General features: G+C 41.6%; 2 protein-coding genes across 3 annotated transcripts in view; both read left to right on the plus strand.

The window, feature by feature from the left end:
• Positions 1-2,422: 2,422 nt before the first annotated feature.
• On the plus strand, positions 2,423-27,698 carry LOC112245515 (integrin alpha-L). The gene is made up of 31 exons (XM_042310788.1): positions 2,423-2,626; positions 5,044-5,158; positions 5,984-6,081; positions 6,300-6,367; positions 9,091-9,205; positions 9,414-9,544; positions 9,978-10,120; positions 10,251-10,404; positions 14,990-15,125; positions 15,347-15,423; positions 15,671-15,794; positions 15,936-16,078; positions 16,312-16,452; positions 16,655-16,852; positions 16,975-17,105; positions 17,276-17,430; positions 17,946-18,112; positions 18,313-18,435; positions 18,590-18,660; positions 18,778-18,919; positions 19,336-19,434; positions 19,773-19,852; positions 20,085-20,162; positions 20,268-20,346; positions 24,106-24,213; positions 24,310-24,351; positions 24,472-24,597; positions 25,771-25,884; positions 25,983-26,012; positions 26,121-26,231; positions 26,327-27,698. The coding sequence occupies exons 1-31, from the start codon at positions 2,578-2,580 to the stop codon at positions 26,549-26,551; spliced, it is 3,573 nt and encodes a 1,190-aa protein (XP_042166722.1). The 5' UTR covers positions 2,423-2,577; the 3' UTR covers positions 26,552-27,698.
• Positions 27,699-44,240: 16,542 nt separating this feature from the next.
• The window catches only part of LOC112245641 (integrin alpha-X), a 40,399-nt gene continuing 12,550 nt past the window's right edge, over positions 44,241-72,089 (plus strand). For both annotated transcript variants that reach the window (XM_042310789.1, XM_042310790.1), the window contains exons 1-20: positions 44,241-44,382; positions 48,494-48,608; positions 51,020-51,117; positions 51,336-51,403; positions 54,452-54,566; positions 54,775-54,905; positions 55,752-55,894; positions 56,025-56,178; positions 60,764-60,899; positions 61,122-61,198; positions 61,446-61,569; positions 61,711-61,853; positions 62,109-62,249; positions 62,452-62,649; positions 62,772-62,902; positions 63,073-63,227; positions 63,809-63,975; positions 64,173-64,295; positions 64,450-64,520; positions 64,638-64,779. In XM_042310789.1, coding sequence (XP_042166723.1) covers positions 44,334-44,382; positions 48,494-48,608; positions 51,020-51,117; positions 51,336-51,403; positions 54,452-54,566; positions 54,775-54,905; positions 55,752-55,894; positions 56,025-56,178; positions 60,764-60,899; positions 61,122-61,198; positions 61,446-61,569; positions 61,711-61,853; positions 62,109-62,249; positions 62,452-62,649; positions 62,772-62,902; positions 63,073-63,227; positions 63,809-63,975; positions 64,173-64,295; positions 64,450-64,520; positions 64,638-64,779 — 2,481 coding nt within the window. In that variant the 5' untranslated portion in view covers positions 44,241-44,333. The remainder of the gene's footprint in view (positions 44,383-48,493; positions 48,609-51,019; positions 51,118-51,335; positions 51,404-54,451; positions 54,567-54,774; positions 54,906-55,751; positions 55,895-56,024; positions 56,179-60,763; positions 60,900-61,121; positions 61,199-61,445; positions 61,570-61,710; positions 61,854-62,108; positions 62,250-62,451; positions 62,650-62,771; positions 62,903-63,072; positions 63,228-63,808; positions 63,976-64,172; positions 64,296-64,449; positions 64,521-64,637; positions 64,780-72,089) is intronic.

Genomic DNA, 72,089 nt, shown 5'->3' on the forward strand with positions numbered 1-72,089 from the left:
TGTAAGCTTTTGTTCATTTGCACACAAAAAAAATCATACAATGATGACAGGATGTGTGTCCTTGTTAATGCAGACAGAATAGAGCTCCAACTTCTTAATCGTAACCTCAATTTTGCTCCGCACATTGAATATAGTTGCGGAGAGTCCCTGTAATCCTAGATTCAGATCATTCAGGCGAGAAAAAACATCACCCAGATAGGCCAGTCGTGTGAGAAACTCGTCATCATGCAAGCGGTCAGACAAGTGAAAATTATGATAAGTAAAGAACTTTAAGCTCGTCTCTCAATTTGAAAAAACATGTCAATAATTTGCCCCTTGATAACCAGCGAATTTGCCCCTTGATAAACAGTATGTCGCTGCCCATATCATTGCATAGTGCAGAAAAATACACGTTCAGGGGCCTTGCTTTAACAAAGTCAACCATTTTCACTATAGTGTCCAAAATGTCTTTCAAGCTGTCAGGCATTCCCTTGGCAGCAAGACCCTCTCGGTGGAGGCTGCAGTGTACCCAGGTGGCGTCGGGGAGCAACTGCTCCATCAGTGCAGATACCAACACATCTTGACCACCAAAGTCCATTTGATGTCACAAAGCTGTCCAGTACTTAAAAAATATCCTCTCCTGTCGTCCTGTTTCCAGTGGTTTGCAGAAGAGGATGTCTTCCTTAATTTACCCCCCCATAAATGTAACGGACATATACCAGGAGCTGTGCCACGTCTGTTGACTCATCCAGCTGTAACGCACAGAATTCGCAGGCTTGTATGCGAAGCGGTAATTGTTTCAAAACATCTCTTGCCATGTCACTGATGCGTCATGAAACTATTGTTTGATGAAGGCATTGTCTGTATAGTATTTTTGGCCTTTCCCCCCCAGCATTGTCCCAGCCATATCTGCGGCAGCTGGAAGAATTAAGTCCTCCACAATAGTATGGGGCTTGCCTGTCCTAACCACTCGGTAGCTCACCATATAAGACGCTTCTAGTACCTTCTTATTAATGGTACCTGTTGCTTTTATACATGTCTTACTACTCGAAAGTCGTCTCATCTCTATTCTCGCTCAAAAAAGTCCTGTGGCTTATTTTTCAAATTGGCATGATTTGTTTCTAAATGTCTGTGCAAGAGTGAAGGTTTCATAGAATTATGAGATAGTACTTTTGCACATATAACACACTGTGGCTGAGGAAAGACACTACTTCCAATATAAGTGAACCACCAAATCAATGTAGTTCTCATCATATTTGCGCCTCTTCGATGGTCCAACGTCCCTGTCTGTTGTTCTGTGCTTTCCCGGGTAAGGAGGCAGTAGCTCTTCAGCTGCATCAGATTCACAACTGTCAGTGTCCATGCTAGTTGGGCTAACAACACATGTAGAATTACTGATGCTAGCATTGGATGTGCTCGTGGAGGGCAGAACAACTTGTGTCGTCGACAGGTGCAGGTGTAGTACTGCTGGTAGTAGCAGTACTACCAGTAGAGCAGGTATGTGTCTCTATGGACGTGGGCCTTAGTAAATGGACTGTTTGAAAATGTGAATATTTTTTACATGTATTTATTTAATAGAATCACATTTTAATTTGGCGTACCCCCGACGGCATTGTCCCAGTTTGGGAATACCTGCTTGAGGGTTTTAAACCAGTGGCAAGTATGTAGGCAATTCTGCAATTAATAATTTGCAGAAATTAGGCTTTTTGTTTCCTACATATTAGTTTATACCGCTTTTCTAAAACCCAAAGATGCTACAATAAGCAACTATAAGGAAAACCAACACAAAAAGCAACAAATTACCTGGGATAGGGTAGAAGAGGAGGCAGTAAGAAAGAGACACAAACAAAAACTTCTAGATGGTGTGTAGATAGTTCAAAACAGAAGTGAAATGTTGCAATCACCAGAGGACATCCTCTGAACTTTGCACTCTACAACACACTGCAATAAGTTATGCAATGACAGTCCAAACACATAGGGGGTTCCCAACACTAATGTAAGATTTCTTATATTTAACCTTATTTTGACAGGGAGTCCTATTGTGACCAATGTCTCTTTTGCAAATGAGACCTGTAATTACAAAGATACACACATCAAATACAATTATGATATATGCAAAACAGCACAAACAGCAAACATGAAGGTGTTGAAACTGATGTCACTGCATAGCCAAAGAGCGTTGTGGTTAAAAAGGTACCAACACCCTTCCTCCGACAGACATTTAGCAACTAGCTAACTATTTATCTCATTAGAGCAAATGTCAATGTGTACAATGTGGCAATTGGGACAACATTTGATTCAAATTATTATGTAACATTGGTTCTCACATTTGATACTTATAAAGTATTCTCACTGGGGAAGTATAAAAGAAGGGGACGGGACAATGTACCTATACCAATCATGCAAAAGAGGAAGCTGCATAAAACATGTACATCCACTTTCTCACCCAAATGATAGTTATTCACAGCAGCTACTTTCGTGAGTGAGGCACAACAGGAAACAAAGTGCAGGAAGGCGAGTAAGTTTCATTTGCAAAGGTTGAGTGGTGCAATATTTTCCTCACTGCATGCTAGTGAACAAAGTGAAGGAGAAGAGAAGATGTCCAGGCAAGGACCCCTCTGCCTGCTCACCTGCATGGCAGCCATGGGTAAGTGCTGACTATCAGGATTTCACTCTGCTTAATATTCAATTACATATTAAAGGTGATGTACAAAACATCATCAGCTCAACTAGTAGAAACAAGTCAATTACTTTCAATATTACACGTTTTAAATTACAGTTTAGTTTTAGTTTTGCTATTCCTGACTAAATCTAAATATGTTGAACTGTTCACACCATTGTAATCAATAGACAAAATTGAAGTACTGTAGAGGAGGATATGCTTTCAAAATGGATGCTTAACTTGCACAAGGATCATTTATGTAAAAGGAAGGTGCCTAATGTTGCCATTGCCATCGGCTAATGGGGATCCCAACCAAATCAAAATCCAATGCTCTGTATTTAATTTACTTGTTAGTTGCTCCATTGTCACTATTTGGGGGGCTTTTTAGAAAACAGAACTAGTCATACAGTATCCTGTTGTGTCACGTCAATAAAGGTAACCGACTTCCACTTTTTTCAATTTAAGGCAGTAGTTGGTTTGAACCACAGGCCACTTAACCTTAAAAAACTAGATAGTAGTTGGTTTGAACCACAGGCCACTTAACCTTAAAAAACTAGATAGTAGTTGGTTTGAACCACAGGCCACTTAACCTTTTAAAACTAGATACAACTTCATTGTCGATTCATGTTTTTGAGACAGTCAATGATAAGCATTAACTATTGGCCATTTATCACACATTTTTCACAGTGAAAAAGTCATAAAGAAGTTATTTACTATGTTACAGCTACGTTAACTATTGATGGCAGTTCTGGTTGAACCACAGTAGCCTATAGCACACCTATGTTCAGCCCAAAAAATGTAAATGATGATTCCTCAAAATATGTTTATGCACCTTTTCATCCATGTGCACATCTTCCAGACTGAACCTTTACTTGTTTTCACCAGAGCCTGCGCCAGACTATGATCAGCTGGGGCGTACTGTTTTATGCTATATTTATAGTTAGGCTATATATAATATAAGCAACGAATATTCCACCGACATGGTTCAGTGGCAATGCACCACATAACCAATAAGCAAAGCATCAACAATGAAGGTTCCAACACACACTGACCAGAGCCATGTATTTGGGCTGGACTAACCAATGATGGGACCCAGGGCAAAAACATCTTTCACCAACTGTTAGCCTAAATGTAATTCAGAACACAGCGGCGCCACATGTAGTGTACACGTTGTAACGATTTGGGAGAAGCCCAGGTAAAAATGGAGACACGTATAGGCTAACCTGGGTATCCAGACGATGTGCAGCCCAGCACTTGGCTGTTTTGTGCGTCTCCGCTGTAGAAGTGGCAATATCAGAACCATAGCCAGAGGCCAAGCACTCGGCCAAATTGATAACTACAGAGATGCTAGCAGAGATGCGTGAATAGTGCAAGACGGGAATAGTGAATGCGCAACAACAGAAATGCGCAACAACAGAAATGTATGAATTTACTTTAGGAAAAGTTCTGAATGGACATAGAGAGAATAAGCAAACTCACACGCATACCCGTCAAAAGGACCCACCATTTAAAGCCACCAGCGCATTTCAAACACACAACAGCAAATCACATTTCTCCTTTCCTAAAAACGTTGGCTATTACAAGCCTAGGCCTTGGATAATGCTAAAACAATGTAGCCTACCAAATGAATTGATAAGGAAAGTTTGAAGGGGGAGAGAGAGACAGCAATGCGATAGTAGACCTTTATTATGAAGGCCTATATTATATTTAAATCTGTCTCTGGTGGATATTATTTGCCTCTGTCTTGCATAGCACAGGTCAGGTAGCATGGCAGCATAGGACTACGAATGATTGATTAATATATGAATTACCATACATTTGTAACACATCTCTGTCTTCACTATTCCCGTCTTGCTCTCTTCCCATCTCCTCTCTCTATTGATAATAGCTCTGGCACGAGTATCCTAGCTCAAAGCAAATCCCAGGAATAGCAAAATAGTTTGGTCACTTATTTTGAGCAATTTTGTGGAACTAATAGGGAGAAGCAGCTTGCTCTTCCTTGCTGAGTATAAAATAGTCTACAGGGTTGGCAATGAACTGGCAGGCAGTTTGACTGGCTAGAGCATGTAGCTCTGGTGCAGTAATATTTATATCAATAAATAACTGTATCCAAATGTTGATAGAAGGTTTTTTGGGTGGGCACAAAAGTCAATTTAGGGAGGCTTTGCCCCCCGCCCCAACGCCCCCATAGCACCTGCACCGTTATCACTGACCACAATCGAAAATATGAAATTATTTCCTGTGTTGTAGGGAAGATCGGATATCTAATATTTGTGTGAAATGCTGTTTAAATTATGTATTGTATTGTACATCGTGGATTAGGCCTACTAGACAGCAAATATTTACAAATATCATTTTTATTTCTGTCATCCGATTGTACCTTTCTTTCTTTTCTTTGCCAGCTGTCTCTTCAATGGCTTTCAACATAGATGAAGCAAACCCAAAAATCTACAAGGGGGAGGAAAAGGATTTCTTTGGTTACAAGGTCCTGCAGTTCATTTCTGGCAAGGAGAAAGGGCAAGTGTTGTTATCGTCATAGTGAAAAATGCGAAGTATTATGTTACAAACATCTGCAAAACAGTATCACAAACTTGAGGAAACAAAAATGACCCGAAAAATATTCCTGTGTCTGCAAACATGCACTAAATATATCCATAGCAATGTATTTAGAAATATATGTGTCTCTGTAAGCTCCAAAAGTATTGGGACAGTTACACATTTGTTGTTGTTTTGGCTCTGTACTCCAGCACTTTGGATTTTAAATTATATAATGACTATGAGGTTAAAGTGCAGTCTGGCAGCTTTAATTTGAGGGTATCTTCATCCATGTCTGGTGAAGCGTTTAGAAAGTACAACACCTTTTGAATGACGTACAAATATCACACCCCAAGACATGCGAACCTCTCACCATTACAATAACAGGGGAGTTATGCCTCTGTAACTTTCTCACTCATTATTATTCAAGACTCATTGAGGATTATCCTTTTCATGGTAGCATCCACATATCATATTCTTATTTACTTTCTTAAATGATGTCAGCTGCACCCAATGCCCATGACTAATGTGCATCAGTTTATCAGTTATGCACACGTTGACGGGATGGAAATTCTGACTTGTGTTCTGTCATATCACACCTCTGACAACATCGTGCTTTCCTCTTTCCCCATGCAGTTGCTATTCTAATCTTAGTAACCGAAAGAAAACAGATATACAAAAGTAATTTACCAACATTGTCAGACATGTTATGCAACCATTCTTGATCTAAAGTGTATCATATGTAATAGAAGTGGATGCAGTCTCATCTAAATCGACCGAACTAACATTTTTATTTCTCACCCACAGGGTAATGGTCAGTGCGCCATATCAGAAGAACGGATCTGGTGGAATCTGTAGATGTGCTCAAGACCGAACAAACTGTACAGACTGTTACACTCCTCAAGGTAGAGATGGATGTTGATGATACACTATACTGTACTTACTGGACTGCAATTTAGAAAGGTGGTTAATTATAAGAACATGAATAATTATAAGAACATGTAACACCTATTCACGGTAACCATGGCTAATTGAGTATTAAAATATTGTTGAAATGTCAACAGGATCTTGAAAATGAGAAATACTAGTTGATTCTGCACGCCTGCCTTTCCCCTTTCAACAGAAACTGACACAATCAAGTACATTGGATTGTCTATGGTTGCACAACCTACTTCTCCTCCAACGTTCACTGTAAGATAAACCACCAAACATTTAATTTGATCATGTTCTTGTTTTCAAATACTCCATGTGAGTGTACCGTACATATGTAATATGTTTGGCAGCATTTACATAGGCAGCCCGATTCTGAATTTTTCTTCACGAATTGGTCTTTTGACCAATCAGATCAGCTCCACCAATTAGTGGAACAAAAATCAGAATTGGGCAGCCTGTGTAAACCTAAATGACTTGTTTCACTTGAGTTATAAAACAACACCTCAGCAATCTAAAAATGATCATGGCAAATTCCAGTAACTCTCTCTTTTGAAGACATCTGAGGTCCACCAAACAATCCATTATTTTATCACATTTACAATAAGGTGACCAGATTTCTGAAATTAAAACTGGGGATATTTCCAGTTCGGCGGTCAATATATCATTAAAATATCCAATGTTATTATCAATTAAATAAAAAAAAGGGGACAATTCTGGTTTTGTGTATTTAGTCTAACAGGCACATTGTGACAGAGAAAACAACTGTATTACAGAAACACTACAGACTAGACAGAACTGTCTGATCTGAACAGCCATTCAGTGGTCCTGCTAGTCTGGGTAGAATAAGAGCATAAGAGAACATGAGCAAAATTGAAAAAACAGACAATAGTATTTGTGAAATACTTAACAACATAATAAAGAAATAAGACGATGATGAGATTATATTATGTAGTTACCACTTATACCAACCTAATCTGTATATTTCTAAGAAGAATGTATCTTCTTCAGGATTGCTCTCTTTGGCCAGCTTCACCGTGAACTCCTGGCAGGGGAGGTTGAAGTTTGTCTTCACAATAAGCGTAGGAACAGTGAGCCTATTTCTTGCTGCTGTCCATATATCATTCATTCCGTTTCTTGGAAAGAGCCATTGTACCTCCTCGGTCTGCTCTTCTTACTCTCTTAACTTTTTCTTCTGCTCCAATCTTTCTCCTCCTCTTTTCTTCACTCGTCTTCTTTCTCTTCACCTTTCCACCTCACTCTTCTACACTCTCCTCGCTTCACTCGTCTTCCTTCTCTTCACCTTTCCACCTCACTCTTCTACTCTCTCCTCGCTTCACTCGTCTTCCTTCTCTTCACCTTTCCACCTCACTCTTCTACACTCTCCTCACTTCACTCGTTTTACTCCCTTCATTTCTTCTTCTCCTTCCTCTCCAATCTTTAATAACAAATAGTAACGTAAACACACCCCATTCCGTACAAATGTGCGCAACCGCGACATTCAAACAAGGCTGCAAAGAAAACTAATGGGACTGTGTTGACTTCAAAATCTGGGGTGTGAACTACGTTTCTATTCAAGCGTTGATGGACATGGTAATGGCTCTAGAGTGTTGGAGAAAAGTTGAGAAAACTGACCCTCCGTTACATCACTGCAAGCGATCATGACTCAAAAGCCACTGTTTACTTCTGAAGATCACTTTAGCACCACCCTAAAAACCCGATTCAAATTCGACACAAACCTTCAAATTAGGTATGTAATGACACATTATATAAACTCTTTATAGTGTTTTATTTACATTTTCGAGGTGATAAGGTGATAAATTGGACAGATAGAGGGAAAAAAAGCTGTTTGCCACACGACATCTCTCCTTCTCACTATCACGCATTAGTTTCGCTTACCCACCTGCATTTTTAAAAAGACCCGATGGGGCTCATTACCTTCTTGAATCATGCAGAAACGGGCAGCGTGGAGGTCATGTCATTGATTTCATTGGAAAGGGGAGAAATTGTGCTTTACAATGGTATTGACATTACAGTTGATCTGGAAGTATTACGTTTTTTGGGCGCTAAAATAAGGTCAATTGTACAGACCAAGGCGATGTACAAGAGTGAGTTAGTTTACGTTACACTATTAGATCAAATACTTAACAGATTACCATTGCTTGCCTCATTTTTGTATTTTATCTCAAAAACATTGTTTGGAATAATAAGTTGGCAGGCTCTGTAATCATATCTTTATCTTTCCTCCTCTCTCTTTCACTCTTCTTCCTACCCAGTCTTCCTCTCCTTCCTCTCCACTCTCTAACAGAAAACATTATGCTAATGTTATCCATGAAAATGTCAAAATATATTTTCACACTACTTATTATAATGCCAAACCATTTCAAATGTAATCTACAAATAAATATTCTCAGAATTAATTGTGCACACATTTAATAAAATCATATTTTCAAAATAGCCCGTCCACTGCATGTTTACATGTGAACGTTTTTTAACCTTGCTACCATGACAGTAGCTAGCGATCCTAGCTAGATAACGTAGTCGACATAGCTAATGTTAGCTAGCATAACCCATTTAAAACCTTATAGAGCAGATCATCTATCTATATAATAAATTGAGACATTATACAATTACTAGCTAGTATCTCAAATGATTGTAACTTACCTGGCTTGAAAAGACGTTTGTGGTGATGTTGTGGATTCACTTGACACTTGTTAGGTTCTGGCCGAGTTTTCCACAGCAGTTCTCTCTAAAACTAGAGCGAGCAAGTAGTTAGTAGAAGAGTGAATGAAGCTGCTATAGCGAACAGCCCGCTCTGCTGGACAAAACAAGCACAACGCAATTGAGACGTCAACCGGTAGGCTCTGCTGCCCGGTCTTTCTTGCCACGTCAAATATTATTTCACTTTGCAGTCTGTTTTTAATGCACTGTTACGGGGACGTCTGGTCACCCTAATTTACAAATGACGTATTCTCCTCATTCAGGCCTGCAGCCCTGGCCTGGCACACGAGTGTGATGGGAACTCCTATCTGAATAGTATCTGTTATCAGTTCAACAGCCAGCTTCAGATCACCTCGAACTTTACACCTGCCTTCCAAGGTATAACAGTGAAACTTGAACACATTTGTAGATAACATAACCTAAGATTTGGTATATATTGACTGTTTATTCATGTCATGCTAAATTACATTAGGATTAGGTCACAAAATATTAATTGTGAATGATAAGATCTGGATTCCTGAATATGTGAAGAATGTTGTGAGTGTTATCCATCATATACATTTATGTAATTCACTTTCTCTTCCAGAATGTACTAAGAAAATAGTGGACCTCGTTTTCCTCTTTGACGGATCAGCAAGCATGACAACGGAAGAATTTGATGAGAACAAAGGTTTCATAAACAATATCATGACAACCCTAAAAAACTCCTCAATTAAGGTATTCATCCCTTTTAAAGCTCATAACTTAAAACATGCTCGTGAGGTTGCTGAACATACATCTGTTTATCTACACTCTTAGAAGTAAAGGTGCCTAGAAGAACCTTTTGGGTTGCCACAACAGAATAGCCTTTCCAGTTCAAACAGGTTCCTTGAGGCACCCCTCTGTGTAAAGTTTCAAACCATAACCTTAGTTAGGGTTCCTCCACGAACCCAATGCTACATTAAACCATTCAAAGTTCCTCCAAGAACCCCTCAACTAACCAAAGGTGCAAATATGAACCACTTGACTTGCAATGGTTCCTTGAGGATCTTCAGGGTTCCTCGAGTCACCACTAATTCTAAGAGTGTATGTGCTATACACCCATGTTGTTGCATGGAAAGTATGGTATGAAATCAATATTAGTCATCTCTTCCTCTTTTATAAACGACAGTTCGCAGCAGTTCAGTTCTCATCAAACACCAGGACAGTTTTCAACTTCAGAGACTACCAAGAGGGGAGAGCCTTGACTAAACTTTGGAAAGAAGAGCACATGGCTGATCTAACCAACACACATAAGGCAATAGACTTTGTCTTGTAGGTCCCAGTTGATAATTATTCATCAGTTTTACTTTCAAAGTTCTGACCGAATACTCCGAATCTGATCAAAGGGGATTGTGGTTTAAGAAAGATAGCTTGATCTGTTGTTTGAATACATCTATTTCAGGAAAAGCATTTTTGAAAACCAAGCTGCCGGCGCCACCGCAGATGCAACTAAAGTACTGGTCATAATAACAGATGGAAATCCCAGCGATACTGACAAAAGGTTCAACTCTATCGAAAGAAGTGTTAAGAAAAACATCATCCGCTTTGTCATCGGGGTAAGTCCTATAATATCTATAATACCCCCTACACAACACCACACAATTGTATGACTTAATTCCATTACAAGTGTTCATTCGAGTGCTAGTTAGCTAATGCTAAAGAAGCAGTATTTTTATCTTCTCGATTTACCATAAATTGTTGTGGGATAATTAGGAGTACAGCAACACCTTCCATTCCTGGATTGAGGTACATTTTCAAATTGTTTCACTTGAAGTTCACCGAGGTGCAAATATATTGGCATATGGCCGTTTCGACTAGTTGATCACCAGTGTATACCAGTGTTAGTGCTTTTAATGTATGATTTCAATGTATGCTGCTTACATTTATGTGTGTTTCCCAAATATTACACTAGTTGGGAGTTTTTTAAAGCTGCAACGTATGTACCTTTTTGGGCCACCTGACCAATTTCACATAGAAATGTGTGTTATAGATCTGTCATTCTCATTGAATGCAAGTCTAAGAAGAGGTAGCTCTGGTAGATATCTTCTATGTGCGCTATTTCTATGCTCCCCGTTTTTAAGTTTTGATTTTGCATCTTTTACTTTCAATTTTGTACACCAGCCTCAAACAGCTGAAAATACAATATTTTTGATCATGGAAAATATATTTTACAGTAGTTTGGATGGTACAGTGATTCTCCACACTTGTTTGCTTTGTTCACAAACTGAAATGAAGCGAACTATTAGAAGTTCAGCAACCAGAAAATGGCAGAGTGATTTCTGCATCGTGCATCTTTAACCTGTTAGAATCCTTTAACATTGTGCTACATGCCACAGGGCCTACACACAACAAAGGCCATACTCTTGATCTTGTGCTGTCCTATGGTCTGAATATTGATAACTTGGAAACTGTTGATGTGTGTGTCTCTGACCACATCAGTATTGCTTTTAAAATGCTTTCTCCTCCACCTAAAAATGTGTCTGTTCCCACTCCCTCACCCATCAATACCTCCACAACTGCTAGTAAATTTACAAATGCTTTTTAATCCTCTACTAAGGATCCTGTTCTGTGTCATCACACTGATGATTTGCTGAACAGGTTCAGTTACATAATGTATGTCAGGCTACGTTAGACTCAGTGGCACCAGTTAAAACCAAGAATAAACTGTCTCCCAGAGTCTCATCTTGGTTAGAGGACCACACTCGTGCCTCAAACACTCAAATAGCGAATGGAGGCCACTTTCTCGCTTGTAAATATTTGACTGGCATTGGTCAAACTACTCCGGTTATTTCACTGCATGACAGGTGATATTCCGCCCAAACTCTGTATGCCATGGGCTCTCCAACCCTGTCCCTGCAGCTACCGAGTGCTTAATTTGGGAAACCAAGTGAAATCTGTTAGGGAACATCGATAGTAACATGTTTCACAACTATTCAAAATCAAATACAAATGCGCTATAATTGTAGGCTAACTCTGAATTTGCTTCATTAGGCTAGACCAATTATGCACCAACCTTAAATTAGTGTTTTAAAAGAAATGTTTTTCTGCCATGTGTAATATGCGGTAGTCTATGTATTGTATACAGTGCCTTCGGAAAGTATTCAGACCCCTTGACTTTTTCCACTTTTTGATATGTTACACAAAAAATGATTAAATCAAAAAAATCCTCAGCAATATACACACAATACCCCATAATGACAAAGCGAAAACAGGTTTTTAGAAATGTTTGCAAATGTGTGTGTAATGTGCATATACATATATATATATAGAAACATCTCAAGGATGATCAGTGAAAACAGGATGCACCTGAGCTCAATTTCGAGTCTCATAACCCTTTGCTATGAGACTCGAAATTGAGCTCAGGTGCATCCTGTTTTCACTGATCATCCTTGAGATGTTTCTACAACTTGATTGGAGTCCACCTGTGGTAAATTCAATTGATTGGACATGGAAGAACCTTCCAGAAGGACAACCATCTCTGTATCACTCACCCAATCAGGCCTTTATGGTAGTTTGGCCAGACGGAAGCCACTCATCAGTAAAATGCACATGACAGCCCCCTTGAGTTTGCCAAAAGAAAAACAAGGTTCTCTGGTCTGATGAAGCAAGATTGAACTCTTTGGCCTGAATGCCAAGTGTCACGTCTGGAGGAAACCTGGTACCATCTCTACGGTGAAGCATGGTGGTGACAGCATCAAGTCTGGAGGAAACCTGGCACCATCTCTACGGTGAAGCATGGTGGTGACAGCATCAAGTCTGGAGGAAACCTGGCACCATCTCTACGGTGAAGCATGGTGGTGACAGCATCATACCGTGGGGATGTTTTTCAGCGTCAGGGACTGGGAGACTAGTCGAGATCAAGGAAAGATGAACGGAGAAAAGTACAGAGAGATCCTTGACGAAAACCTGCTCCAGATCGCTCAGGACCTCAGACTGTGGTGAAGGTTCACCTTCCAACAGGACAATGACCCTAAGCACACAGCCCAGGCAACGCAGGAGTTGCTACGGGTCATGTCTCTGAATGTCCTTGAGGGGCTCAGCCAGAGACCGAACTTGAAAATAGACCTGAAAATAGCTGTGCAGAGACGCTCCCCATCCAACCTGACAGAGCTTGAGCGGATCTGCAGAGAAGAAGGGGAGAAACTCGACAAATACAGGTGTGACAAGCTTGTAGCATCATACCCAAGAAGACTCAAGGCTGTAATTGCTCCCAAAGGTTATTCAACAAAGTAAAGGGTCTGAATACGTATCTAAATGTGACATCAGATTTGTATTTTATCTACAATTTCTAAAAACCTGTTTTTTGCTTTGTCATTATGGGGAATTGGGTGCAGGCTGATGAGGGGAAAAAACCATTTTAATCAATTTTAGAATAAGGCTGTAATGTAACAATGTGGAAGGTCAAGGGGTCTGAATACTTTCCAAAGGCATTATAACAACGGCACAGTCGTTATTCACTTTTTTTTTAGGGGGGCTTGGGCTCATATATAGGCCGTTGCATAAGCTCTATGCATATGGGTGTTTTGAATGAATCATCACCTTAGAAAGCGCTGTCCATTTCATTGTGTTAGTTGTTCTCGATGTTGCAAAGCCTATGTTGTCCACTCAGTTTCAACCTGTTGTATCCCACTAGTGTGCGATCTGCACTGAATGGGGGCTGCGCTCAATGGGGTGTGGGCGGTGCTACCCAACGTTGTATAATGTAGGCTAAGTGTTTGATGTGATTTTTGATTGCATTTACATTGATGTCAGAGTGGTTAGAGGGACAATACAGCTCTGAGTAACAGGCCATTAGCCACCTGATGGTCATTAGCGAGTTGGGTAATACTAAAGCATGTCCGGAGTGCACAAGAGGACATTACCGTGACTCAGCAGTAACATAGAATTTGACTGCGGTCATGACTCATGAGTGCCTGTGCGGCAGTAATACGGTCACCGAAACAGCCCTATAGTGACCCCTGTCAATTCTTCCCCTTGGTGGTATCACCCGCAATCATAACATTCCGTTTCACTGCTATGCAGATCACACGCAGCTCTATTTACCAATAAGACCCAGTGATTCACAAGTGTCTTGTTGACATCAAATATTAGATGTTTGACAATTTATCCAGCTCAATGATAAGAAATCTGAAGTTATTTTATTTGGCCCCCACCGAACCTCGAGCTGCATGTAAAGAAGGTTGTCCAGACCTGCTTTTATGATATCATCTAAGAAATACAGCGCCCTCCGTAATTATTGGGATAGTGAAGCACTTCTTTTTCTTTTGGCTCTATACTCCAAAAGTTTGGATTTGAAATGAAACAGTTACTATGAGGTTAAAGTACAGACTATTAGATTTTATTTGAGGGTATTTGTGTAAATATTGTTTGTACCATTTAGAAATGACAACACAGTAGTTCCTATATTTCAGGGCACCTAAAGTATTGGGACAACTGGATTGACAGGTGTTTCTGATTAGTCAGGTGTGTTCCATCACATCATTTTTGCAGGCATAAGAGCGCTGTCAATGTTTAGTCTTGATTCTAGGCTTTGCGTTTGCCTTTGGTAGAAGGAGAACTAAGGATTCCATTTTTAAGGCTTGATTAAGCGCCATTCCATTTATTATATATTTTATCTCCCTATGAAACTGGATGCAGCCTGAGATCCTCTGACAGGCCATTGTTGACCATTTCAAAGTCTAGGTTGAAAACTGTTCTTCATTCTCCTTCCTCCTGTCGTTGTTATTACTTTTTATTTTATTTTCTGATGTGAAGCACTTTGTGACTTGTATTAAGAAGCGCTATAGAAATAGAGTTTTTATTATTACTCCTAGTCTCAAGGGTCCAGTCCAACGTCCCAGTTTTTATTTCACCTTTATTTAACTAGGCAAGTCAGTTAAGAACACATTCTTATTTACAGTGATGGCCTACACCGGCCAAACTCGGACGACACTGGGCCAATTGTGCGTCGCCCTATGGGACTCCCAATCATGGCCGGTTGTTATAGTCTGGATTGGAACCAGGTTGTCTGCAGTGACGCCTCTAGCACTGAGATGCAGTGTCTTAGACCACTGTGATGTGGATGTTTAAATATCATTCATATTGAAAAGGAAATTAGACATCACTATAATTCCTGCCCTCAATTGATACATTTCTTGGCAGGTCAAGAACGTTGATTTGACGAAACTCAAGTCCCTGGCATCAGAGCCAAAAGAGAACAACACTTTCCTCATCCAGGACTACAACGAACTAAAAGGAATCCTAGACAACTTTCAAAAAAAGATCTTCAACATTGAAGGTACAACTCTGGATTCAGATAAACTCTTAGTACTACTTACTTATTTTCAGCAAAGTCCCTGTCAACTGAAAGTTGTTATTCACACAAAAACACAAGTTGGCACTACTGGTCACTTCCTGAAAAATACTGGTATTTATTTCTGGTGATAACACCTTACTCAAAACAGTCCACAGTAGAAGTATCAATGTATCGCTACTAATATCAGTGTTTGTATGTTCTAGGTTCCAAGACTGCTCTGGCTGGAAACTTGACTAAAGAAATGTCTCAGAGTGGGTTCAGTGCTGTCTACGTTAACAAGGTGAGATACACAATAGTATGTCCAGTTTTATCATCTTAAATGTTAATTTGTAATATGTATAAATTGTTTTAAAATGTTAACTACAATGTACTACATTTGTACTACAAATCCTTGTAAATGCTTAAATACGCATTTATAAATGTAATGACCACCATGGCAACTAGTTTATAGACACAGTATATAGTTAATGAATGCTTATTAATAAAAATGTCATACAATATGACCCAATGTTTTATTTCCTCTACAGGACACCTTGGTTCTGGGCTCAGTGGGAACAAACAACTGGCGTGGATCTCTCTTTGAGACTGAGGGTCTGAGATCAGAGGAAAGGGAAATTCAGGACCCCACATTGGACAAAGATTCCTATATGGGTAATGGAACATTAAGCTCAAAAAAAGATATTGCTCAAATGTGAATTTGAACAAACACTATTTTCAAGGCTCTGTAGTTCAGATGTTTCAGTGAAGGGAGTGTAGTTACAATGGGCCTACATTTATTCATTTTTATTACAGGATACTCTGTAGCTGTTGGGAAGAAGAATGAGAACCTTCTATACTTTACCGGAGCACCAAGATCTGAACACATGGGACGGATCCTACTTTTTAACAAGGTTAACAACAACTGGACTGTGGCACAAAGCTTGCCTGGAGAACAGGTTGGTAACATTAGCTATTTCTGCAAGCAGCGTGGTATTTCAATCAAGTTATACAATAGGGACAGCGTGAAACTAGCTTTTGGGGTTACTTCAAAGGTTGAATCAATCCTCCGATAGTAAAGAGGAACACATGATGTCACTTTTTATGTTTACTTATGAGTTCCATTCAAAACCAAAGGACTTAAAACATTTCAAAACAATTTTTGAATGAATGTAACTTTTGATTTTCTCAGATGGGCTCCTTCTTTGGTGCAGAGCTGTGTTCTGTGGACATAGACTCAGACGGCAACACAGACTTCCTCCTGGTCGGTGCACCAATGTTTCACCAACCTCCGAGAGAGGGCAGGATCTACGTCTACACACTGACTGATAAGGTGGGCTGAACTGTGAACCTCTGAACAACAGATTCAAATGCTGAATTTGTGGTTGAATATGTTCATCAGGGACAAAGTGATCTGGAAGCCGAAATATATTCATTTGGATATAAATGTCCATTATCTTCAATTATAATGCACAAAAAGACAGTGTAATATGGATTTATCTTCATGTGATCTCTCCTCACCCTTCCGTTATTAGCTGGAACTGAGGATGGAGATGAATGTTTCAGTGCCATCTCAGGGTAGATTCGGCTCCTCCATCTGCTCTCTCACAGACCTGAATGGAGATGGGCTGAAGGATGTAGCTGTGGGCGCTCCACTTGAGGACGATCACAGGGGGGCCGTGTACATCTACCTGGGTGAAAAGCTAAAGGGGATCCGCCCTGAATTCAGCCAGGTGAGGCAGACGAAGATGGAAATCATTCAAAACGGCCCTTCACGATCAAAGAAAACAGACATCCCTCCTGGGATATCAATATCAATGGCTTTTCATTAAATGTGTATGTCTTCTTACTGCAGCGCATCTCAGCTGTGATGATGAGATCTAAGCTCCAGTTCTTTGGCCAGACGATTGATGGGAAGATGGACCTGGGTGAGGATGGACTGACTGATATCGTAGTAGGAGCGCGTGGTGCAGTTGTTGTCTTGAGGTACGAGTCCAAAAAATGATAAGAAAAGACAGCTGGTTTAAACAGACAATTGTTTAACCAGTAAAAATATCTGCACTGAATGGGGGCTGCGCTCAATGAGATGTGGGCGGAGCTACCCAACATAGTACAATGTAGGCTAACATCCCAATTTTTATCTCGATCGCTCACAGGTCCAGACCGGTCCTCAGCGTCTCTGCTCATCTCCACTTCTATCCCGCGGAGATCAGCACTGATAGATTTGACTGTCTGGCAAAAGAGATCATTTCCCCCATGGTGACTTTAACAGCCTGCTTTAACATGGCAGAGGCAACAAAGAGTAAAGCTGGTAAGAACTCTCAGAACTTTATGAACACTGATGGCTTTGTGCTTTCCAACAGAAATGAAGTCATGATCTGAGACCACATAATTGTGGCCTTGGTGGTCCAGGTCGGAGCCTCGGTGAATAGCTAAATCACTGACCACAATAAGTGTGTCTTGGTCTCTTCCCAGTCTGAAAACCAGTGGAGGCTGTTGAGGGGAGGACGGCTCATAATAATGTCTGGAACAGAGTAAATGGAATGGCATCAAACACATAGAAACCACGTGTTTGATACCATTCCACTTATTCCGCTCCAGCCATTACCACAAGCCCGTCCTCCCCAATTAAGTGCCACCACCCTGTGGTGAAGATGAAGTCCAATTGTATCGAAAGTTTGGGCCTTGGTCTGGATCTGGGTCACAAGAGATAAGGTCTTGACTCCATCTCTGCTTTCTAATGGTGTTCATCAGCAGACAACCATGAGGTTCTGAACTTCTCTCCCTGATAAGGAGGCCATTTCAGACTCTTGTGTACTTTTCCAGAGGTGCTGAGTGCAGGGATGAACGTCTCCTACTCGCTGGATGTGGATCCAGTGAGACAGAGGAGCCGAGCCTTTTACAATGACACGAACAAAGGGGCTAGAAGACTTCTCTCTACAGTGGAGCTGAGAAAGGAGCGGACTTGCTTCAACCACTCAGTCTACATGACAGTATGATCAATGACAAACTGTAGCTATGCAACAATACAACAACTATAATGTCTCTCGTAAGGAGGGGATTTAATGAATAACATTAAGTTGTTAGGTTGTTGAATTCTTATTGTGTGTTGATTTTATTCAGTGATGAGAAGAATGAGGGTTTTTCAGGACTATGGATAGGGAAATTAATGGCACATTTTCTTTTCTTCCAGCAATGCGTGATCGACACATTATCGCCCATAATCATCCAATTAGTTTTTTCTCAATCTGAAAGCCAACAAGAGGGTCTTACTGCCATTCTGAACACTGACAGTCCTACACAGGCTGTGGTCGAGGTACGAGGATACATTCTGGGTCTGACTAAAACCTGTTTACTTACAATGATCAACAGTTCTAGCAATGACTGTGGACTGAGTACCGTCATTTATCCAAATACCTGTGAAAACAGGTCATCTAAACACATTCACAGTTGTCTTGAATTCTTCACAGGTGCCCTTTGAAAAGAACTGCAAAGAAAATGAAACCTGTGTGGCAGAGCTTGAGGTGGACTTCAACTTTATGTAAGTATCTGATAAACAGAGGCAACATAAAGTAACTTGTTTGTAGCTGTAATAATTACTGACTGCTCAAGAAAAGCATGTTTTCTCTGACTGTATGTATTTTGTCTCTCTTATCAGCACATCAACTTTATTAGTGGTGGACCAGAGTTACTTCAACGTGACTATAAGACTGTCCAATCACGGGGATGACTCATTCAACACTAGCCTAACTCTCCTCTACCCTCCTGGCCTCTCATTCTCCATGATGCATCTTCTGAAGGTAATACCGACACCCCTCCATCTATTGTGTAATTCATTCTGATGTTTTGTTCTTGTTCTCATCTAAAACAGTGTTATTGAAACCTGGAGACCAAAAACATGTTCAGCCAATCAAGGGTTTGATGATTAGTTTAATCAGGGGTGTTCCTCCTGGGCTGGAACAAAAGCTTGCCTTGCTCATCTTGTGGGTCTGCAGAACCAGGATAGAAGACCGTTGATTTAAACATCAGTTTTCCGCCAAACATTTAAATTTAACATGTGCTAATTATTCATAAAATGAAGCAACATATTAAGTGTTGAATTGATTAATTCTTTAAACTTTTAACATGCTTGTTTGTTTATTATAGATTATGTCAGTGACTCAGATGTACAAACCGGAATTATTTACACACTTGACGTATTGTCTGTATTCCATAGTCTACAAGGAGAACCGTGTTCAGCTGTGGTGGTCTGGAAGGTGAAATGGACAGAACTACATGCAGTGTCAGCCTCCCTGTGTACCGTAGTAAAACCACAGTGAGTAATTACTTAGATATACCTGTAAATAATCCACTGGTAAATCTTTTAAAATGTTGTCCTTAGATGATAGACTCAGAGCTAACAGCAATGACAAAGCAGTAACTCAATGTCATTAAAGCAGTTTTGATCTTTGAGTGATATATGCCTTGTGAGGAAAAAAATTCAATTGAATCAATTTTGAATTCAGGCTATATCAAAATGTTGAATACGTCAAGAGGTCTGAGTACTTTATGAAGGCATGCCTTGAACTTTTTTTTCCCACTTTCCCATTTTTTCTGATCTCATTTCAGATGGTCTTATTTTTTTCTTCTTAACTATACCATCTTCCTTCTCAGGCAGTGTTCACCAGTAAATTTCATATTTTGAATACATACGACTGGAAGGACACAATGGAGATGACCGTCATCGGCCTGAGGTAGAAATCTGCTTCCATTGTGAACATGTTAGAGCAGCAGCTAGACGAGAGATTAGAATCAGTCCAGGAAACGCCCTTCATTTCCCCATGCAGTCGAAGTTTTGAACAAAACATTGCTTAAAAACTAACTCGTTTTATACAACCTCAATACCTTCTACTCAATTAGCTGAAGGACTTTGTAGCATTCCATTTATGTACACAAAAAATGAATTAGCCTTTTCTTTATTTACAGTGACAACGGAAACTCAACCAATAGTTCCCTTACCAGGACCATCCCTGTTCAATTTGCAGTTGACCTGGTAGCAAAAGCGTAAGTCTTCACAAGACTATACTTGACATTTTGTTTGAGAATGACTCCATCAAGTTAATTGAATATAATCAAGGTGACTTATATATCTTGTTGTTGTTGTTGAAGCCTTCCCCAAGACTCCACCACTTACATGAACTTTACTCTGGAGGACACATCACCTAAAAGACTGGTGAATGTATATGAGGTAAACAATCAACTGCTATTGCTGTGACTGACATTAAAAAGTGTGATTCACACGATGTGGGGGTAATGTTCTGTGTTTTAAACAAAACATACTTTATTGTTACTCAAACCATTTACATACATTCAATAATAAGATATTGTGAATTATCTGATTAATATAATAGTTTGATGAGTAATGCAAGATATGGAAACATTAAGTGAATGAGAGAGTATACAGTGCCTTGCGAAAGTATTCGGCCCCCTTGAACTTTGCGACCTTTTGCCACATTTCAGGCTTCAAACATAAAGATATAAAACTGTATTTTTTTGTGAAGAATCAACAACAAGTGGGACACAATCATGAAGTGGAACGACATTTATTGGATATTTCAAACTTTTTTAACAAATCAAAAACTGAAAAATTGGGCGTGCAAAATTATTCAACTCCTTTACTTTCAGTGCAGCAAACTCTCTCCAGAAGTTCAGTGAGGATCTCTGAATGATCCAATGTTGACCTAAATGACTAATGATGATAATACAATCCACCTGTGTGTAATCAAGTCTCCGTATAAATGCACCTGCACTGTGATAGTCTCAGAGGTCCGTTAAAAGCGCAGAGAGCATCATGAAGAACAAGGAACACACCAGGCAGGTCCGAGATACTGTTGTGAAGAAGTTTAAAGCCGGATTTGGATACAAAAAGATTTCCCAAGCTTTAAACATCCCAAGGAGCACTGTGCAAGCGATAATATTGAAATGGAAGGAGTATCAGACCACTGCAAATCTACCAAGACCTGGCCGTCCCTCTAAACTTTCAGCTCATACAAGGAGAAGACTGATCAGAGATGCAGCCAAGAGGCCCATGATCACTCTGAATGAACTGCAGAGATCTACAGCTGAGGTGGGAGACTCTGTCCATAGGAAAACAATCAGTCGTATATTGCACAAATCTGGCCTTTATGGAAGAGTGGCAAGAAGAAAAACATTTCTTAAAGATATCCATAAAATGTGTTGTTTAAAGTTTGCCACAAGCCACCTGGGAGACACACCAAACATGTGGAAGAAGGTGCTCTGGTCCGATGAAACCAAAATTGAACTTTTTGGCAACAATGCAAAACGTTATGTTTGGCGTAAAAGCAACACAGCTCATCACCCTGAACACACCCTCCCCACTGTCAAACATGGTGGTGGCAGCATCATGGTTTGGGCCTGCTTTTCTTCAGCAGGGACAGGGAAGATGGTTAAAATTGATGGGAAGATGGATGGAGCCAAATACAGGACCATTCTGGAAGAAAACCTGATGGAGTCTGCAAAAGACCTGAGACTGGGACGGAGATTTGTCTTCCAACAAGACAATGATCCAAAACATAAAGCAAAATCTACAATGGAATGGTTCAAAAATAAACATATCCAGGTGTTAGAATGGCCAAGTCAAAGTCCAGACCTGAATCCAATCGAGAATCTGTGGAAAGAACTGAAAACTGCTGTTCACAAATGCTCTCCATCCAACCTCACTGAGCTCGAGCTGTTTTGCAAGGAGGAATGGGAAAAAATGTCAGTCTCTCGATGTGCAAAACTGATAGAGACATACCCCAAGTGACCTCCAGCTGTAATCGCAGCAAAAGGTGGCGCTACAAAGTATTAACTTAAAGGGGCTGAATAATTTTGCACGCCCAATTTTTCAGTTTTTGATTTGTTAAAAAAGTTTGAAATATCCAATAAATGTCGTTCCACTTCATGATTGTGTCCCACTTGTTGTTGATTCTTCACAAAAAAATACAGTTTTATATCTTTATGTTTGAAGCCTGAAATGTGGCAAAAGGTCGCAAAGTTCAAGGGGGCCGAATACTTTCGCAAGGCACTGTAGAAAACAGTAAATACGTATGAGATGAGAAATGCCAGATATGTAAACATTATTAAGTGACTAAGATACCGTAGAATAGTATAGAATACAGTAAATACATATGAGATGAGTAATGCCAGATATGTAAACCTTATTAAAGTGACTAGTGTTCCATTCCTTAAAGTGGCCAGTGATTTCTTTATTTTATTTGTATTTTTCTTTGTTTTCTCCCCAATTTCGTGATATCCAATTGGTAGTAGTTACAGTCTTGTCTCATCGCTGCATCTCCCGTACGGACTCGGGAGAGGCGAAGGTCGAGAGCCATGCGTCCTCCGAAACACAACCCAACCAAGCTGCACTGCTTCTTGACACAATGCCTATCCAACCCGGAAGTGAGCCGCACCAATGTGTCAGAGGAAACACCGTTACACCTGGCGACCGTGTCAGCCTGCACTGCACCCGGCCCGCCACAGGAGTCGCTAGTGTGCGATGAGACTAGGATATACCTGCCGGCCAAGCACTCCCCTAACCCGGACGATGCTGGGCTAATTGTGCGCCACCCCATGGGTCTCCCCGTCGCGGCTAAAGTGGCCAGGGATTTCTAGTATATGGCTATAGGCCTCTAATGTGCTAGTGATGGCTGTTTAACAGTCTGATTGCCTTGAGATACAAGCTGTTTTTCAGTCTCTCGGTCCCAGCTTTGATACACCTGTACTGACCTCGCCCATGTTGACTCCATTGCTTCCCACAGTTGTGTCACGTTAGCTGGATGTTCTTTGTGTGGTGGAACATTCTTGATACACTCGGGAACCTGTGGTGCGTGAAAAACTCAGCAGCGTTGCAATTCTTGACACAAGCCGGTGCACCTGACACCTACTACCATACCCAGTTCAAAGACACTTCGATTTTTTGTCTTGCCCATTCACTCTCTGAATGGAATATACACAATCCATATCTCAGTTGTCTCAAGGCTTAAAAATATTTTAACCTGTCCCCTCCTCTTCATCTACACCTATTGAAGTGGATTTAACAAGAGACAAGGGATAAGCATTCACCTGGTCAGTCTATATCATGGAAAGAGCATGTGTCCTTAATGTTTTGTACACTCAGTGTATAAAGTTTGTATGTGAAAAGTGATTATAAGATGGATACGTTAGGATTTTCTGGACTCGTATCACTCGCACCACAGAGCGGTGCTCATGACAGCAAATGCGCAGATACACCACAGGATACAGATACACCATTAAAGGGATACTGCAAGATTCTTGTTCTACCTACCCAGAGTCGGATGAACTTGTGGAAATAATTTATTTCTCTGCGTGCAGTACGAAGGAAGTTAGTGGTCGTTTTGCGAGCCAATGCTAACTAGCGTTAGCTATCGCAATGACTGGAAGTCTATAGGTACGGTAGCATAGCTCTCTCACAGTATCCCTTTAAAGGAGTTTACATGTTCCAATAATTTGAAAAGATTGCAAATAAGATGTTTTAATAGGTTTACGCTTACTTTGCTCATGAGCGTACTACGATTTAAGATAATCAGAGAAAGGTGTTTACATGGCTAATGCTAAACTGAGTATTGCCATAATCAGTTTAATATTGAATTATTTGTGTGCATATAAATATATTCTCTGCCCACAGGAGGTTGGTGGAACCTTAATTGGGGAGGACAGGCTCGTGGTAATGGCTGAAGAGGAATCAGTGGAATGATATAAAATACATCCAACACATGTTTGATGCCATTCCATTTGCTCCATTCCAGCCATTATGAGCCATCCTCCCCTCAGCAGCCTCCACTGCCTCTGTCGCCCTAAGCTTCCTCATTTGGGGGTTTAAGTATATGTTTTGTTACACGTTCTGTGACAAATGCCTTTGTATAAAATCTCAATATAAATGTCATTGTTAGGTTGATTGATTGATTGAATGTGTCATTGTTTATAGGTGGAGAACTTGGGATTTAAGTCTGTACCAATCACAGTCACCTTCACTTTCCCAACTAAGCTTGAGCACAGATTTGAAATGAAGGACTACCAAATATCTGTCTTACAGGTAAATTGTTCACATTGCTTACAAAAATGCTGACATTTTACTGCCACAAGTTATTTCAATAGGAAACAGCCTAATACAAGTTTATTTTCTTTTAAGAACCATACTCAATGTGGAAAGATTATCAATTCAACAACAGAGGTGAGTATTCAAATATGCCACTCACTCTTGACGTTGTTGGTAACCTATTCAATCAGGTTACAACTCAGTATAGAAATCATGTTACTGAAACACACATTTTGCTTCTGACTGTGTTTACAGTACTGCTCTCCAGAAAAATACTGCAAGTCCATCGAGTGTGAAAGTTTCCCTTTGGAGAAGTTTTTGACAGTTACATTTGTGCTGTCTGGAAATGTTTCCTTCAAGGACCTCGATCAACATGCAAGGGTCTGTATTAAAGCCAACTTGACCAAATGATGGTACAGAGTAACAACATGCTAATAATTAATGAGACTTTGGGACAGCAAACATCCCTCTTTAAATCTTTGTCATGCTTATTATTCATCGGCACGCTACACCATTTAAAACGTGCAGAGTGGTCAGGACCAGTGTGCTTACATACAACTTATTATACTTTTATATTAGTATATATTAAGTATATATTATACTTTTTAAACTATTCATCTTTTTGTCCTCTATCCACTTCCATGGGATTTCTTCAACATTCAAAAGGTTCCATTGTTACAGACTCCCATAAATTTCAACATTCTATTATACAAATCAAGACGTTAAGATTCCTTAACAACCGCATCAACTTCATTAAGTTGACTTCCCACTGTTGAATACGCCATGCAAATAGCCTAGTAGTGGCAAATAGCCTAGTAGTGGCAAATAGCCTAGTAGTTTAACAAAACTTTTGCAGGCTTTTGAATGGTCGTCAATGGGCAAAATTGTAGAGCAATAGTTAATAAACTTGAAGCCCATGCAAAAGACCAGGGACATGACCACGGAAGTATGACGTAGGAACATGTCACTTGCTTGGCTTATTAACTGCCATAGAACTTTCAGAGTAATAGCACTGGGTGAACACATTCTAAGCATGAGACAATGAGTAAACGGTGACTGACAAATCAGCTACGTTCCCAACAACGTAGACAAAAACGTAGAGGGTATGACTACTTGGTCTACTTCTCTGCTTTTCAAATCTAAAATCAGAACAGAAATATCTTCTACCTATCAAATGATGCAGCTTTGTTAGTTACTGCATCAACTACATTTTCTGTCAACTTTTACAATCTGAAATTTTGACCACTTTCCGAGCATTTTATACAACAACTTAGACATAACATATGGGTCTACTTCTCTGCGATTCAAATCTGAAATCAGACAGTAACCACAACTATTTTCGTTGAAACTTTTTGAAACAATTGCCGTTTTGACCACTTTCCCAACAAGTTAGACAAAAACGTAGAGCTTCATCTAACTTCTCTGCTATTTAAATCTGAATTCAGAACACTTCTTCTACTACCAAAAAATACTTTTAAGAACTGAAGCAAGTAACACAATTTTACTTAATGTAAAATTACCACCTAGTTCTACTAACAATATCTCACTTTACAGAGATTGTCATTGCCAAAGAAATTCACTGGGGAGAGAGAAACAGTCCATTTCATCAGTTTTGTCAAACTCAGCTATGACAAAAAACGATATGTCCAGACAGCGAGTGACCCAAGGGTAAGTTTCCTGTCAAAAACCTAAAACAAAAAAACAAATATTTATTGAGCAAATATTCACAAAAGCATCAATTTTGTATGTATTTATTTGCTCATTAGGATAACTCTTCAAGCTTCCACCAAACACAGGTAATTCCATTTGTGGAATTAAACTGATTAAACTGATTCACTGTATAAGAATTGATTTAAAAATGCTTGTTCCATCGTCACTCATTGTCTCAAAATGTATTCCTCCAGATTGATGTTCAGGCTGAGCTCATCATTCCTCCCCATAGAAACCTGATAATAGGGACAGGAGTTGGAGTAGGACTCTTCCTCCTGATCATCATCACAAGTTCCATGTATATGGTGAGTATCAAAGCTGCGACAGAAACTTTACTTGTGCATTGTAAGGACCAACACTTTGATTCACATTCTTCACATTGTTTTTCCTTTCTACTCAGCTGGGATGTTTCAAGAGAAAAAGGCCTGTTGATAATGCACAGGAAGATGAGAAAGAAGGGGAACAGCGTGAACAAGAGCTACAGCCTGAGAGTGGAGCAGTGGAGTCAAACCTTCTCCTTGATGAAAGTCAAACAGAAAACAATGGCTTCCCCATTAGTGAGGTGGTAGGAGAGGGACCAAAAGAGAAACAGGATGTGTCAGTCAGAAGCAGGCTAATGGAGTAGAGAAACTCTTTTCCTGCCACTTCCATATGGAAGGGACTTTTTAATAGCAGGTTAGGAGAACTTACGCAGCAGGTTAAGATAATTAATGCAGCAGGTTAGAGAAAGGAGTAGAGGTCCGAGCAAAAAAAACGTAGATATAGAATAATTGTTCGATTAATTAATATAGCTTCTGACCTGATCACAGAACCACGTATATCACTCAATATGTGATTAAGTCTGAAATATTTTTTCAAAAATAGATGATTCATGGACATTTATGTTTGATCAAACATGACCAAAGTGATTCAGTATTATACATACTATATATGCTGTTTCAATGTTTATGTCAAGGTAAAAAAAATATGACTTTGTATGATTGCTGTAATGTCATTAATTTAAATTAATATGGTCTTGCTAAAGAAATGTATATTATACTGTAAGATGTACACTATATAAATATATACAAAAGTATGTGCACACCCTTTCAAATTAGTGGATTCGGCTATTTCAGCTACACCTGTTGCTGACAGGTGTATGAAATTGAGCACACCGCCATGCAATCTCCATAGACAAACATTGGCAGTAGAATGGCCTTACTGAAGAGCTCAGTAATGCATAGCCATAACATGATGCAGCCACCACCATTTCTTGAAAATACGGCGAGTGGTAGTCAGTGATGTGTTGTGTTAGATTTTTAGCAGTATTTATTTTGCAGAGACTTATTTCAGGCAGAATGCATGTTTTGTAATATTTTTATTCTGTACAGGCTCCCTTCTTTTCACTCTGTCATTCAGATTAGTATTTCGGAGTAACTACAATATTGTTGATCCATCCTCAATTCTCTCATATCACAACCATTCATAATTAAATTCTGTAACTGTTTTAAAATCACCATTGCCCTCATGATGAAATCCCTGAGCAGTTTCCTTCCTCTCCGGCAACTGGATGGACGCCTGTATCTTTGTAGTGACTGGGTGTATTGATACACCATCCAAAGCCTAATTAATAACTTCACCATACGCAAAGGGAAATTCAGCGTCTGCTTTAATCATTTTTACACATCTACCAATCTGTGCCCTTATTTGCGAGTCATTGAAAAATCTCCCTGGTCTTTGTGGTTGAACCTGTGCTTGAAATTCACTAATTGATAAAGTGGTCTTACAGATAATTGTGTGTGTGTGTGTGTGATTTGTTAAGCACATTTTTACTCCTTAAATCATTTAGGCTTGCCAAAACAAAGGGGTTGAAAGGTTATTGCCTAAAGACATACATCTACAAACAAACTTTCACTGACATTATGGGTGGTGTGTGGAGATCAGTGAAACAAAATATCAATATAATCACATTTAAAGTCAGGTTGTAAATGTGGAAAAAGTGAAGGGGTGTGAATACTTTCTGAAGGCATGAAAACCTTTACTTTCAGTTGTACATGTTACTTGTTTCATTTCAACTTTATGTGGGTAGAGTATACAGGGGAAGTACTATATATTCAAGATCTGGTGTATTTGTTAATTGCACACCAATATACTTTTGAGTTACTGTAAATACTAAGTTGAGAAGAATTCATGATCAGATCATTAAAAAACATGCAACATGCAAAAGAAACAAAAACTATGAACAAACATTTAATACTAATCACAGCCAAATCCTGAAAAGGCTCAACATAATATAATATAAGGAGGGAAAACAAATACATGCTGTTTGTGTATAACATTTTCCTCATGGGGATATGGGCCAGTTAACTGTAATAACACTCCATTGTTCACTCATCAAATAACAGGAAATGTAGTCTGCAGGAGTGGAGGATGAGAGAAAGGGTAAGTTGTTACTAGTTTACTGGCTAAGTGTTTTAGTATCTTACTTTCTGCTTTAATCAAATTCAATGAACATGATTAGTGTTGATTAATTCTATCAAAAAACATTTAAACATTTTTGTGAGCTGTATGCCGCATGTAACGTAAAATCCAGACCCCATTTAGTCGACTGGTCGATTGTTTGGTTGATAGGTTGTTGGTCGACAGCTTTTTTTAGTCGAGCAGTCGCAATATAATTGTAAAAAATCATGGCACATGAGACACCGGTCTGATTCGCTCCTGTCTCAGTGGACTAATCCCATTGTGAAGGCCACAGGGATGACACAGTGTCACATCTGCTCCTGCCACACCCTCTAGTGTTCATCCGGTGTCTCCTTGACCTGCAGGCACTCCCCCAGTACACTCTCTCTCTTCCTCTCCCTCTGTGTGTGTGATTGTGTGGTTGGAGACAGGTGTGCTGGTGTGCAACCCGTTCCATAATCAAGACCTCTACAAATACTCAATCCTGCTACTTCCACTCTGCCAGATCATAATCGCTATTCAGTCAGTCATGCGTTTTGTTATTATTTAAGATCCTGTATCCTGCTGTGCCTGTTTCCCTGCCTGATGCTGTTTATCCTCTCACTGCAGTTTTGCCACTCTGACTCTGCTTCCTGTCTCCTGTTCCACATCTCACTACCCTGCTTCCCTGTTCTGGATTCAGCACACTACCACTCCCTTGGATTCCGCTCCGGACCTGTTTACCCTGTCCCAACCCAGCTCACTCCAACCTCAGCCTCCACATCTGGTTTTCTGCAACCCATCCGAGCCCTGTGTTACAATAAATATCTTGGTTCATTCATCCCTGTTTCCTTTTCTGAGTCTTCTCTTTGGTTCCCCTGTGCTGCTCCACCTAACACACAGTCCAATATAAGACAGGCATCTGCAACATAAGGCACGCGTGCCGCAAGGGTATTTGCCATGGGCACGCCAAACAATTTGATAAAACTGAGAAAATAAGTTACCTTTCAATCATTTCAAAATTACATTGTTTTTCCAGAAATGGCTACTGCTTTGGACCTGACACTGTATGTGAGAGTATTCTTTCGGCCTACAGTTTGTGTGAAGATAATGTGTCTTGTTGAGTTTAGGGGAATGTGACTTAGACGCACAAGGTACGTCTCTCTATTCAGAATGCACCAATTCGTGCACATTCACTGTTTCCTAACTTCCTTCTGTGAATTGTTTGCCCTTTGATTGTTAGTGTCTATCAATTATCCATTACATATATCCACTGGTGTAATGCCGTTTCTCGACTGGATTTACCACCGTAGATAAAGCTGAGGAGACAGCGTTGCAGAAGAGGTGTCAGAGTGCGGAACAGACAGAGACATTGCAAGCCTTTACCTTCCGTCCACGGGGAACGTGCGCTCACTGCCCAACGATGGAGATGAGCTGTCCGTGAACCAATGGAACTTTCGTGATGGGAGCTGGTTTTGTTTCACAGAAACTTGGCTTGGAGAGGATACCTGTTGAATCAGTAACTTTGGACGGGTTTTCTCTCGTGTGCTTGGTTAGACTGCCACAGTAAAGGTTAAAAATTGGGGGGCAGAGTCTTTTTATGTCAACACCAGATGGTGTAATGCTGGACATTTAAATGAGGACATCCCCCATTTTGACGTGTACCTGTTTTAGCACTTACCTATACTGTTGTTTGATATCCCACGACAGTTTGTGGTCCATATCCCAGATATAGATACTTTATAGGCATATCCTGTTATGCCATTTGCCCATAGGATCCCATTCAATGTAGAAATGAATCTAAAATTGTCAAGGTTGTGCGCTACTGTTAAGAAGTCAGGTGCAGGAGAGCAGAGAGTTGTGATCAGGCGCACTTTATTTGGCAGAAGCACAAAAGACAGACGCAACTGCGCAAGAAAACTCCAGCCAATGGCAAAAGTGAGTAAGCGCAAAAACACTCACAATAATGCAGATGTATGACAATAAACATACTACGGGTCAAAACACGATACCCGGGAAAAATCAGTCTGGCGCGTAACACTGAACACGTAACAAAACATTCCACACAAAGACATGGGGGGGAACAGAGGAACATATATATTCAGTGTGATTAGGGAATGTAAACCAGGTGTGCGGGGAACAAGACAAAACAAATGGAACAATGAAAAATGGAGCAGCGATTGCTAGAAGGCCAGTGACGTCGGCCGCCCGAACAAGGAGGGGAGCCGACTTCGGTGGAAGTCATGACAGTACCCCCCTTGACGTGCGGCTGCACTGGCCTCGGGGACGACCCGGAGGGCGAGGCGCCGGGCGATCCGGCCGGAGGCGGTGGAACTCCCGCAGCATTTCAGGGTCCAACACGTCCGCCACCGGAACCCAGCACCTCTCCTCCGGACCGTACCCCTCTCACTCCACGAGGTACTGAAGGCCCCTCGTCCGATGCCTCAAATCCAGGATGGAACGGACAGAGTACGCCGGAAACCCCTCGATGTCCAGAGGGGGCGGAGGAACCTCCCGCAACTCAGACTCCTGGAGCGGACCAACCACAACCGGCCTGAGGAGAGACACATGGAACGAGGGGTTAATGCGGTAATCGGGGGGATGCTGTAACCTGTAACACACCTCGTTCACTCTCCTCAGGACTTTGAATGGCCACACAAACCGCGGGCCCAGCTTCTGGCAGGGCAAGCGGAGGGACAGGTTTCAATTCGAGAGCCAGACCCGGTCCCCCGGTGCGAACACCGGGGCCTCACTGCGGTGACGGTCCGCAGCGTGGCCTGCTGGAGGTGAACATGGGTGGCTTCCCATGTCTCCTCCTCGCGCCTGAACCAGTCGTCCACCGCAGGAGCCTCGGTCTGACTCTGATGCCACGGCGCTAGAACCGGCTGGTACCCCAATACGCACTGAAAGGGGGAGAGGTTAGTGGATGAGTGGCGGAGCGAGTTCTGCGCCATCTCAGCCCAGGGCATGAACAACGCTCACTCCCCTGGCCGGTCCTGACAATAAGACCGCAGAAACCTGCCCACATCCTGGTTAACTCTCTCCACCTGTCCATTACTCTCGGGGTGAAAACCTGAGGTGAGGCTGATCGAGACACCCAGACGTTCCATGAACGCCCTCCTGACTCTCGAAGTGAACTGGGGATCTCGATCAGACACTATATCCTCAGGCACCCCGTATTGCCGGGAGACGTGTGTAAACAAGGCCTCCGCAGTCTGTAGGGCCGTAGGGAGACCGGGCAGAGAGAGGAGACGACAGGACTTAGAGAAACGATCCACAACGACCAGGATCGTGGTGTTTCCCTGTGAGGGAAGAAGATCGGTCAGAAAATCCACGGACAGGTGTGACCAAGGCCGTTGTGGAATGGGTAAGGGATGTAGCTTACCTCTAGGCAGGTGTCTAGGAGCCTTACACTGGGCGCACACCGAGCAGGAGTAAACATAAACCCTCACGTTCTTTGCCAAGGTAGGCCACCAGTACTTCCCACTCAGATAGTGCAACGTCCGGCCGATCCCCGAATGACCAGAGGAGGGGGACGTGTGGGCACAATAGATCAACTGGTCACGGACAGCAGACGGAACGTACAGACGCCCGACGGGACACTGGAGGGGAGCGGGCTCTGTACGTAACGCCTGCTCAATGTCCGCGTCCAGCTCCCACACGACCGGCGCTACTAGGCAGGAGGCCGGGAGTATGGGAGTCTGATCCATGGGCCTCTCCTCTGTATCATACAGCCGGGACAGTGCGTCTGCCTTAACATTTTGAGATCCTGGTCTGTAGGACAGGGTAAACACAAAACGGGTTAAAAAAAACATGGCCCACCTTGTCTGACGAGGATTTAGTCTCCTAGCAGCCCGGATGTACTCCAGGTTGTGGTGTCAGTCCAGATGAGGAAAGGGTGTTTAGCCCCCTCAAGCCAATGTCTCCACGCCGTCAAAGCTTTAACCACAGCCAAAAACTCCTGGTCCCCCACATTATAGTTCCGCTCCGCCGGGGTGGAGCTTCGGTGGCGTACCCGAGCGCTGAGAGAGCACGGCTCCTATCCCAGCCTCGGACGCTTCCACCTCCACTATGAAAGCCAAAGAGGGATCCGGATGGGCCAGCACGGGAGCCGAGGTAAACCGAGCCCTTAGGTGCCCAAAAGCCCTGTCCGCCTCAGCCGACCACTGCAAACGTTCAGGACCCCCCTTCAGCAGTGAGGTAAGTGAGAGCAGCCACCTGGCCAAAACCCTGGATAAATCTCCGGTAGTAATTGGCCAACCCTAAAAACTGCTGCACCTCCTTTACCGTGGTGGGAGTCGGCCAATTACGCACGGCTGAAATGCGGTCACTTCCATCTCCACCCCTGATGTGGAAATGCGATACCCTAGGAAGGAGACGGCCTGCTGAAAGAACAGGCATTTCTCAGCCTTGACGTACAGGTCATGCTCCAACAGTCGTCCAAGTACCCTGCGCACCAAGGACACATGCTCGGCACATGTAGCGGAATATATCAGAATGTCATCGATATACACCACTACACCCTATCCGTGCAGGTCCCTGAAAATCTCGTCTACAAAAGATTGGAAGACTGATGGAGCATTCATCAACCCGTACGGCATGACGAGGTACTCATAATGCCCTGAGGTGGTACTAAACGCTGTCTTCCACTCGTTTCCCTCCCGGATACGCACCAGGTTGTAAGCGCTCCTGAGATCCAAATTAGTGAAGAAGCACGCCCCGTGCATTGACTCAATCCCCGTGGCGATGACAGGTAGCAGGTAACTGTACCTCACCGTGATTTGATTTAGACCTCGATAGTCAATGCACGGGCGCAGACCTCCCTCCTTCATGAAAAAGAAACTTGAGGAGGCGGGTGAAGTGGAGGACCGAATGTACCCCTGAAGAAGGGATTCTGAGACATATGTCTTCATAGCCGCCGTCTCCGCTTGCGACAGGGGATACACGTGACTCCTGGGAAGTGTAGTGTCTACCAGGAGAATTATCGGTAAGTGGTAATTGAATCACCTTCTTTTTGGAGAAGGCGCGAGCCAAATCGGTATATTCTTGGGAGATGTGCACGGTGGAGACCTGGTCTGGACTTTCCACCGTGGTAGCACCAACAGAAACCCCTACACACCTGTCGTGGAAATTTCCTCTATTTACCAAATCATGGGAGCAAACCACACACACAAGTCAGAGTTAGTTATCAAAGTCCATCTTTAATTATATAAGCTCTATAGCATTTTGATTTTCAACAGTTCAGTATCTCTAATGAAAAGTTGAGAGTCCCCACACAATGGCAAAATGGGATCCTTTATAGCAAAGATCACACATAGTCAGACAGCATAGACATAATAAATCGTTCAGCTTTGTCTCCTTACTCAAACCCAGAACCATAAACCAACCCTCCATATCAACAGGCATATATCAAATTGTCATTTAGATACAACCAACTCTAAATACAAACTCACGGAGAGGATAGAATGATTCCAGACACTGCCATCCTCCATGGGAAAAGTAGGGAGTGAACTTGCAAACACACAGTGGAGCAAAAGATATGTTTACACATGATAACATTGCAAAAATCAGAAACTTTCTGTCCAAAAATGATGCAGAAAAATTAATCCATGCTTTTGTCACTTCTAGGTTAGACTACTGCAATGCTCTACTTTCCGGCTACCCGGATAAAGCACTAAATAAACTTCAGTTAGTACTAAATACGGCTGCTCGAATTCTGACTAGAACCAAAAAATTTGATCATATTACTCCAGTGCTAGCCTCTCTACACTGGCTTCCTGTCAAAGCAAGGGCTGATTTCAAGGTTTTACTGCTAACCTACAAAGCATTACATGGGCTTGCTCCTACCTATCTCTCTGATTTGGTCCTGCCGTACATACCTACACGTACGCTACGGTCACAAGACGCAGGCCTCCTAATTGTCCCTAGAATTTCTAAGCAAACAGCTGGAGGCAGGGCTTTCTCCTATAGAGCTCCATTTTTATGGAACGGTCTGCCTACCCATGTCAGAGACGCAAACTCGGTCTCAACCTTTAAGTCCTTACTGAAGACTTATCTCTTCAGTGGTACATATGATTGAGTGTAGTCTGGCCCAGGAGTGGGAAGGTGAACGGAAAGGCTCTGGAGCAACGAACCGCCCTTGCTGTCTCTGCCTGGCCGGTTCCCCTCTTCCCACTGGGATTCTCTGCCTCTAACCCTATTACAGGGGCTGAGTCACTGGCTTACTGGGGCTCTCTCTTGCCGTCCCTGGAAGGGGTGCGTCACCTGAGTGGGTTGATTCACTGATGTGGTCATCCTGTCTGGGATGGCGCCCCCCCTTGGGTTGTGCCATGGCGGAGTTCTTTGTGGGCTATACTCAGCCTTGTCTCAGGATGGTAAGTTGGTGGTTGAAGATATCCCTCTAGTGGTGTGGGGGCTGTGCTTTGGCAAAGTGGGTGGGGTTATGTCCTTCCTGTTTGGCCCTGTCTGGGGGTGTCCTCGGATGGGGCCACAGTGTCTCCTGACCCCTCCTGTCTCAGCCTCCAGTATTTATGCTGCAGTAGTTAATGTGTCGGGGGGGTGGGGTCAGTTTGTTATATCTGGAGTACCTCTCCTGTCCTATTCGGTGTCCTGTGTGAATCTAAGTGTGTGTTCTCTAATTCTCTCTTTCTCTCTCTCTCTCTCTCTCTCTCTCGGAGGACCTGAGCCCTAGGACCATGCCCCAGGACTACCTGACATGATGACTCCTTGCTGTCCCCAGTCCACCTGACCGTGCTGCTGCTCCAGTTTCAACTGTTCTGCCTTATTATTATACGACCATGCTGGTCATTTATGAACATTTGAACATCTTGGCCATGTTCTGTTATAATCTCCACCCGGCACAGCCAGAAGAGGACTGGCCACCCCACATAGCCTGGTTCCTCTCTAGATTTCTTCCTAGGTTTTGGCCTTTCTAGGGAGTTTTTCCTAGCCACCGTGCTTCTACACCTGCATTGCTTGCTGTTTGGGGTTTTAGGCTGGGTTTCTGTACAGCACTTTGAGATATCAGCTGATGTACGAAGGGCTATATAAATAAATTTGATTTGATTTGATGACACTTTGACCTCTCCCCTCTCTGCGGCCCATGCAACTTAGAACAGATAACTGCAACCCCGCCACAGTATTATACAAAAATACCATTCTGATGAGAAGTAACTTACACACATTTGATGAATATAAAACATCTTACAAATGTTACCAACAAATTCTGAATCTTCCACGACACACCTCCCCGAGCACTCTCGCAACCACCCCGTGAGAGCCCTCTGTTGCCATGAAATGGTGGGGTCATGATGAGCTAACCAGGGAAGGCCTAGTACCACGGGAAACGCAGGAGAGTCATTGAGGAAGAGACTGATTCTCTCCTCGTGACCCCCCTGCGTCACCATGACCAGGGAGATGGTGGCTTCCCTAATTAACCTGGACCCTAATGGTCGACTATCCAGAGCGTGTACCAGGAAGGGTCTAACCACAGGAACAATGGGGATCCCTATACTAAGGGCGAACGCTCTGTCGAAAAAATTCCCAGCCGCGCCTGAATCGACGAGCACCTTATGCTGGGAATGCGGGGAAAACTCAGGAAAACAAACATGAACAAACAGGTGGACAACAGAGGACTGGTGACCAGGTGACCAGCAGGTTATCCAACCGAATGGACAGATCCACCAGTTGGTCAAAGGTGATGGTGGCATCCCTGCAGGCCAACTCCCGACGGACATCCTCGCGCAGGCTGCATCTGTAGTGGTCAATAAGGGCTCTGTCGTTCAATCCTGCACCGGCGGCCAAGGTTTGAAATTCCAGGGCGAACTCCTGGGTGCTCCTCGTCCCCTGCCTCAGGTGGAAGAACACTTCTCCCGCCGCTCTACCCTCGGGGGGATGGTCGAAGACTGCCAGGAAGCAGTGGGTGAACTCCTCGAAGTGTTCCAACGCCGTATCTCCTTCTCCCCACATGGCGTTTGCCCACTCCAGAGCTCTCCCCGAGAGGCACTAGACGAGGGCGGACGCCCTCTCTCTTCCCGAGGGAGCTGGGTGAACGGTGGCCAGGTATAGGTCCAGTTGTAACAGGAACCCCTGGCAACCTGCTGCCGTCCCATCATACTCCCTGGGAAGGGAGAGGCACATCCCACTGGGACCGGATACAGGAGGGACGGGTAGAGGTAACCTCGGTTCTGCTGGTCGAGGCGCTGGAGAGACTCCCTGTCTCTCCCAGCGGTCCATGGTCTGGACAACGCGATCCATCGTGGCGCCGAGATGTTGCAGCATCGCCGAGTGTTCTCGGACACGCTCCTCGACTCCTCTGACCGGGTACCTGCTCCTGCTGACTCCATGATTGGTGTGGAATTCAGTCAAGGTTGTGCGCTACTGGTAAGAAGTCAGGTGCAGGAGAACAGAGAGTTTAGATCAGGCGCACTTTATTTGGCAGAAGCACAAAAGACAGACGCAACTGCGTCAAAAAACCTCCAGCCAATGGCAAAATTGAATAAGCGAGAAAACACTCACAATAATGCAAATGTATGACAATAAACATACTACGGGTCAAAACACGATACCTGGGAAAAATCAGTCTGGCGCGTAACACTAAACACGTAACAAAACAATTCCACACAAAGACATGGAGGGGAACAGAGGAAAATATATGTGCAGTGTGATTAGGGAATGTAAACAAGGTGTGCGGGAAACAAGACAAAACAAATGGAACAATGAAAATTGGAGCGGCGATGGCTAGAAGGCTGGTGACGTCGACCTCCGAACAAAGAGTGGAGCCAACTTCGGCGGAAGTCGTGACAAAAATACCTTAGAACCACACTTATCCACATCCTAATACACCAACATTACCTGTAAAGACCTTGGAGAAATAACTTTTTTCACATTCTACGCAAAAGTCCACTTTTGCCTTTTGAAAATACATGCACTTATTTACAGTACTTATACTTTGTCACGCCCTGACCATAGAGAGACTTTTTATTCTCTATGTTGGTTAGGTCGGGGTGTGACTAGGGTGTGTAATCTATGTTTTATTTCTATGTTGGCCTGGTATGGATCCCAATCAGAGGCAGCTGTTTGTCATTGTCTCTGATCATATTTAGACAGCCATTTCCCCACTGTGTTTTGTGGGATCTTGTTTATGTGTAGTTGCCTGTGACCACTACGTAGCTTCACGTGTCGTGTATTCTTTGATGTTTCTGTGCGGTTGACTTTAAATAAAAATATGTCGAACCGATATCACGTGGCACTTTGGTCCTACGACGATCCTGACAGAAGATCCCACCACACCATGACCAAGCAGCGTGCTCAGGAGGAGAGAGTAACCTGGACTTGGGAAGAGACCAAGGAGGAGAAGACATCCTGGACTTGGGAGGAAATCTTGGAAGGACATGAAAGCCTGCCGTGGAAGCAGACGCAAGGAGAGAAGGGAGGACAGCGACGATGCCAGGATTCGCGGGCACAAGGAAAGCCCAAAGGACAGCCCCCCAAAAGATTTTGGGGTGGGCACACGGGGTGGTCTGCGGAGCCAGGAGGTGAACCAGAGCCAGTCAGGGAATCGAAGGAGGAACTCGATGAGAGATTTCGGAGAGAGGTGGTAGCGATGAGAGTGGTTCAGCACAGGCGTGCTGAGGAGCGTGACACCAGTCCGGTGTCATCTGCACCGGTTTCAAGCATCTGGCCTCCCTAGCCCGGTACGTCCTGTGCCTGCTCCTAGCACTCGCCCTGAAGTGCGTGTCACCAGTCCGGTGCCACCTGTACCGGTTCCACGCACGAGGCCTCCAGTGTGCATTCACAGTCCAGAGCTTCCAGCGACGGTTCACAGTCCAGAGCTTCCGGTGACGGTTCACAACCCGGAACCTCCCGCGACGGTCCTCAGTCCAGAACCTCCTACGACGGTCCACAGTCCGGAACATTCTGCGACGGTCCACAGTCCGGAACCTCTTGCGACGGTCCACAGTCTGCAACCTCCTGCGACGGTCCACAGGCCGGAGCCCTCCTCTGCGCCGGTGCCCAGTCCAGGCACGGTGTCCAGTCCAGCTCCAAGGCCGGAGCCCTCATCTGCGCTGGTGTTCAGTCCAGGCAGGGCGTCCAGTCCTGTTCCATGGCAGGAGCGTCCCTCGGCGCCGGTACCAAGTCTGGGTACAGTGTCCAGTCCAGCTTCAAGGCCGGAGCCTTCCTCTGCACTGGTGTCCAGTCCAGGCACGGCGTCCAGTCCTGCTCCATGGCAGGAGCCTCCTTCGGCGCCGGTACCCAGTCTGGGTACGGTGTCCAGTCCAGCTAGCCCTGCTCTGCGCTGATGACCAGTCCCGCTATAAGGCTGGAGCCTTCCTCTGCGTCGGTGCCCAGTCCAGGCACGGCGTCCAGTCCTGCTCCATGGCAGTCCCGCACCAGCGACTCCTGTGGCGGGCCGGGCGTAGTGCACGCTAACCAAGGTTGCCAGGTGCACGGTGTTTCCTCCGACACATTGGTGCGGCTGGCTTCCGGGCTGGATGCGCTCTGTGTTAAGAAGCAGTGCGGCTTGGTTGGGTTGTGTATCGGAGGACGCATGACTTTCAGCCTTCGTCTCTCCCGAGCCCGTACGGGAGGTGTAGCGATGAGACAAGATAGTAGCTACTAAACAATCGGATACCACGAAATTGGGGAGAAAAAGGGGTCAAATTCCCCCCCCCCCAAAAGTGCAAAATCGGGGGTGTATAATCGGCAGCCTAGTCTTTGCATGTCTGATCTATGATGGATTTGTTATTATAATGTATATAATGGTCACAATAAACATTGTGGTAGTCTTTTCAACATTTTATTGAGCAAAAAATGTGTGCATTAAGGAAATTTCAAATAGAAGCCCGCTTCGAACAAGTGCCGGTTGTGTTCAGTGATTGAAGCAACGGAGGTGAGGAAAGGAAGGAAAGGGATCATGGAATGGAAGCCAGGATAGAAGGAATGGAAGATAGGAAAGATCAAGGAAAGCAAGCTAGGAAAGGAGGAGAGGAAGCCAGGGAAGGAAATGGAGCAAGTAAAGGAGGAGAGGAAAGGAATCTAGTGAACAAGGACTGGAGGAAAGGAAGCTAGGATAGGAGGAAATGAAAGGGAGTTAGGAAAGGATAGGAGGAAAGAGAGCTAGGAAAGGAAAGAATGGAAGGAAAGGAAGATATGATTCCAAAAGGATACATCTCTAAAAGTATTTGTGATATATGAATTTGTATCTTATTTTCATGAGAACAGAGGATGTGCTAATATGGATTCCGTATCTTAGATCTGCACAAACTGATCTGTAAAACTCAACTCACAAATATGTGGAACAACTCACAAATATAATCATAAATATGTCAAATGTTGGTCACAAATGTAATCTCTGTAGTCACAAATGTCATATTCACAAAAAAATATTTGCCACTTGGCAAATATTGAAATACATTGGGTTTGCAAAATAAGAAATATTTTTGTAAAATGTGCTGTGTTAACTAGAAAAACCCTGTCTTGCATCGAGACCCCTTGCGTAGCCTATTAGTGGCAACTTCAGGAGTGTGAAGGCAGAATCTGCAAAGGCCAGCAGGAGCAGCAGGAGAGTCGGGAACAGTTTTTTTCTGGTTATCTTGCGCTCTGGCTTCCTCTTGAGTTGACTGTGTGTCTCAATTATTTAATAGAACAGTGCGCTTAAAGCGTCAGACAAGCTCAGTGCATATAGTTGATTTTATTATCAAATCATATCATCAAATAACATTTTATTTGTTACATGCACCGAATCAAACAGGTATTACTACCAAAATAACATGGAAAACAGGCAAGCACGCAATTTAATAACACATTTGAGTATTTTATTTATTTTTGTGCAGTATTTACAAAATCCCAACAGTGTACCAATGTCATTTTTAGGCAACAATGACCTAGTTCACACGTTAAGTTTGTATCAACTAAAATCTTTACATAACAATTGTGGATTTATTTTCTAAGAAAATCCCAATAAAAGGATCCTTAAATTGTATCACAACTGATGAATGAGATGCATTGTACACCGTGGTGACCAGTCATTTAGGGCAGGTGGGGCAGAGCATCACATATTTAGCAGTAGGCTATATGATTATTTCTTCTAGACTTAAATGTAAATATGTTGATGTGTATTTATTTTCTCATTCATCTGTCATTTGTTGGCCTCTTGGTATAGGTGTAGATAAGGTATAGTATAGGTGTAGTATAGGTGTAGCCAAAGAGGGTTTAGTAAGTGTAGATATTGATATACATTACCCCAAAACATTGACTCCTCCCATTTGTCATTTGATGTATTTTTGTAATGTAAATCTCCTTAGATGGGTTGATATGCTGTCTATTTGTTTGTAAATATTTACGTGTGTCCTCAGTATCTTGTCTCATTGTCAAACTAGTGTCTGTCAATATAGTTGTATTTCTGTATCACAATAAGTTGGGGTGGATGTATGCGCAACAAAAAAGTTATCCTTCAAACATGGGAAAGGGTGGTGCCTGGTGGCGGTGTAAAGTAAATCATCACAAACAATGAAATACTGATATTCATTGATTTGCACAAAATGACTCTCAATGTAAATTCAATTCTTATTGGCATTGAAAATGAGTTCCTTCATGTTATTAAGCTAGCTTAAAGTCGCACAGATAATTAGCCATTAACTCAACAGGCTACTATGGTCTTGTGGCACCCAGGGGTAGCACTTGTCTGTGTGACCCTTTTGTCATACTTACAACACACAGAAGTACTCCACTTGTCAGAATTCTGCAATTCCTCTTTTCTGCAACATTAGGTGGATCCTGATACAGAAATAAGAAACCCACCCAGTCATAACACTTGGTATTCCCACGGGTGACTCGATTCCCACGGGGGAACCAGTATGAAAACAGCATGAAAATGTATGCATTCACTACTGTAAGTCGCTCTGGAAAAGAGCGTCTGCTAAATGACTAAAATGTAAATGTGACAATGTCTGCAGTATAGCATAAAAGCCCCATGGGGAATAGAACATAAATTTTTTTGATACTGTTATTATGATGAAACTTGCCACAAATAGCAACGGGTAAAGAGAAAGTTCTGCGTAAAGTTCAATAATCAAATGTTGGGTAGGATGGGAGTTTCATGGTGTGTAGCTGGTGTGTAGATAGTTCAAACAGAAGGGAAATGGTGCAATCCACAGAGGACATCCTCTGAACTTTGCAACACACTGCGATAAGCTGAGCACCGACAGATCAAACACACAAGGGGTTTCCGAACACTTACCTAAAAATGTATTGTATCATTTCTTATATTTTATATTTAACCTTATTTGGACAGGGAGTCTTATTGAGGCCAAGGTCTCTTTCGCAAATGAGGCCTGTTAATTACAAAGATACACACATCAAATACAATTGCAAAATGCAAAATTGCACAAACAGCAAACACGAGGGTATTGAAACTCAGCAACAGTTCACACTGTACGTGTCAGTGTCAAACGGATGTCACTACATAGCCAAAGAGCATTGTGCTTAAAATGGTACCTAAACCCTTCCTCTCACAGACTACTTGTGTGCTGAGCTATCGTACTCTCTACTTATCTTATTAGAGCAAATGTACAATGTGCCAATTGGGACCAAATTTGATATATTCATATGTGAAATAAAATGAAACTCAACTGAATAGCCAAATAAGTTCAGGGTCACCCTGTTGAAGGCTGTTGTAGCTACAACGCATCAGTGTTTTTTGTTCTTGCCATGCATAAGCCACAAGGCTTTAAACATTTTCCACTACACGAGGGCCTTGAGTTCTTCGGGAAGTTTGTTTGGACAAACACTTTCCCGGCATTGTTTACTACCCAGCAACAACTTATTTTTGTTCTATAGTATTTTATCCCATGATCAAAGAGCACCTCGTGGATTAATTATAAACCACAGAAGCACTCCTCTCCTGTGTCTCTAATCATTCCCATATGTTTGTTGTTGACCTCATTCAAAACATCACTTCCAGACACCTGTTCTGACTCAAATAAGACATTGTTATAGATTTGGTGAAGTATGTAGTCTGTGCTGCTTTTCTTCTCAGGTTTCTCACATTTGATACTTGGGTATTCTCACTGGGGAAGTATAAAAGAAGGAGATGGGGAAATTTACCAATACCAATCATGCAAAAGAGGAATGAGCAAAAAACATGTACAGCGCCTTCAGAAAATGTCAACAGCCCTTCAATTTTGTTGTTACAAAGTGGGATTCAAATGGATTTAATTGTCATTTGTTGTCAACGATCTACAAAAAAATACGCTGTGATGTCAAAGTGGAAGGGAAATTTGAACACTTGTAAAACCTCACTGAAAATTAAATAACTAATATATCTTGTTTAGAAAAGTATTCCATCCTGAGTCAATACATGTTAGAATCACCATTGGCAGCGATTACAGCTGCTTGTTAGTCTTTCTGGATACGTTTCTAAACAGATTTCCACACCTGGATTGTGCAACATTTTTCCATTATTCTTTTCTAAATTCTTAAAGCTCTGTCAAATTGGTTATTGGTCATTGCTAGACATCCATTCTCGGATATTTAAGTCAAAACTGTAGCTCAGCCACTCAGGAACATTCACTGTCTTCTTGGTAAGCAACTCTAGTGTAGATTTGGCCTTGTGTTTTAGGTTATTGTCCTGCTGAAAGGTGAATTTATCTCCCAGTGTCTGGTGGAAAGCAGCCTGAACCACGTTTTCCTCTAGGAATTTGCCTGTACTTGCTCTAATTTGATATTTTTATCCTGAAAAACTCCCCAGACCTTAATGATTACAAACATACCTATAACATGATGCAGCCACCACTATGCTTGAAAATATGGAGAGTGGTACTCAGTAATGTGTTGTATTGGATTTGCCCCAAACATAACACTTTGTATTCAGGACAAAAAGTTAATTGACTTACCACATTTTTGCAGTATTACTTTAGTGCCGTTGTTGCTAACAGGATGCATGTTTTGGAATCACAGCCATTAAACTCTGTAACTGTTTTAAACTCGTGCTGAAATCCCTGGGCAATTTCTTTCTGCTCCGGCAACTGAGTTAGGAATGACGCTTGTATCTTTGTAGAGACTGGGTGCATTGATACACCATCCAAAGTGTAATTAATAACTTCACCGTGCTCAAAGGGTTATTTAGTATCTGCTTTTCATTTCATGTTTACCCATCTACTGGCCTTCTTTGTGAGGCATTGTTAAACCTCCCTGGTGGTTGAATCTGTGTTTGAAATTCACTGCTCGACTGAGAGACCTTACAGATAATTGTATGTGTGGGGTACAGAGATGAGATAGTCATTCAAAAATCATTGTCAACACTATTATTCCATGCAATTTATTCTGTGACTTGTTAAGCACATTTTTACTCCTGAACTTAATCTAGACTTGGCGCAACAAAGGGGTCGAAAACTTATTGACTCAAGACATTTCAGCTTTTAATTTTTAATACATCTTCACATAAACTTTATATGTTCGAACTCATAATCAAATATGCTTTCCAAAAACAGCAGAAGGGCGTTTATTTTGATTGGTGATTTTCTGCATTTATCAGAGTGCCATAAAGTAGCCTAATTTCAGATGCGTCCATTTAAACAGGATTATTAAGGAAATTGTTCTTCTTGCAAAACATGGACATGTTTCAATCAAACTGTTATCTTAATCTGAATATCCACAATAATCAAATTATTGTGTGCATGTAGCCATACTCATTATGGGGTATTGTGTGTATGCCAGTAAAATATATTTTTTAAACAACTATTTAATACATTTTAAAGTCAACAAAATGTGGAAAAAGTCAAGGGGTGTGAATACTTTCTGTAAATCCACATTCTCACCCAAATGATAGTGAACTACCACAGCTACTTTTGGTGGTGGAGACGCCTCATATAAGAAGAGGCACACAGGAAACAAAGTGCAGGCAGATGAGTTAGTTTCATTTGCAAAGGTTGAGTGTTGCAATATTTTCCTCACTGCATGCTAGTGAACAAAGTGAAAGAGAAGAGAAGATGTCCAGGCAAGGACCCCTCTGCCTGCTCACCTGCATGGCAGCCATGGGTAAGTGCTGACTATCAGGATTTCACTCTGCTTAATATTCAATTACATATTAAAGGGGTTGGACAAAACATCAAAACAAGTAAATTACTTACATATTTTAAAAGACAGTTTTTGGAGCGCTATTCCTGAGTATGAAATACTCAAGTATATTGAACCGTTCACACCATTGTAATCAATAAATATAGTTGAAGTAGAGGAGGATATATTTTCAAATGGATGCTTAACTTGCACAGGGAACATTTATGTCAAATATCGACATTAGCAATATCTAATGCTCTAAAATTTAGTTACAGAACTAGTCCTATCTTTATTTGTGGTTTTACATCAATAACGATAACCAATTTCCACCAAAAACATTTTGGGTTTTGAGGCAATAGTTGGTTGGAACCATAGGTCACTTCATCTTTTAAACCTAGATAACACTTTATAACGCATTCATGTTTTTGAGACAGTCAATGATGAGCATTAACTATTATACACATTTTTCGTAGTGAAAAAGTAATAAAGAAGTGATTTACAATGTTGAAGATACATGACCTTATTGAGGGCAGTTCTGGCTGAACACACCAAGCACACCCATTTTTACCAAAAAAATGTTGAAATTATGATTTCTCAAAATACGTTTGTGCACCTTCTCATCAATGTGCACATATTACAGACTGAACCTTGTTAACACCAGCGCTGGTTGCCAGAAAAGGATCAGCTGTGGGTCATTTATTTCTTCAACGGATGGCACTCTGATGCTATATTCCTAGTTAGGCTATATATAATATAAGCAACGAAAATTCCACCGACATGGTTCTGTGGCAATGCATCACATAACCAATAAGCAAAGCATCAACAATGAAGGTTCCAACACACACTGACCAGAGCCATTTATTTGGGCTGGACTAACCAATGATGGGACCCAGGGCAAGAACGTCTTTCACCAACTGTTAGCCTAAATGTAATTCAAAACACAGCGGCGCCACATGTAGTGTACACGTTGTAACACGTATAGGCTAACCTGGGTTATCCAGACCATGTGCAGCCCAGCACTTAGCTGTTTTGAGAGTCTCCGCTGTAGGATCGGCAATATCAGGACCATAGCCAGAGGCCAAGCGCTCGGCCAAATGGATAACTACAGTCTCATCGCAATGCTCAACAACAGAAATGCTCAACAACAGAAACTAATTCATTTACTTTAGGAAAAGTTCTGAATGGACATAGAGAGAATAAGCAAACTCACACGAATACCTGTCAAAAGGACCCACCATTTAAAGCCACCAGCGCATTTCAACAGACACAAACACAACAGCAAATCACATTTCTCCTTTCCTAAAAACGTTGGCTATTAAAAGCCTAGGCCTTGAATAATGCTAAAACAATGTAGCCTACCAAATGAATTGACAAGGAAAGTTTGAAGGGGGAGAGAGAGAGCTATGCCTATCATTAGAAGCACATGTATTGATGCAAGGGATGACATGTCTGAACCGAAAAAACCTTCTCCAAACCGCGGATTATGGCTTTAGGCAGAAGCTTTGTTTGGCGTTTATGATTTATTCTACAATTCATTGTGTATTGACAGTAAATCAACTTTGGATTCGATTATTGTATCAGACCAAGAGAACGTCTGACAGGCAGGAGTCTTAAATATTGGTTTTAGTGATCATATGGTAGCCTACTTTACCCGTAAGAAATCCAAAATGCTACTTGAACCAGGTATTGGTGATGTTTTATGCAATGACCAGGCAAAGGTTGCAAATTATTTTAACAATTTTATTTACCGCTATAGCTTAATCGCTAGTTAAGAAGTGCCCGAGCTGCTCTGGACACTATGGCCAGTCTTTCATAAACAACTTTTACCAGAGCAAAGGGATCACAAATGATTTGTTTGAGCTGTGCATGGTAACAGACGACAAAGTTTCCAATCTACTATGCTTGATGAGCACAAACAAAGCAACTGGGCTGAAAACCTTCCTGCAAGATTCATAAAGGATTGTGCTTGTATCACAGCTAAAATGATAACGCATATTGTAAACCTTTCTATTAGTAGTAGTACATTTCCCAATGATCTCAAAACAGCCCGGGTGGTTCCGCTCCACAAGAAGAGCAGTAAAACAAATGGAGGAAACTACAGGCCTGTGTCAATCCTCAGCACCTTATCCAAAGTTGTTGAGATTAGTTTTTAATCAACTTGAGGGATACCTTCTCGAGAACTTCTTTATGAACTCCAATCTGGCTTTACGACAGCTCATTCCACTGATACTTGCCGTGTCCACCTTTTTGACCACATTAAAGCAGGAAAGTGAGAAGGGGAACTATACAGGTATGGTCATGTTAGACTTACAGAATGTGTTTGACACTGTGGACCAAGATATTCTCCCGATGAATGCATTTGTCTAAAGGATGTAGCGGTGGTTTCGGTCTCTTATTACAGATTGCTTAGGGCTGACAAGATAAAGATAAACTATGCAGGCATGGATCTAAAACAAGTGTAACTTATATTGATTGATGTGTCCCTAGATCAATCCCTTTCTGGAGACTTTTGATTGCTGCCAAAATTATTTCTAAAATGGTGAACAAATTGAAATGTTTATATCGTAACACTAGATATTTTAACATCAAAGTTAAGAAACGGCTTGTCTCAATCTTGATTGTGTCATTTTGATTATGCCTGCTCTGCTTGGTATAGTGGGCTATCAAAAAAGCTGAAAAAGAGAATGCAGGTCATGCAAAATAATGTTATCAGGTATATGCTGAATGTCCCCGCTAGGACCCACATAGGGGTACAGGAGTTTCGGGAGGTGGGCTTGTTGCCTTTGGAGTCCAGAGCAGACAAACTTAAACGTAATCATATGTTTGACATCTTAAGGGATTGTGCCCCAGGTTATATGAAAAAACAGTTACAATACCAGAGTAATTGTAGAATCCCAAGAGTAAACAGTACTGCGAAGAGTACGTGTTTCTATACAGGCATTTGTCTATGGAATAGCTTCCCCTTGGAGATCAAGCAAAGAAAAAGCAGAAATAGCTTTAAAAAGCAGGCAAAGGTTTTTATTTGGACAAGGTTGTTGAAGTCAGAGAAACCACTCCACTGTTCCTTGTGCCCCCTACTGCTTGGCAGGTGCATTAATTTGAATGATAGGTATGATGTGCAATGAATAGATTGTTTTTAATGTCAAATGAATATGGTTCATTTTTACGGTTAGAGAAAAGTGCAGTGAATAGTGCCACTTTTTAGGTTGTCAATATAAATGAATGTTTTTATGGTCGTTTGTAATTTTGTCTTGCCTTTTAATCCTTATATGTGTTAGGGTTTTCACCATCGAGGAACACTTTGGAAAAAAAACTTTTTAATGAATACTTTCAAGTGATATCCTCTGGGTTCACATTGTACATTTTGTTGTACATGTCTGTTACCCAAAATAGATTCAATTCAATTAAATATGTGATAGTAGGCCTTTATTATGAAGGCCTATATGATGATATTTAAATCTGTCTCTGGTGGATATTATTTGCCTCTGTCTTGCATAGCACAGGTCAGGTGGTATGGCAGCATAGAAATACGAATTATAGATTAATATATGAATTACCCTCATTTCTAATTTACACATCTCTCAATCTTCATTGTTCCTGTCCTGCACAATTCACACATATCCGCTGGCCTCTCTTCCCCTCTCCTCTCTCTATTCCTAATAGCTCTTGCATGAGTTGGCTAGCTCAATGCTAGTCCCAGGAATAGCAATATAGTTTGGTCACTTATTTTGAGAATTAAAAAAAAAAAAGGAATATTCGAGGGGATATATATATATTCACCACTTCACAGGGTGGTGAAAGTGCAAGATGATGAGCTTGATGATAATTTCCAATAAATATCGAGGGTCTTATTCTGCTGACACGATCATCAATGCTTGGCTGCCATTTGACAAATAAAAATAATCTAGCTTTTCCATGTGCACTACCTCATTACGCACGCACTTTAATCCTCAACACGTCAATTCGATCTCTGGTGAGAAAGAGTGCATATTGTTTTTATGGACATTTGAGAATTTTCTAATGGAAATCTGTCGCCAATTGGATGGACACCTAGCTAATCATCTGATTGTGCTTCTCTACCCTTCTTTGCCAGCTGTCTCTTCAATGGCTTTCAACATCGATGAAGCAAACCCAAAACTCTACAAAGGGGAGGAACAGGATTTCTTTGGATACAAAGTCCTGCAATTCATATCTGGCAAGGAGAAAGGGCAAGTGTTACTGTTATCATATTAGTGAAAAATGTTGAGCATTATGTTACAAACTTCATCTTCAAAACAGTATTACACACTTGAGGAAATAAAAATGACCAGAAAAATGGCTGCAAACATGCACTATATACAGTACCAGTCAAAAGTTTGGACACACCCAACTCATTCAAGGGGTTTTCTTTATTTTTACTATTTTCTACATTGTAGAATAATAGTGAAGGCATCAAAACTATGAAATAACACACATGGAATCATTTAGTAACCAGAAAAATGTGAAACAAATCAAAATATATTTTAGATTTTAGATTCCACCCTTTGCCTTGATGACTGCTTTGTACACTTGGCATTCTCTCAACCAGCTTAATGTGGAATGGTTTTCCAACAGTCTTGAAGGAGTTCCCACATAGGCTCAGCACTTGTTTGCTGATTTTCCTTCACTCTGCGGGTCCAACTCATCCCAAACCATCTCAATTGGGTTGAGGTCGGGGGATTGTGGAGGCCAGGTCATCTGATGCAGCACTACATCACTCTCCTTCTTGGTCAAATAGCCCTTACACATCCTGGAGGTGTGTTTTGGGTCATGATCCTGTTGGAAAACAAATCATAGTCCCACTAAGTGCAACACAAATGGGATGCCGTATCGCTGCAGAATACTGTGGTAGCCATGCTAGTTAAGTGTGTCTTTAATTCTAAATAAATCATAGACAGTGTCACCAGCAAATCACCCCCCTACACCATTACACCTCCTCCTGCATGCTTCCTGTGGGAACCACACATGCGGAGATCATCCCTTCACCTACTCTGCGTCTCTCAAAGACACGGCGGTTGGAACCAAAAATACCATATTTGGACTCATCAGACCAAAGGACAGATTTCCATCAGTCTAATGTCCATTGCTCGTGTTTCTTGGCCCAAGCAAGTCTCTTTTTCATATTGGTGTCCTTTAGAAGTGGTTTCTTTTTGACAATGAAAGCCTGAGTCACGCAGTCTCCTCTGAGCAGTTGATGCTGAGATGTGTCTGTTACTTGACCTCTGTGAAGTATTTATTTAAGCTGCAACCTGAGGTGCAGTTAACTCTAATGAACTTATCCTCAGATTCCAGAGGGAACTCTGGGTCTTCCTTTACTGTTGCGGTCCTCATGAGAGACAGTTTCATCATAGGGCTTGATGGGTTTTGCGACTGCACTTGAAGAAACTTTCAAAGTTCTTGAAATGTTCCGGATTGACTGACCTTCATGACTATTACACATTGAAACTACCTAATGTGCATTGGTGTATTTGTAATGCATACGTTGATGGAATGGAAATTCTGAACTGTGCTTCTTCATATCACACCTCTGATAACATCCTGCCTATGCTTTCCTCCTTCATCATGCAGTTGTTATTGTAACCTTAGTAACCAAAATAAAACGGATATACAAAAGTAATTTACTACATTGTCACAAATGTTTTGCAACCACTCTTAATCTAAAGTTTGTCATACACTCAGCGGCCTGTTTATTAGGTACACCAACCTGTTCACGAAACTGGATCGCTCCTATAGACAGTCAGTCTCGTGGCCTTGGCTTGCTATATAAAGCAGGCAGACAGACATCGAAGCATTCAGTCACTGTTCAATTGAATGTTAGAAAGGACTAAACGAGTGACCTAAGCATGTGGCATGATTGTCAGTGCCAGGCGTGTCGGATCCAGTATCTCAGAAATGTTTGCCCCCCTGGGCTTTTCACATTTTCTAGGGTTTACTGAGAAGGTTGCGACAAACCAAAAACATCTAGTCAGCGGCAGTTCTGTGGGTGAAAAAAGCTTTTTCACCCACAGAAGGTTAAAGGAGAATGGCAAGAATCGTGGAAGCTAACAGGCGGGCCACAAACAGACAAATAATGGCACAGAACGGCATCTCAGAACTCGTCAACCCTTGTCACGGATGGGCTACTGCAGCAGACGACCACACCAGGTCTCACTCCTATCAGCTAAAAACAAGAAGAAGCGGCTCCAGTGGGCACATGAAGCAACAGGAACCATGATTCATCGGACCAGGCAATGTTTTTGCACTCTTCAATTGTCCAGTGTTGGTGATCATGCTGATGGCAGAATCAGGATTTGGCGTAAGCAGCATAAGTCCATGGATCCGTCCTGCCTGGTATAACCGGTACAGGCTGGTGGAGGTGGTGTACTGGTGTGGGGAATGTTTTCCTGACACACGTCAGGTCCCATGGTACCAATTGAGTAACAAACGTTTCTGACACCTTGTAGAATCTATGCCCTGAACAATTCAGGCTGTTCTGGAGGTAAACGGGGTCTGACCCAGCACTAGATGGGTGTACCTAATAAACTGAGTATATATATATATATAAGTAGTGACACAGGCTCATCTAAATCGACCAATCTATACTGTTATTTCTCACCCACAGGGTAATGGTCAGTGCGCCATATCAGAAGAATGGATCTGGTGGAATCTGTAGATGTGCTCAAGACCGAACAAACTGTACAGACTGTTACACTCCTCAAGGTAGAGATGGATGTTGATGATACACTATACTGTACTTACTGGACTGCAATTTAGAAAGGTGGTTAATTATAAGAACATGAATAATTATAAGAACATGTAACACCTATTCACGGTAACCATGGCTAATTGAGTATTAAAATATTGTTGAAATGTCAACAGGATCTTGAAAATGAGAAATATTAGTTGATTCTGCACGCCTGCCTTTCCCCTTTCAACAGAAACTGTCACAATCAAGTACATTGGATTGTCTATGGTTGCACAATCTACTTCTCCTCCAACCTTCACTGTAAGATAAACCACCAAACATTTAATTTGATCACATTCTTGTTTTCAAATACTCCATGTGAGTGTACCGTACATATGTAATATGTTTGGCAGCATTTACATAGGCAGCCCTATTCTGAAATTTTCTTCACAAATTGGTCTTTTGACCAATCAGATCAACTCCACCAATTAGTGGAACAAAGATCAGAATTGGGCTGCCTGTGTGAACCTAAATGACTTGTTTCACTTGAGTTATAAAACAACACCTCAGCAATCTAAAAATGATCATGGCAAATTCCAGTAACTCTCTCTTTTGAAGACATCTGAGGTCCACCAGACAATCCATTATTTTAGCACATTTACAATAAGGTGACCAGATTTCTGAAATTAAAACCGGGGACATTTCCAGTTCGGCGGTCAATATATCATTAAAATATCCGTTATTATCTATGAAATAAAAAAAGGGGGACAATTCCGGTTTCGTGTATTTAGTCTAACAGGCACATTGTGACAGAGAAAACAACTGTTACAGAAACACTACAGACTAGACAGAACTGTCCATTCTGAACAGCCATTCAGGGGTCCTGGTAGCCTGGGTAGAAGAAGAGCATAAGAGAACTGTAATGTCCGGGGTGTAGTGAAGGAAGAAGTCAGACGCAGGAAACAGAGAGTTCAGAGTAGCGAAACTTCTTTTTCACCACACAGGTGAAAACGACGCCACTCAAACAGATGCCCCAAAACACAGGGGAACGAAACAGTCCCGAACAACACACGTACACACAAAACTGTGACTTACAGGCGTGCACAAGAGTACACATAAAACAATCCTGCACACCCAGCAGGCGGGCCGGCTGGCTAATAAAGCCCAACCAATTAACCTAACTAATACATAACTAAACACAGGTGTAACTAATAAACAGACAAGGGGGGGGGAAGGATCAGTGGCAGCTAGTTGGCCGGTGACTACAACCGACCTCAGAGCGCCACCCGAACAGGAAGGGGAGCCACCTTCGGTAGGAGTCGTGACAAGAACATGAGCAAAATTGAACAAAACAGGCAATAGTATTTGTGAAATACTTAACAACATAATAAAGAAATAAGATGATGATGTGATTGGTAACTACATAATATACTTATACCAACCTAATCTGTATATTTCTCAGAAGAATGTATCTTCTTCAGGTTTGCTCTCTTTGGCCAGCTTCACCGTGAACTCCTGGCAGGGGAGGTTGCTCTTCTTACTCTCTTAACTTTTTTCTTCTGCTCCAATCTTTCTCCTCCTCTTTTCTTCACCCGTCTTCCTTCTCTTTCTTCCTTTCCTTCTCTTCACCTTTCCACCTCACTCTTCTACACTCTCCTCGCTTCACTCGTCTTCCTTCTCTTCACCTTTCCACCTCACTCTTCTACACTCTCCTCGCTTCACTCGTTTTACTCCCTTCATTTCTTCTTCTCCTTCCTCTCCAATCTTTAATAACAAATAGTAACGTAAACACACCCCATTCCGTACAAATGTGCGCAACCGCGACATTCAAACAAGGCTGCAAAGAAAACTAATGGGACTGTAGCGACTGTGTTGACTTCAAAATCTGGGGTGTGAACTACGTTTCTATTCAAGCGTTGATGGACATGGTAATGGCTCTAGAGTGTTGGAGAAAAGTTGAGTCTCTCTCCACCAGGTGTAGCACTTCTCTCATTGTTTAAAAACAAGAAATGGATAGTAAAGGGGGGAAACCTAGTCAATGTTTGCATCATCACTGCAAGCGATCATGACTCAAAAGCCACTGTTTACTTCTGAAGATCACTTTAGCACCACCCTAAAAACCCGATTCAAATTCGACACAAACCTTCAAATTGGGTATGTAATGACACATTATATAAACTCTTTATAGTGTTTTATTTACATTTCGAGGTGATAAATTGGACAGATCGAGTGAAAAAAAGCTGTTTCCCCACAGGACATTTCTCCTTCTCACTATCACGCATTAGTTTCGCTTCCCCACCTGCCATTTTTAAAAAGACCCGACGGAGCTCATTACCTTCTTGAATCATGCAGAAACGGGCAGCGTGGAGGTCATGTCATTGATTTTGTTGGAAAGGGGAGAAATTGTGCTTTACAATGGTATTGACATTACAGGTGATCTGGAAGTATTACGTTTTTTGGGCGCTAAAATAAGATCAATTGTACGGACCAAGGCGATGTACAAGAGTGAGTTAGTTTACGTTACACTATTAGATAAAATACTTTGGTTAACAGATTCCCATTGCTTGCCTCATTTTTGTATTTTATCTCAAAAACATTGTTTGGAATAATAAGTTGGCAGGCTCTGTAATCATATCTTTATCTTTCCTCCTCTCTCTTTCACTCTTCTTCCTACCCAGTCTTCCTCTCCTTCCTCTCCAATCTCTAACAGATAACATTATGCTAATGTTATCCATGAAAAGGTCAAAATATATTTTCACACTACTTATTATAATGCCAAACCATTTTAACTGTAATCTACAAATAAATATTCTCAGAATTAATTGCACACATTTAATATAATAAAATTTTCAAAATTGTTTACATGTGAACGTTTTTTAACCTTGCTACCATGACAGTAGCTAGCGATCCTAGCTAGATAACGTAGTCGACATAGCTAATGTTAGCTAGCATAACCCATTTAAAACCTTATAGAGCAGATCATCTATCTATATAATAAATTGAGACATAATAAAATCACTAGCTAGTATCTCAAATGATTGTAACTTACCTGGCTTGAAAAGACGTTTGTGGTGATGTTGTGGATTCACTTGACACTTGTTAGGTTCTGGCCGAGTTTTCCACAGCAGTTCTCTCTAAAACTAGAGCGAGCAAGTAGTTAGTAGAAGAGTGAATGAAGCTGCTATAGCGAACAGCCCGCTCTGCTGGACAAAACAAGCACAACGCAATTGAGACGTCAACCGGTAGGCTCTGCTGCCCGGTCTTTCTTGCCACGTCAAATATTATTTCACTTTGCAGTCTGTTTTTAATGCACTGTTACGGGGACGTCTGGTCACCCTAATTTACAAATGACGTATTCTCCTCATTCAGGCCTGCAGCCCTGGCCTGGCACACGAGTGTGATGGGAACTCCTATCTGAATAGTATCTGTTATCAGTTCAACAGCCAGCTTCAGATCACCTCGAACTTTACACCTGCCTTCCAAGGTATAACAGTGAAACTTGAACACATTTGTAGATAACATAACCTAAGATTTGGTATATATTGACTGTTTATTCATGTCATGCTAAATTACATTAGGATTAGGTCACAAAATATTAATTGTGAATGATAAGATCTGGATTCCTGAATATGTGAAGAATGTTGTGAGTGTTATCCATCATATACATTTATGTAATTCACTTTCTCTTCCAGAATGTACTAAGAAAATAGTGGACCTCGTTTTCCTCTTTGACGGATCAGCAAGCATGACAACGGAAGAATTTGATGAGAACAAAGGTTTCATAAACAATATCATGACAACCCTAAAAAACTCCTCAATTAAGGTATTCATCCCTTTTAAAGCTCATAACTTAAAACATGCTCGTGAGGTTGCTGAACATACATCTGTTTATCTACACTCTTAGAAGTAAAGGTGCCTAGAAGAACCTTTTGGGTTGCCACAACAGAATAGCCTTTCCAGTTCAAACAGGTTCCTTGAGGCACCCCTCTGTGTAAAGTTTCAAACCATAACCTTAGTTATGGTTTGAAGTGCTGGCAGCCTATCATATTGAAGCCAGGGCTTTCAGATAGGCACTTTTTGGACACCCGTTAGCGTAAATGTCATTCCTGTTCGTCATGTTAATTTTCACACTGCAAACTAAATCCTTGAATATTTATACATATTATATATTTAAATAAAATGTTAATAATATTAATTATGTTCACATATAGTAATAAAGTGGCAACTATTCCCATTTTGGAAGAGCATAGGCTCTTGAGGAACACCTCTGTAAGCCTCATTGACACTACAAAAATATTAGTGTTTAACCTTCACATGTGATGACAATACAGCAGAACAGATCAACAGGAGCGAAATTTACTCTTACGGGTGGCCTACAAAATATATACAGTATTTTAAAGCCACGCCCCTACTAAGCCACGCCTCTAATCCAGGGTTCCTCCACGAACCCAATGCTACATTAAACCATTCAAAGTTCCTCCAAGAACCCCTCAACTAACCAAAGGTGCAAATATGAACCACTTGACTTGCAATGGTTCCTTGAGGATCTTCAGGGTTCCTCGAGTCACCACTAATTCTAAGAGTGTATGTGCTATACACCCATGTTGTTGCATGGAAAGTATGGTATGAAATCAATATTAGTCATCTCTTCCTCTTTTATAAACGACAGTTCGCAGCGGTTCAGTTCTCATCAAACACCAGGACAGTTTTCAACTTCAGAGACTACCAAGAGGGGAGAGCCTTGACTAAACTTTGGAAAGAGGAGCACATGGCTGATCTAACCAACACACATAAGGCAATAGACTTTGTCTTGTAGGTCCCAGTTGATAATTATTCATCAGTTTTACTTTCAAAGTTCTGACCGAATACTCCGAATCTGATCAAAGGGGATTGTGGTTTAAGAAAGATAGCTTGATCTGTTGTTTGAATACATCTATTTCAGGAAAAGCATTTTTGAAAACCAAGCTGCCGGCGCCACCGCAGATGCAACTAAAGTACTGGTCATAATAACAGATGGAAATCCCAGCGATACTGACAAAAGGTTCAACTCTATCGAAAGAAGTGATAAGAAAAACATCATCCGCTTTGTCATCGGGGTAAGTCCTATAATATCTATAATACCCCCTACACAACACCACACAATTGTATGACTTAATTCCATTACAAGTGTTCATTCGTGTGCTAGTTAGCTAATGCTAAAGAAGCAGTATTTTTATCTTCTCGATTTACCATAAATTGTTGTGGGATAATTAGGAGTACAGCAACACCTTCCATTCCTGGATTGAGGTACATTTTCAAATTGTTTCACTTGAAGTTCACCGAGGTGCAAATATATTGGCATATGGCCGTTTCGACTAGTTGATCACCAGTGTATACCAGTGTTAGTGCTTTTAATGTATGATTTCAATGTATGCTGCTTACATTTATGTGTGTTTCCCAAATATTACACTAGTTGGGAGTTTTTTAAAGCTGCAACGTATGTACCTTTTTGGGCCACCTGACCAATTTCACATAGAAATGTGTGTTATAGATCTGTCATTCTCATTGAATGCAAGTCTAAGAAGAGGTAGCTCTGGTAGATATCTTCTATGTGCGCTATTTCTATGCTCCCCGTTTTTAAGTTTTGATTTTGCATCTTTTACTTTCAATTTTGTACACCAGCCTCAAACAGCTGAAAATACAATATTTTTGATCATGGAAAATATATTTTACAGTAGTTTGGATGGTACAGTGATTCTCCACACTTGTTTGCTTTGTTCACAAACTGAAATGAAGCGAACTATTAGAAGTTCAGCAACCAGAAAATGGCAGAGTGATTTCTGCATCGTGCATCTTTAACCTGTTAGAATCCTTTAACATTGTGCTACATGCCACAGGGCCTACACACAACAAAGGCCATACTCTTGATCTTGTGCTGTCCTATGGTCTGAATATTGATAACTTGGAAACTGTTGATGTGTGTGTCTCTGACCACATCAGTATTGCTTTTAAAATGCTTTCTCCTCCACCTAAAAATGTGTCTGTTCCCACTCCCTCACCCATCAATACCTCCACAACTGCTAGTAAATTTACAAATGCTTTTTAATCCTCTACTAAGGATCCTGTTCTGTGTCATCACACTGATGATTTGCTGAACAGGTTCAGTTACATAATGTATGTCAGGCTACGTTAGACTCAGTGGCACCAGTTAAAACCAAGAATAAACTGTCTCCCAGAGTCTCATCTTGGTTAGAGGACCACACTCGTGCCTCAAACACTCAAATAGCGAATGGAGGCCACTTTCTCGCTTGTAAATATTTGACTGGCATTGGTCAAACTACTCCGGTTATTTCACTGCATGACAGGTGATATTCCGCCCAAACTCTGTATGCCATGGGCTCTCCAACCCTGTCCCTGCAGCTACCGAGTGCTTAATTTGGGAAACCAAGTGAAATCTGTTAGGGAACATCGATAGTAACATGTTTCACAACTATTCAAAATCAAATACAAATGCGCTATAATTGTAGGCTAACTCTGAATTTGCTTCATTAGGCTAGACCAATTATGCACCAACCTTAAATTAGTGTTTTAAAAGAAATGTTTTTCTGCCATGTGTAATATGCGGTAGTCTATGTATTGTATACAGTGCCTTCGGAAAGTATTCAGACCCCTTGACTTTTTCCACTTTTTGATATGTTACACAAAAAATGATTAAATCAAAAAAATCGTCAGCAATATACACACAATACCCCATAATGACAAAGCGAAAACAGGTTTTTAGAAATGTTTGCAAATGTGTGTGTAATGTGCATATACATATATATATATATAGAAACATCTCAAGGATGATCAGTGAAAACAGGATGCACCTGAGCTCAATTTCTAGTCTCATAACCCTTTGCTATGAGACTCGAAATTGAGCTCAGGTGCATCCTGTTTTCACTGATCATCCTTGAGATGTTTCTACAACTTGATTGGAGTCCACCTGTGGTAAATTCAATTGATTGGACATGGAAGAACCTTCCAGAAGGACAACCATCTCTGTATCACTCACCCAATCAGGCCTTTATGGTAGTTTGGCCAGACGGAAGCCACTCATCAGTAAAATGCACATGACAGCCCCCTTGAGTTTGCCAAAAGAAAAACAAGGTTCTCTGGTCTGATGAAGCAAGATTGAACTCTTTGGCCTGAATGCCAAGTGTCACGTCTGGAGGAAACCTGGTACCATCTCTACGGTGAAGCATGGTGGTGACAGCATCAAGTCTGGAGGAAACCTGGCACCATCTCTACGGTGAAGCATGGTGGTGACAGCATCAAGTCTGGAGGAAACCTGGCACCATCTCTACGGTGAAGCATGGTGGTGACAGCATCATACCGTGGGGATGTTTTTCAGCGTCAGGGACTGGGAGACTAGTCGAGATCAAGGAAAGATGAACGGAGAAAAGTACAGAGAGATCCTTGACGAAAACCTGCTCCAGATCGCTCAGGACCTCAGACTGTGGTGAAGGTTCACCTTCCAACAGGACAATGACCCTAAGCACACAGCCCAGGCAACGCAGGAGTTGCTACGGGTCATGTCTCTGAATGTCCTTGAGGGGCTCAGCCAGAGACCGAACTTGAAAATAGACCTGAAAATAGCTGTGCAGAGACGCTCCCCATCCAACCTGACAGAGCTTGAGCGGATCTGCAGAGAAGAAGGGGAGAAACTCGACAAATACAGGTGTGACAAGCTTGTAGCATCATACCCAAGAAGACTCAAGGCTGTAATTGCTCCCAAAGGTTATTCAACAAAGTAAAGGGTCTGAATACGTATCTAAATGTGACATCAGATTTGTATTTTATCTACAATTTCTAAAAACCTGTTTTTGCTTTGTCATTATGGGGAATTGGGTGCAGGCTGATGAGGGGAAAAAAACATTTTAATCAGTTTTAGAATAAGGCTGTAATGTAACAATGTGGAAGGTCAAGGGGTCTGAATACTTTCCAAAGGCATTATAACAACGGCACAGTCGTTATTCACTTTTTTTTAGGGGGGCTTGGGCTCATATATAGGCCGTTGCATAAGCTCTATGCATATGGGTGTTTTGAATGAATCATCACCTTAGAAAGCGCTGTCCATTTCATTGTGTTAGTTGTTCTCGATGTTGCAAAGCCTATGTTGTCCACTCAGTTTCAACCTGTTGTATCCCACTAGTGTGCGATCTGCACTGAATGGGGGCTGCGCTCAATGGGGTGTGGGCGGTGCTACCCAACGTTGTATAATGTAGGCTAAGTGTTTGATGTGATTTTTGATTGCATTTACATTGATGTCAGAGTGGTTAGAGGGACAATACAGCTCTGAGTAACAGGCCATTAGCCACCTGATGGTCATTAGCGAGTTGGGTAATACTAAAGCATGTCCGGAGTGCACAAGAGGACATTACCGTGACTCAGCAGTAACATAGAATTTGACTGCGGTCATGACTCATGAGTGCCTGTGCGGCAGTAATACGGTCACCGAAACAGCCCTATAGTGACCCCTGTCAATTCTTCCCCTTGGTGGTATCACCCGCAATCATAACATTCCGTTTCACTGCTATGCAGATCACACGCAGCTCTATTTACCAATAAGACCCAGTGATTCACAAGTGTCTTGTTGACATCAAATATTAGATGTTTGACAATTTATCCAGCTCAATGATAAGAAATCTGAAGTTATTTTATTTGGCCCCCACCGAACCTCGAGCTGCATGTAAAGAAGGTTGTCCAGACCTGCTTTTATGATATCATCTAAGAAATACAGCGCCCTCCGTAATTATTGGGATAGTGAAGCACTTCTTTTTCTTTTGGCTCTATACTCCAAAAGTTTGGATTTGAAATGAAACAGTTACTATGAGGTTAAAGTACAGACTATTAGATTTTATTTGAGGGTATTTGTGTAAATATTGTTTGTACCATTTAGAAATGACAACACAGTAGTTCCTATATTTCAGGGCACCTAAAGTATTGGGACAACTGGATTGACAGGTGTTTCTGATTAGTCAGGTGTGTTCCATCACATCATTTTTGCAGGCATAAGAGCGCTGTCAATGTTTAGTCTTGATTCTAGGCTTTGCGTTTGCCTTTGGTAGAAGGAGAACTAAGGATTCCATTTTTAAGGCTTGATTAAGCGCCATTCCATTTATTATATATTTTATCTCCCTATGAAACTGGATGCAGCCTGAGATCCTCTGACAGGCCATTGTTGACCATTTCAAAGTCTAGGTTGAAAACTGTTCTTCATTCTCCTTCCTCCTGTCGTTGTTATTACTTTTTATTTTATTTTCTGATGTGAAGCACTTTGTGACTTGTATTAAGAAGCGCTATAGAAATAGAGTTTTTATTATTACTCCTAGTCTCAAGGGTCCAGTCCAACGTCCCAGTTTTTATTTCACCTTTATTTAACTAGGCAAGTCAGTTAAGAACACATTCTTATTTACAGTGATGGCCTACACCGGCCAAACTCGGACGACACTGGGCCAATTGTGCGTCGCCCTATGGGACTCCCAATCATGGCCGGTTGTTATAGTCTGGATTGGAACCAGGTTGTCTGCAGTGACGCCTCTAGCACTGAGATGCAGTGTCTTAGACCACTGTGATGTGGATGTTTAAATATCATTCATATTGAAAAGGAAATTAGACATCACTATAATTCCTGCCCTCAATTGATACATTTCTTGGCAGGTCAAGAACGTTGATTTGACGAAACTCAAGTCCCTGGCATCAGAGCCAAAAGAGAACAACACTTTCCTCATCCAGGACTACAACGAACTAAAAGGAATCCTAGACAACTTTCAAAAAAAGATCTTCAACATTGAAGGTACAACTCTGGATTCAGATAAACTCTTAGTACTACTTACTTATTTTCAGCAAAGTCCCTGTCAACTGAAAGTTGTTATTCACACAAAAAACACAAGTTGGCACTACTGGTCACTTCCTGAAAAATACTGGTATTTATTTCTGGTGATAACACCTTACTCAAAACAGTCCACAGTAGAAGTATCAATGTATCGCTACTAATATCAGTGTTTGTATGTTCTAGGTTCCAAGACTGCTCTGGCTGGAAACTTGACTAAAGAAATGTCTCAGAGTGGGTTCAGTGCTGTCTACGTTAACAAGGTGAGATACACAATAGTATGTCCAGTTTTATCATCTTAAATGTTAATTTGTAATATGTATAAATTGTTTTAAAATGTTAACTACAATGTACTACATTTGTACTACAAATCCTTGTAAATGCTTAAATACGCATTTATAAATGTAATGACCACCATGGCAACTAGTTTATAGACACAGTATATAGTTAATGAATGCTTATTAATAAAAATGTCATACAATATGACCCAATGTTTTATTTCCTCTACAGGACACCTTGGTTCTGGGCTCAGTGGGATCAAACAACTGGCGTGGATCTCTCTTTGAGACTGAGGGTCTGAGATCAGAGGAAAGGGAAATTCAGGACCCCACATTGGACAAAGATTCCTATATGGGTAATGGAACATTAAGCTCAAAAAAAGATATTGCTCAAATGTGAATTTGAACAAACACTATTTTCAAGGCTCTGTAGTTCAAATGTTTCAGTGAAGGGAGTGTAGTTACAATGGGCCTACATTTATTCATTTTTATTACAGGATACTCTGTAGCTGTTGGGAAGAAGAATGAGAACCTTCTATACTTTACCGGAGCACCAAGATCTGAACACATGGGACGGATCCTACTTTTTAACAAGGTTAACAACAACTGGACTGTGGCACAAAGCTTGCCTGGAGAACAGGTTGGTAACATTAGCTATTTCTGCAAGCAGTGTGGTATTTCAATCAAGTTATACAATAGGGACAGCGTGAAACTAGCTTTTGGGGTTACTTCAAAGGTTGAATAAATCCTCCGATAGTGAAGAGGAACACATGATGTCACTTTTTATGTTTACTTATGAGTTCCATTCAAAACCAAAGGACTTAAAACATTTCAAAACCATGTTTGTATGTATTTTTTGTATGCATTTTTGTAATGTAAGTTTTGATTTTCTCAGATGGGCTCCTACTTCGGTGCAGAGCTGAGTTCTGTGGACATAGACTCAGACGGCAACACAGACTTCCTCCTGGTCGGTGCACCAATGTTTCACCAACCTCCGAGAGAGGGCAGGATCTACGTCTACACACTGACTGATAAGGTGGGCTGAACTGTGAACCTCTGAACAACAGATTCAAATGCTGAATTTGTGGTTGAATATGTTCATCAGGGACAAAGTGATCTGGAAGCTGAAATATATTCATTTGGATATAAATGTCCATTAACTTCAATTATAATGCACAAAAAGACAGTGTAATATGGATTTATCTTCATGTGATCTCTCCTCACCCTTCCGTTATTAGCTGGAACTGAGGATGGAGATGAATGTTTCAGTGCCATCTCAGGGTAGATTCGGCTCCTCCATCTGCTCTCTCACAGACCTGAATGGAGATGGGCTGAAGGATGTAGCTGTGGGCGCTCCACTTGAGGACGATCACAGGGGGGCCGTGTACATCTACCTGGGTGAAAAGCTAAAGGGGATCCGCCCTGAATTCAGCCAGGTGAGGCAGACGAAGATGGAAATCATTCAAAACGGCCCTTCACGATCAAAGAAAACAGACATCCCTCCTGGGATATCAATATCAATGGCTTTTCATTAAATGTGTATGTCTTCTTACTGCAGCGCATCTCAGCTGTGATGATGAGATCTAAGCTCCAGTTCTTTGGCCAGACGATTGATGGGAAGATGGACCTGGGTGAGGATGGACTGACTGATATCGTAGTAGGAGCGCGTGGTGCAGTTGTTGTCTTGAGGTACGAGTCCAAAAAATGATAAGAAAAGACAGCTGGTTTAAACAGACAATTGTTTAACCAGTAAAAATATCTGCACTGAATGGGGGCTGCGCTCAATGAGATGTGGGCGGAGCTACCCAACATAGTACAATGTAGGCTAACATCCCAATTTTTATCTCGATCGCTCACAGGTCCAGACCGGTCCTCAGCGTCTCTGCTCATCTCCACTTCCATCCCGCAGAGATCAGCACTGATAACTTTGACTGTCTGGCAAAAGAGATCATTTCCCCCATGGTGACTTTAACAGCCTGCTTTAACATGGCAGAGGCAACAAAGAGTAAAGCTGGTAAGAACTCTCAGAACCTTTGGAACACTGATGGCTTTGTGCTTTCCAACAGAAATTAAGTCATCTGAGACCACATAATTGTGGCCTTGGTGGTCCAGGTCGGAGCCTCGGTGAATAGCTAAATCACTGACCACAATAAGTGTGTCTTGGTCTCTTCCCAGTCTGAAAACCAGTGGAGGGCTGTTGAGGGAGGTCAGACTGCCAGATGGTGAAGCGGCTCATAATAATGTCTGGAACAGAGTAAATGGAATGGCATCAAACACATAGAAACCACGTGTTTGATACCATTCCAGCCGTATTCCACTTCACAATAACAGCTCCAGCCATTTTACCAAAGGTGGAATCAAGCCCGTCCTCCCCACTTCCAAAGTTTGTCCACCACCCTGTGGTGAAATAGAAATGAAGTCCACAATTGTATCCTTGAAAGTTTGGGCCTTGGTCTGGATCTGGGTCACAAGAGATAAGGTCTTGACTCCATCTCTGCTTTCTAATGGTGTTCATCAGCAGACAACTTGACTCATGAGGTTCTGAACTTCTCTCCCCTGATAAGGAGGCCATTTCAGACTTGTGTACTTTTCCAGAGGTGCTGAGTGCAGGGATGAACGTCTCCTACCTGCTGGATGTGGATCCAGTGAGACAGAGGAGCCGAGCCTTTTACAGTGACACGAACAAAGGGGCCAGAAGACTTCTCTCCACAGTGGAGCTGAGAAAGGAGCGGACTTGCTTCAACCACTCAGTCTACATGACAGTATGATCAATGACAAACTGTAGCTATGCAATACAACAACTATAATGTCTCTCGTAAGGAGGGGATTTAATGAATAACATTAAGTTGTTAGGTTGTTGAATTCTTATTGTGTGTTGATTTTATTCAGTGATGAGAAGAATGAGGGTTTTTCAGGACTATGGATAGGGAAATTAATGGCACATTTTATTTTCTTCCAGCAATGCGTGATCGACACATTATCGCCCATAATCATCCAACTAGTTTTTTCTCAATCTGAAAGCCAACAAGAGGGTCTTACTGCCATTCTGAACACTGACAGTCCTACACAGGCTGTGGTCGAGGTACGAGGATACATTCTGGGTCTGACTAAAACCTGTTTACTTACAATGATCAACAGTTCTAGCAATGACTGTGGACTGAGTACTGTAATTTAGCCAAATACCTGTGAAAACAGGTCATCTAAACACATTCACAGTTGTCTTGAATTCTTCACAGGTGCCCTTTGAAAAGAACTGCAAAGAAAATGATACCTGTGTGGCAGAGCTTGAGGTGGACTTCAACTTTATGTAAGTATCTGATAAACAGAGGCAACATAAAGTAACTTGTTTGTAGCTGTAATAATTACTGACTGCTCAAGAAAAGCATGTTTTCTCTGACTGTATGTATTTTGTCTCTCTTATCAGCACATCAACTTTATTAGTGGTGGACCAGAGTTACTTCAACGTGACTATAAGACTGTCCAATCACGGGGATGACTCATACAACACCAGTCTAACTCTCCTCTACCCTCCTGGCCTCTCATTTTCCATTATGCATCTTCTGAAGGTAATACCGACACCCCTCCATCTATTGTGTAATTCATTCTGATGTTTTATTCTTGCTCTCATCTAAAACAGTGTTATTCAAACCTGGAGACCTAAAACATGTTCAGCCAATCAAGGGTTTGATGATTAGTTTAATCAGGGGTGTTCCTTCTGGGCTGGAACAAAAGCTTTCCTTGCTCATCTTGTGGGTCTGCAGAACCAGGATAGAAGACCGTTGATTTAAACATTAGTTTGCATCCCAACATTTAAATGTTCACTACATGTGATAATTATTCATAAAAGTTAGCAAAATATTAAAAGGTGCACTGTGCAGAAATCACTCCATTTCCTGGTTACTACAATTTGTAATAGCCTAATTTCAGTTTTTGACAAAAACAAGTACGTATAGTGTGGAGAATCATTGTACCATCTAAACAGCTGTGAAATATATTTTCCAAAACCAAACATATTGTATTTTTTGTTTGAAGCTGGTGTACGAAACCAAAATGCAACGGGGAGCACAGTGCTAGGTTCCTAACAAGCATTGTAAAAAGTAAAACAGACGACTAGAAAAAACACAAACCAAGTTTATTCACCCACTGGGTCATACAGCTGCAAAGACAAGGTATGATTACACAAGCATATATTTTTATAACCTCCTACTAGGCGGGGTCAACACCTTATACGTTTCTGTTGCTAGGCGGGAACTTAATTCGCTCCTCTCACCGATGTCGTCATGGCCCTGCCTGATGCTGGACCCTTCGTGGGCGTGGAAGTGTGTGTGATAGGACTGTAGTAAGAGGGTCTGTGGTGGGCCCCTTTTGGATCCCCTCCCAGACGTTTCTTCTCTCTTCATCAGTCCTCCCTAGTTCTGCAGCTGGCCTGAAGCTAGACTGTTGCCCTTTGCTTTTCTCTGTCGGAACATTGATCTTCAACAACATCTTTGAACAGAATCTTAACTTAATGCACTTCCCCTGGTCTCCCTCAGTAACTTTCCATACAACCAATACTAGTAATCAATACTCTACATGTATAGGAATTTGGTGTATGGAAAGTTACTGAGGGAGACAAGGGGAAGTGCATTAAGTTAATGGTAACATAAGTATATTTGAAGCTAGAATCCAACAGAAATAGCAGACATAGAACAGATCTACCCCTTCTCAGACTTGCTTTCAATGAGAATGACAGATCTATAACTCCCCTTTGTATGTGAATTTGGTCGGGTCGCCCAAAAACGTACACATTGCGATTTATGCGTAGTGCACCTACAGTGCCTTGCGAAAGTATTCGGCCCCCTTGAACTTTGCGACCTTTTGCCACATTTCAGGCTTCAAACATAAAGATATAAAACTGTATATTTTTGTGAAGAATCAACAACAAGTGGGACACAATCATGAAGTGGAACGACATTTATTGGATATTTCAAACTTTTTTAACAAATCAAAAACGGAAAAATTGGGCGTGCAAAATTATTCAGCCCCCTTAAGTTAATACTTTGTAGCGCCACCTTTTGCTGCGATTACAGCTGTAAGTCGCTTGGGGTATGTCTCTATCAGTTTTGCACATCGAGAGACTGAAAGTTTTTCCCATTCCTCCTTGCAAAACAGCTCGAGCTCAGTGAGGTTGGATGGAGAGCATTTGTGAACAGCAGTTTTCAGTTCTTTCCACAGATTCTCGATTGGATTCAGGTCTGGACTTTGACTTGGCCATTCTAACACCTGGATATGTTAATTTTTGAACCATTCCATTGTAGATTTTGCTTTATGTTTTGGATCATTGTCTTGTTGGAAGACAAATCTCCGTCCCAGTCTCAGGTCTTTTGCAGACTCCATCAGGTTTTCTTCCAGAATGGTCCTGTATTTGGCTCCATCCATCTTCCCATCAATTTTAACCATCTTCCCTGTCCCTGCTGAAGAAAAGCAGGCCCAAACCATGATGCTCAGGGTGATGTGCTGTGTTGCTTTTACGCCAAACATAACGTTTTGCATTGTTGCCAAAAAGTTCAATTTTCGTTTCATCTGACCAGAGCACCTTCTTCCACATGTTTGGTGTGTCTCCCAGGTGGCTTGTGGCAAACTTTAAACGACACTTTTTATGGATATCTTTAAGAAATGGCTTTCTTCTTGCCACTCTTCCATAAAGGCCAGATTTGTGCAATATACAACTGATTGTTGTCCTATGGACAGAGTCTCCCACCTCAGCTGTAGATCTCTGCAGTTCATCCAGAGTGATCATGGGCCTCTTGGCTGCATCTCTGATCAGTCTTCTCCTTGTATGAGCTGAAAGTTTAGAGGGACGGCCAGGTCTTGGTAGATTTGCAGTGGTCTGATACTCCTTCCATTTCAATATTATCGCTTGCACAGTGCTCCTTGGGATGTTTAAAGCTTGGGAAATCTTTTTGTATCCAAATCCGTCTTTAAACTTCTTCACAACAGTATCTCGGACCTGCCTGGTGTGTTCCTTGTTCTTCATGATGCTCTCTGCGCTTTTTTTGTAACAGTATTTTTATTGGAATTTCACAATTTTCACCCATATTAAGAGATACAACAACAGAGACAAAGCACACAGAACAAAAACAAGAAAAACAGCACCCACTTACACATATCTACGTGCATATATATACATACATACATACATACATACACACACATACATATACCCATGCATATACACACACACGCATACATACATGCACGCACACACACACATATACACACCCATACATACGTACACCATTTTCCTCTTCCCGCTCGGTGCTTCTCTCACCCCATCACCATCATTGCGTCTCTCAATACATACATTTTAAACAAACTTACAAACAGAAATTAAACAAAAAAGCTCAGTTTAAACCAAGAGGTTAGGTTCCACACATGGAACATACAGTGTAGTTCTGAAATACATAGATCCCCGCCATTCTAAGAGAATCCTTGCAGCATAATAGCTGATACCTCAGGTTCTAGGTAATTTAGATAAGGTTCCCATACTTTGTAGAACTAGTCTGTTTTAGAATGCAATGTACATGTCAGATATTCCAGAGGCACCCATTCAAATAGTATCTTATGCCAATCTTTAATAGAAGGAACCTTATCACTAATCCACTGTAAAAGGATGTTTTTCCTTGCTGCGAAGGTAAGGATGTTGTAAAGCCTCCTTTTACCGACAGAAGTAACATGCCTACTAAGGAGACCTAACAGTAAAGAAACTGGGTCCAATTCTAGATCAACCCCTAGGATCTTTTCAATTTCTTGCAGAACACCAGACCAGTATCTTTGTATTTTGGTACATGACCATAAACAATGTGTTAGGGTTCCTGTATCAGTTTTGCATTTAAGACACTGAGGGGAAGAGGAAGTGGGGCTAAAAGCATGTCTGCGATTTGGGGATATATGCAATCTGTGTATTATTCTTAATTGGATTGCTCTAGTACGGTTACATATAGATATTGTTTTTGCATATCTCCAAATGTCCTCCCACATCTCTTCGTCAATAGTAACAGACAATTCTTTCTCCCACACTTGTTTCACCCTCCGTGTGTTGACAGCAGAAAAGGACCTTAAAGTATCATAAAACAGACTTACAGACATTTTCATTTGTGGGAAAAAAAGCATTCTTTCAATGACAGACACATCAGGGTTACCAATTAAGGTGGTGCTCTTCAGAATATAATGTCTTACTTGTAGGAAGCGGAAAAAGTCCTGCTTTGGGAGTCGATATTTCTCAACCACCTGCTCAAATGACAACAAAATCTTATCAGCAAATAATTATTTTAGCCTGCGTATGCCCTTATTAAGCCATAAGTTAAAGCCAGCATCCAGCAATCCTGGACTGAAATCTGGGTTGTTAAGAATTGGGGTAAGAGCAGAGGTTAGTTTGGACCTTCCCAGGAAGCGTTGAACTGACCTCCATACTTTGAGTGTATTAAGTGTAACGGGATTATTGCAGTGGTCTTCTACAGACTTGAAACTTCTGAAAAATAAAAGATCCTTTAAGGGGTATTTTGAAAGAGAAGTCTCAATGTCTAACCAAATAGAGGAGTCATCATTTGTGATCCAGTCAGAAATATAACAAAGGTGGGCACACCATTGATAGAACCTGATATTGGGCAGGTCCAAGCCGCCCATAGAACTTGGCAGCTGCAATATTGCCATCTTAAGTCTTGGCTTGCGTTTACTCCATATAAAGGAACTTAGCCATCCATTTACATCCTTTATTACCTTATTGGAGAGTAATACTGGGATCATTTGGATTGGGTAAAGTAGTCTAGGTAAAATGTTCATTTTCAAGAGGGATATTCTACCCAACCAAGAAATCGGGAGAGAGTTCCAGCGATCCAGATCCTGTCTTATTGTATCAAACAAGGGAACAAAATTGGCTTTGTACATTAGCTGGAATTTAGGAGTTACAAATATACCCAGATACATGAAACCTGAGGGAGACCATTTAAAAGGGAAGGGGGGAGAAGTATTAGGTACAGAGTGTAGGCTACCAAGTGGCATAGCCTCTGACTTAGTAAGGTTAATCTTGTAGCCTGAGAATTCGCTGAATAATTCAATAATATTAATAAGAGATGTAATTGAAGTCTCGGGACTAGAGATGAATATCAGGACATCATCAGCATACAAGCTTATTTTATGGTGACCATCACCAATGAGCAGCCCCTGTATAGCAGGCGTTACCCTGATGGCCTCGGCTAGTGGTTCCATAACGAGTGCAAAGAGGAGGGGGGATAAAGGACAGCCCTGTCTGGTACCTCTGTGTATAGAGAAGCTATTTGACCGTAGCCCAATTGTAAGCACAGCAGCCTGAGGATCATCATATAAAACTTTCACCCATTTTATAAAGTTGTCCCCCAGACCAAATTTATTTAGAGCAAATAATAGGTAAGACCACTCCACATGATCCAATGCTTTCTCAGCATCTAGGGAGAGCACAAGACCATCCACAGCACTTTGTTGGTAGGCTTGAATTACATTAAGAAGCCGCCTGACGTTGTTGCATGACTTACGGCCCCTAATGAAGCCAGTTTGGTCTCCTTTCACAATTAGTGGCAGTGAGTCCTCTAATCTTGTGGCTAGAATTTTAGAAAGCAATTTTCTATCCACATTCAGAAGGGAAATTGGTCTGTATGAGGAACAAGACTCTGGACATTTTCCCTTTTGAGAATAAGTGAAATGTTGGCTTCTCTCAGCGTTTGAGGGAGTTGGTCATTTGAAAATGAGTGGTTAAACATATCACGCAATGGCTCAAGGATCAGGCCATGGAACTCTTTATAGAACTCACTACAAAACCCGTCTGGTCCTGGGGCCTTACCATTTTGCAGATTCTTAATTGCGAACATTATCTCTTCCTTGGTAATAGGGGCATTAAGGAGGGACCTCTGCTCTTCGGAGATAGTAGGGAGCTCAATCTTACAAAAGAAGTTCTCCATTAATTTGGGTGCATCCTTTGGCAGTTCTGAGGCATAAAGGTTTGTATAAAATTTCTTAAATGAGTCACTTATCAATTTATTTTCATATAAATGATTACCATCAGAATCAGTAATAGTAGCAATTGACTGAGAGTCAGCCCTCTTTTAGATAGGTATGCCAAGTACTTTCCTGGCTTATCGCCATGTTCATATAGCTTTTGCCTGACAAATCTCATTTTCTTTTCAGCGTCCTGTGTTAGGAGAGAGTCTAACGTTGATCTAATGACTGATATTTCCTTTAATAGGGCAGGAGTGGGCGTTTTAATGTAGTCCTTCTCTTTAGTTCCTAATTCACCCTCTAACATTTTTTGCTTTTCCCGCTTTTTCCATCTCTTAGTAGCTGTGTATGACATAATCAGACCCCTGGCATACGCTTTACAGGTCTCCCAAAGGAGCGAGGGGTTATCTGTTGATTGAGAGTTAATAGAGAAAAATGCTTTAAACTCTGTTATAAAATATGTGAATGTATGGTCTTTAAGAATGGTTGTGTTCAACCTCCAATGTCTTGACCGATTGAATGCCCCGTTGAGTTTTATGTCCAGGATCACCTCAGCATGATCAGATATGACTATGCTTCCTATCCTAGCAGATAAAACAGACTGCAAAGACATCTTGGGCATAAAAAAATAATCTATTCTAGTCTGACATCCATGAGGTGCAGAGAAAAAAGTGAACTCTCTGTTGGAGGGATGGAAAGCTCTCCAGACATCCGCATACCCCAGATCATCACAAATAACTTTAAGTGACTTAGCTTGAGGAGAGAGTGAAGCTATACCACTGGGAAACTTATCAATAAGGGGGTTCAACAAGCAGTTAAAATCTCCTCCAACCACTGCAGTGTCTGAGTTTAATTCTGAAAAGTCTAGAAATGCCTTATTGAGGAAATCAGGGGGTGAGCAGGGGGAAGTAAATATTCATTATGGAAATGTTCTGCCCTTGTAAAGTACCATTAATTATAACAAAGCGACCAAATTTATCTTTCACACAATTCAAGACCTTAAGTGTTAAGTTCTTTTTCACCAGAATTGCTACACCTCTACTTCTGGATGTAAATGATGAGAAAAACACTTGACCAAACCCTCCTTGTTGTAATTTCAGGTGCTCCTTATCATCCAAATGAGTTTCTTGCAACAGGGCAATATCAATATTTTCTTTTTCAAAAAAGACAGTACTTTCTTCCTTTTAATGGGGTTGTGGCTCCCTCTAATGTTCCACGTACATACACGCAGTCTGTTATCTGCAATTGTATCTTGACCATTCAATATCCAGAATGGATCCTACTGTAAATGTGGGGTGGTACCTTTTTCCATGTGTTGAACTCTCCTCTATCTCACTGAGCATAAACAAAAAATATGAACCCTGAACTCGAACTATACTAAACCCAAAAATTAAACATGTAAAAATCCAAAAGGGGGTTTTCCCACTAGCTAACATGCAGGGGATTTCAACTCTCCAATGTAGACTCTTAAGTCTGCATTGCCGCTCAATAGCCTCATCCTTCATATATATGGAAAAGAAAATCAATAGAAGAAGATTGAGGCTCTTCCACCTAAAACCAAGCCTGGGCACCAATATGGATTCACACATATCTCAGCCTGAGCTATAGCGGCTATTACTTTAGCAAGAAAAATAATAAAGATACGAATATTACTGAGCCGGAGTACGTGAGGACTCACACCACTGTTTCATGATCAGATTCAACCAAAAATAAACAAAGTTATTCAATGCTGTTGAGGTGCAGCTTAAAGTTATTTACCCGAGAGAGTCAATAAACGCAGCAGCCTCTTCAGGTGTGTAGAGCTTTTAGGTGATCCGTTGACCATAATCTTCAATGTGGCCGGGTACAACAGTGCGTAGTCCATCTT

This window comes from Oncorhynchus tshawytscha, linkage group LG32 (assembly GCF_018296145.1).
Source record: "Oncorhynchus tshawytscha isolate Ot180627B linkage group LG32, Otsh_v2.0, whole genome shotgun sequence".
Classification (NCBI taxonomy): domain Eukaryota; kingdom Metazoa; phylum Chordata; class Actinopteri; order Salmoniformes; family Salmonidae; genus Oncorhynchus; species Oncorhynchus tshawytscha.

Coding starts and splice junctions, on each gene's coding strand:
- LOC112245515 (XM_042310788.1), top strand. CDS start 2,578: ATGTCCAGGCAAGGACCCCTCTGCCTGCTCACCTGCATGGCAGCCATG. Junction 16,853..16,974: donor TCCGCCCTGAATTCAGCCAG/GTGAGGCAGACG, acceptor TTCTTACTGCAG/CGCATCTCAGCTGTGATGAT. Junction 26,232..26,326: donor TCACAAGTTCCATGTATATG/GTGAGTATCAAA, acceptor CTTTCTACTCAG/CTGGGATGTTTCAAGAGAAA.